General features: G+C 39.0%; 1 protein-coding gene and 1 pseudogene across 1 annotated transcript; one reads left to right on the top strand and one right to left on the bottom strand.

Annotated features, from left to right (window-relative positions):
* The first annotated feature begins 27,842 nt into the window (after positions 1-27,842).
* On the top strand, positions 27,843-64,093 carry LOC113837615 (annotated as a pseudogene).
* Positions 53,547-55,668, bottom strand: LOC118239811 (endogenous retrovirus group K member 19 Env polyprotein-like). Its single transcript, XM_035453802.1, has 2 exons — positions 55,247-55,668; positions 53,547-53,901 (listed from the first exon to the last, which is right to left on the bottom strand). Exons 1-2 carry the CDS (start codon positions 55,644-55,646, stop codon positions 53,792-53,794), a joined length of 510 nt encoding a protein of 169 aa, XP_035309693.1. The 5' UTR covers positions 55,647-55,668; the 3' UTR covers positions 53,547-53,791.
* Positions 64,094-72,089: the final 7,996 nt, after the last annotated feature.

The following is a 72,089-nucleotide window of genomic DNA, read 5'->3' as shown; positions in this document are numbered from 1 at the left end:
TTCATCGTATAAATTTAGATTGTTTGTCAAAAATCAGGTGTTCATAGGTTTGTGGGGTAATATCAGGGTTTTCAATTCTATTCCATTGGTCTACAAGTCTATGTTTGTGCCAATACCAACCTGTTTTCAGGACTAGAGCTCTGTAATAGAGCTTGAAGTCAGGGATGGTGATGCCTCCAGATGTTCCTTTATTTTATAGGGATGTTTGGCTATCCTTGGTCTTTTGTTTCTCCATATAAAGTTGAAAGTTGTTCTTTCAAGGTCTATGAAGAATTGTGTTGGGATTTTGATGGGGATTGCATTGAATCCGTAGATTGCTTTTGGCAAGATTGCCATTTTTACTATGTTGATCCTACCTATCCAAGAGAATGGGAGATATTTCCATTTCTGGTTTCTTCTTTAATTTCTTTCTTTAGAGATTCAAAATTCTTATGGTACAGGTCTTTCACATTTTTTGGTTAGTGTTACCCCAAGATATTTTATGTCCTTTGTGGCAATTGTAAAGGGTGATGTTTCTCTGATTTCTTTCTCCATCAAAATGTCATCGGTGTATAGTAGGGATATGGATTTTTTTGAGTTAATCTTGTATCCTGCACTTTGCTAAAGGTGTTTATCAGCTGTAGGTTTTCCCTGGTAGAGTTTTTTGGGTCACTAATGCAGACTATCATATCATCTCCAAATAGTGAGAGTTAGACTTCTTCCTTTCCTTTTTGTATTCCCTTGATCTCCTTTTGTTGTCTAATTGCTTTAGCTAGGACTTCAAGGACAATATTGAAGAGGTATGGAGAGAGTGGACAGCCTTGTCTTGTCCCTGATTTTAGAGGAATTGGATAAAGTTTCTCTCCATTTAATTTGATGTTGGATGTTGGCTTGCTGTATCCTGCTTTTATATGTTGAGGTATGTTCCTGTTATCCCTGATTTCTCCAAGACCTTCATCATGAAGGGGTGTTGGATCTTTCAAAGGCTTTTTCGGCATCTAGAGAGATGATTATGTGTTTTTTTTCTCAGTCTGTTTATATGGTGGATTACTTTGATGGATTTTCGTATGTTGAATCATTCTTGCATAACTGGGATGGAGCCTACATGATTATGGTGGATGGTTTCTCTGATATGATCTTGTATTCGTTTTGCTAGGGTTTTATTGAGAATTTTTGTATCAATTTTCATGAGCGATATTGTTCTGTAGTTCTCTTTCTTATTTGTGTTTTTGTGTGGCTTGGGTATCAAGGTTATTGTAGCCTCGTAAAAAGAGTTTGGCAATGTCCCTTCTGCTTCTATTTTGTGGAACAATTTGAGGAGTATTGGGATGCAGAGGACATGAGGGAGCAGAAAATATTTGTCAGGGGAAGAATACACGATAACAAGAATGGAGATATCATAATGGAGAAATTTTTGGTTTACAGAGCAATCAGTCACTAGGGAAATGTCTGGAGATCTACAAAGATGACACCAGCTAACTATCTTAGGAATGGAGGAGAGGCTATCTTAAATGCCTTCCCCTAATTATGAGATTGATGACTGACTTATATGCCTTCATCCAGCAGCTGGTGGAAGTAGAAGCAGACACCCATAACTAATCACCAATCTTAACCGGAACCCGGATGCAGAGAAGGACCAGTGAAGAGCACAGTGGTCCAGACCACACTGGTGAAATACAGAGAAACAGCTGACCTGAACATCCAGGAACTCTTGCTCCCCAGTCTGATACCTGGAATACCAGCATGGGACTGATCCAGACCCAAGGAACATGGGTTTCTATGAGGAAACCTCAGAAATCTATGAGACATCTTATAGATGCCCAGTATTTATCCCTAGCATAGGTGTGGACTTTGGGAGACCATTCCATATAGAGGAATACTCCCTGAGCCAAGACAAACAGGGGTGGGCGTATCCTACCCCAAACGAAACAAAAAGCTCTAATGACACCCTATGGAAGCCCTCAACATACAGGGTGAGCTGAAAAGATATGTGACAGATAAGGTTTTAGTTGGAGGGGCGTTTAGGAGAGGACGGGTGGGAGGAGGGAAATGGGATTGTCATGTAAATCAATCTGGGTTTCTAATTCAAATAAAAAAGTTGGAAAAAATAGGAAGAAAATGCCCTAATGAGACCCATTATTTTGTATGCTATTTTTAAAAAACAGAAAGAAGTTAGTAAGTAATAGGATGAAAACAACTAACAATATTTCCTTAAGGGTCAGCTCTGGATAGAATCTGAAATAAATCCTATCATTGAATTTCCCCCCCCTAAAAAAAAGATTTCAAAACGACCAAAATCGAAGTTCAAAAAGGCTAATGAATTATCAAATATCCCAGAAGTCTCAGTGACCTAAGTAGACTTTTATCTTTAAAAATATTTTCAAGAAAAAGTCATAAGATCTGGGTTTATAGGGTCTAAGCTGGTTTTTATGGTTTTGGGGATCAAACCCTTGGCTTTATGCATAGTATATAAGCACTCTACCAACTGAACCATATCTGCAGCCAATAAGATTAATTTTAGTCATTTTGAAAGGTTAATATTTTAAAGATAATACATTTTCAAGTAAAGATGTTGATGCTAAATATGCACTTATTGTTTATTATGTATTTACTAGAGATTATAAAGGTCATTGTCTTTTGAAGGCATTAGATAAAATTCTGACTCACATGAAAGAAACAAGTATGATCAGATGGTGATCTGTACTTTATCTGTTAGCTCATTTCTCTAAACAGTAACTTTTTGTAAGACATAAGACCCCTCTATGTAGCAATAGTTATATCTATGGATCTGAAGTGATGCTGGTACTTGCTGAGCATTCCTAACATGAAGATAAAAATCTGAAAGTTTTGAAGTGCTCACTGGATGCCGCACGTGGAAAATTCTGCATCTGACATCATGTGGCAGGTTACAGTCAGAAAGCACAAGAGATAATCTGATATCTGAAAGACTTAGGGTCCTAAGTATTACAAGATGAGGGATGTTCATAATATGCTTAATTGGTTCACATAATCAGGGGTACTGAGAGGGAATTATTTTATGGAGGAAATAATACTTGACAAAAGTGTTCTTGATTTTAGTTAAGTTATGAACTACAATGAAGATAATATTTAAATTGATCATTTACAAATTAAATGAGTTAACTGAACTGTGGCTTATGTTAAAACCCCTTTTATTGTGTTTCCACATTCATCCATCCATCCATCCATCCATCCATCCATCCATCCAATATTTGTCAATGGAGATACACTATGAGCCTTCATTAAAATTTGTAAGGCCTATTCATTTTTTTCCAGCTTTGAGAATGTTGTGTAGAAAATTTAGTTTTAGCTGATGTTTGATTATACTTTTTATTGTCCTTGGAGTATTAAGTTCAAGAATCTAAGTGTGAGGTTACATAGGAATTCTGTTGGTCAGGGACCACATCATAAAGTAGTAAGTAATTAACTATTCATTCACATTCTGGGGTGATGACCAATATTAAAAGTTAGAAATATCACTTCTAGTAATAATTTTGTGAGGTGTTAGAGGATAAGCCATGACTATATTAAAGCTTTGCTCTAGTACTTAACTTGCATTATAGGTGTTATGATGTTATTTAACCTAGGGCCCTGCCTGCAGAAGTTTATTACTGTAACTATTTGAACAAACTTGAAAGTGATTAAACCAGTTTTTCTAACTGCATTTGGATGCAGTCTTTTATGAAAAAATCATAGAAGGTGGAGATATTCTGAATTTAATGACTCTCTTATTATTAACACTACTATTACTATTATTATTATTATTATTATTATTATTATTATTAGTAGTAGTAGTAGTAGTAGTATTGCCTTTAGTGTAACAGTGTTCTCTGCAAATTTATCCCAATAGATGATGTATAATGATTCCAACTATTTTGAACATTTATAAACTTTCTTGGAGTGTCTTATCTGAGGATTAGTGTTCATAAATCTTTTGGGGAATCATGGCTTTAAATTTAGCCTTTCTCTGTGTTTCAGAATTTGGCCGTGTCTGTGTGGAACATTTCTAGTGTATTTGAAATTTCAGTGAAGCACTTAAACAAATAACAAATTAGGAAGTAATTGCATTCCCCAACTTAGATGAAATTCATTTATCTAAAGTGAAGATAAATGCTTAGCAATAATCAAATATATTGAGACTGTCTAGACAACCAGTGTGTTGAATTAAGAGCAAATTGAAGTTAATTGTTAGCTTAATCCTATTTATCACTTGAGACTTCACTAAGCTTTTAGTTTATTGATATTGAAAGGATTATAAGATTTGGCTTTTAAGACAACATCCTGCTTGCTCCTATCAGATCCTCTGATGATTCTCTCTCTCTCTCTCTCTCTCTCTCTCTCTCTCTCTCTCTCTCTCTCTGACTCACACACACACACACACACACACACACACACACACACACACACACACACACACAAATCCATAGAATGATTTATCTCACAGTCAGCACAAAATCCAGAGAGGTATAGATTAGACAGACAGACAGGAATGGTTGTATGTATCAGCAACAAGCTTGTATGCATTCTGAAATACTTTGTTGTCTGTCAACTATCATTATACTTGTTTAAAAATCAGAAAAATTGGCTATTAATACTTAGAATATTCTGACTCCCTTGGGCACACACACACACACACACACACACACACACACACACACACACACAGAGAGAGAGAGAGAGAGAGAGAGAGAGAGAGAGAGAGAGAGAGAGAGAACTGATATCTATCCTTGTTAAGCTTTCTTGGTTATTTATGATAAAGGCAATATAAGAGCTAGAGACAGCCCAGTGATGCTTTGATGGCCTAGCTAACATGTATAAGCCATATTTAGTATGTACAACATGTTCGACTCTAAGCACTAGTAAAACATACCCTTTTGCAGGTTATGGTGGTATACATCTTTAATCCCAGGAGCGACTGAAGCTTGCAGACCTCCATGTATTCCAGGTAAGCCAAGGCTGCAAAGTAAGGCCTTATCTGAAACAAAACAAAACAACAAGCCCCAAACCAAACCAACCAAACCAACAAACTCTTTCACCCTCAGCCACATGAATGTGTTTATTTTTTTCTTAGTGTGTATTTTTTTTCTAGTGATTACAGCAACCTTTTATACACCTGCAACATAGCAGAGTCTCTATTCTTGGGAAGCAACAAATTTTCATTGAGCTGGCATAGTTGCATGGGCTGTAATCACAGTACTCTAGAGGCTGAGGAAAAATGAATGACATATTTGAGACCTTCTTGTGCCTTATATCTTTATCCTGTCTGATTTGCTCCTCATTCATTGCTGTCTGGCCATGTTAGCATCATTGTTTATAGCACAGTCGAAGACATTTCATGAATACTTTGAAAATATTATCCTTAATATTTCCTCTTAATTCATTTTCCCCGACTACTTTTAAAAATTAAACCTTTCCTTTCTCCTTCTCTTTTATTTTCTTTCTTCCCATTACTTGACTCTTTCTTTGATATGCATATTCTTGCTGCACAGCCAGGCTGGCCTAAAAATTTCAATCTTCTGAATGAGCATTCTGAGTCAGGAATTACAGGCACATTTCACCAAGCCCAGTTGATATTTATTTTTTCTACAAGTTATAATTGAATTTTATAGTGATTAGGGAGAGGGTAGAAAGCATAAATGGTTAAGGAGTATAATCTCAGACTTGTTTCTTATAGTAGTTATCATCTTCTGCTTCCACTCTAAATTGACAGCTATAGTTGTTATATTAGAAATGCTTCTCTGAAGGTGGGCATGTTGCTGCATACCTGTAATCATCAGGAGGATTCCTGACAGTTCAGGTCCAGTTGAGCTGCATAGCAAGACCCTGTCTCAAAAAAATGAAAATGAGATAAAAGACCTTTCTAGACTGCAATGTTTTTCTTTGCTTTAACTGATAGCATTAAAAAAAGAATACTTCTGTATTTTTTAAACTTCTATTCATCATGAAAATTCCTTTGGCTTTGTCTTCACAATCAACAATAAAACTGAAACACTGACATTTATTTATTCAGAATCATGGAATAAATTTTTTGCATAACAATCATTACATAATATCTGAGGATGTTTGGTTTCAGATCTCCTGTGAGTACCAAAATAGGGGGATCCTCAATTTTCTTTTTTTATAAAATGAGATAATTACACAGTAACTCTATAATCATCATGTATACTTTAAGTCATCTCTATATTACTCATAATACCTAGTAAAATACAAATTCTGTGTAAATTGTTTCATTGTGATTGGTAGAGTAATGACAAAAGGTTTGAATATCTTTACCACAGACCCAATTTTTATTTATTTTTTAATAAAGTAATGTTTTGTAGGGAAGGGTCTCATGTAACCCGGACTGGCCTCAAACTACACAATATAGTTGTGGATAAGTGGCCTTGAAGTTCTGATCCTCTTGCTTTTACTTCTAAGTACTGTCATTTTAGGTGTTCAACACCAAGTTAGCTAAGGTAAGTAGACACAATCTCTAAAATAAAAAACAAACAAAAACCCAAACAACTCAGTCTACATTTGATTGAATCAGAGAATCCATGGATAGTGAGGGCTAACATTAGTTGATTTTTAAAAATAATTTCCTGTTCAATTCCAAGACCTTTTTTAATTAGAAAGAAGATTATTTTACATTTCAATACCAGGTCCCTCTCCCTCCCCTCCTCACCTGCCCTGCCCCCCGACTAAGACCCTAACTGTCTCATAGCCTTTCTGCTCCCCAGGAAAGGTGAAGCCTTCCATAGGGGGCTCTACAAAGTCGGTCATATCCTTTGGGATAGGGCCTAGGCCCACCCCCTTCTGTCTAGGCTCAGGGAGTATCCCTCCATGTGGGATGGGCTCCCAAAGTCCATTCCTATGCTAGGAATAAGTACTGATCCACTACAAGGGACCCCAAAGATTTCTGAGGTCTCTTCTCTGACACCTACATTCAGGGGGTCTGGATCAGTCCCATGGTGGTTTCCCAGGTATCAGTCTGGGACCAAGAACTCTCCCTTGTTCAGGTCAGCTCTTTCTGTGGGTTTCACCAGCCTGGTATGGACCCTTTGCTCATCAGTCCTGATTCTCTGCAACTGGATTTCAGTTCAGTTCAAGGTTTACCTTTGGGTGTCTGCTTCTACTTCCACCAGCTGCCTCATGAAGGCTATAGGATGGCATATAAGTTAGTCATCAATCTCATTATCTGTGGAGGGCATTATTCAGATTAATATTTCGGGCTAAAGGAAATTCTGGAAGAAGGCTCAGAAGTTTCTCTAAGAGTGATTTGACTACTCTAGAAAACAAGATACACCTTCAAAAAGATTACTGTTTTTTCTAATAGCTAACCTTAAAAAAAAGATGAATAAGCTAGTCATTTGGGGATCCTTTATGACAGCTAATAATATTGCTCAAAATTTCTTAGAATAATAGCAAAATCAAGCCAGGTATTGTTGGCGCATGCTTTTAATCCCAGCACTCGGGAGGCAGAGGTAGGTGGATCTCTGTGAGTTCGAGACCAGTCTTGTCTACAAGAGCTAATTCCAGAACATCCTCAAAAGCAACAGACAAACCCTGTCTAAAAAACCAAAAAAAAAATAGCAAAATCAACATATTAGGTGTACTCCTCTTTACTTTTTTTCTGGGTAGATCTACAAAGTCGGTCATATCCTTTGGGATAGGGCCTAGGCCCACCCCCTTCTGTCTAGGCTCTGGGAGTATCCCTCCATGTGGGATGGGCTCCCAAAGTCCATTCCTATGCTAGGAATAAGTACTGATCCACTACAAGGGACCCCAAAGATTTCTGAGATGTCTGGCATTTAGATGTTAATGTTTCTTCTCTTTTATTTTGCCTGTAGGGTTGGCTGCTGTCAAACACTTGTCTGAATATAAAATTAATATCTTGGTTTTGGAAGCCCGTGATAGTGTTGGAGGAAGAACATATACTGTGATGGTAAGTGATTTCAAAACTTACAGCATGCCACTTAAAACTATAAATGGGTCCAACTGAAGTCATAGCACTGGAGAAGATCTCATGAGATCACACAGTGAAGCCATTTGCCCACCAAGTCTAAACAATTTCATCAGATAAGTGGCCTTTTCTTTCTTTATTTGTTTATTTTTGAGACAGAGTTTTTGAGACAGTGCTTTTCTCTGTATCTAAGGCTGGTCATAAATTCTGACTGTTTTCAAATTCATTCTCATACCTCAGTCTTCCAAATGCTGGAATTATAGACATACAGTACTATGCCCAACATGATCATTCTTTTCAAGAAGTGCTAACTAGATAGTGATGGCAGAAATTAATTAATGACTCCTTTTGGTAGAGCATACAAATAGAGTGGTAAAGGCTGAATACTGGTAGTGTAAAAATGCATATTTTTTTAAAAAAGACTATAAGGAGATAATGTCTGCCTAGATAGTTGTTTCTGCTAATAACAGAACAGCCTACACAATAATAGTAACTGTGGTTTAGGCAGTTAAAACATTAAATTATTTTACAAAATATTGTTAGATATTCCAGGACACTACAGGAGTTCAGCTTTGTCATTAGCTGATGACACCCTATGTTCTACCATTCTTTACATGTTGGCTTGTTACATTTTGGTAACAAAATGAACACTGTGGCTCTAAGGAAATCTTCTCTCAAGGGAACAAGAATCACTCAGCCTTAGAGCTCTCTACAGCAAGCACTGCACTTGAGAGCTCTAAGCATGGGCAAATGAGATTAAGCCCAGATTAAGAGCACTTGTTGCTCTTCCAGAAGATCAGGGTTTGATTCCAAGCACCCATGCGGTGGTGTGCAACCATTTATTAATCCAGTTCCAGGGTCTGAAGACCTCTCATGACTTCTGTGGGTAACAGGCACATCCATGGTGCACACACATACTTGCAGGCAGAATATTTGTATACATTAAAAATGTAGAAAAGGAGTGAGTGGACTGGAATCTCTTCATTGTACCTACTTGAGTCTACCTTGAATAAGTCCTACTAGCTTTTCATATTCAAGTATTCCAAGATGCTCTTGTATCCCTTTTAATAATTTTTGTTTGTTTCTGAGACAGGGTTGACTGTTTGACCCTGTTTGTCCTGGAACTCATGTGTAGACCCATCTGGCCATGAACTCACAGAGAACCACCTACCTCTACCTCCCAAGTTCTGGGATTAAACACATGAACCATGATATCTGATTCTTTATTTGAAAATTTTTGGAGATAGGGTCTTGCTGTTTAGCCAGGATAGGCATAGAGACTTACAAAGTGAATGTCAATGAGTGTCTAGTTGAGTATGTCAAGTTAAGCCTGAGTTTTTATTTGTATGACCAATGGGTGAATACTTTATTTGAAAAAAAATTTGGTTTATTTGTGATCATTTTTTTCTCATTTTTAAAGTTTATTTTTAAATTCTTTCATTGTGTTCCTTCTTGTACTCCTCCAACTTCCTTACTTCCCTCTCATTAGCCTTCTTTGTTCTCCTAGTTTTGCTTCTATTTTCATAATTGTAAGTATCTGTATAAATCTAGGAACTACAAATAAGATAAAACATAACAATTTGCTTAATATAATTGTCTTCAGTTATATAAAATATCCATCATAATTTCATTGTTCTGTATAGCTGAAAATCCCAATATTTATATATATATATCATATTTTCTTTATCATTTCCTGTGATACCTATATTGGTTACATAATTTACCTTTTATGAATAATGCTGAAATATTTGTATGTGTAAGTATTTTTGTGATATATTGATAAGGAGTCCTTTGGTTAAGTACCCATGAATGATAGATGTAGGCCTTATGGTAGATCTAAAATTAGTTTATTTCCCAAGACTTCCATACTGATTTCCATAGTAACTGGAGAAGTTTATATTCTTAACAGAGTGGTGTATAAGTGTTTCTTTTGCCCATATCCTTCCCATAATTTGTTGTTATTTGTTTTTTAAATATGGCCATTCTTGTTATAGTTATATAGAATCCCCATGTAGTTTTCATCTCTAAATGTTATTGTGTATTTGTCTTTTGAAAACGTATCTGTTCATGCCATTAGTCAGTTTATTGATTGAATTCTTTATTATTGTTAAGTTTTTGGTATAAATTCCAAATATTAACTTTCTGTTAGATAGGCAGAAGATTTTTGTTCACTGAAAAAGCCTTTTTCATTTTCAATATATTCTGATCATGGTTTCTCCTCCTTTATTTCCTCCTTGATCTCCCCACCTCCCCATTCACCCAACTCCACACTTTCTCTCTCTCTTTAGAAAACAAACAGATAAATAAAATAAGTAAATCAAAATTTAGGAAAGAAAAGAAGAAGCATAAGAAACATACACATAAAAATATAAAAATCAGGACCTGTAATATACAAGCAAAATACCAGTAATATAAATGCTCAAACAAGCATCACATGAGACAAAAAATCTACAAATACCATTGCTAGACATGATGCCCATGCTTAACTACTGAGATGCCATTGGAACAAACTAAGATTTCCTTTGCAAGTGTTTGATTAGAGTAGGTTCTTAGTTAGGGAGGAGGCTCCTGTCCACTTTCTCCTCTCAGAACCACACCATCTGGCTTTGATCTGTGCAGGCCCAGCAAGTACCTTTTTTTTTTTAATTTCATGAGGCTTCTATTTGTCAGGGTTGGCATTATTTCCTTAATAACTGAAATCTTATTTAGAAAATCCCTAAATATACATAAATCTTGAATTGTTTCTTTACTTTGTTTAATAGTTTTCAAAGTCTCAGGTCTTGGATAATATCCTAGTTACTTTTATGCTGATGTGACAAAACACCCTGACCAAGGTCAGTTATGAAATAATGCATTTAATTAGGCTAAAGTTTTCAGAGAGTTAGAGCTTTGTTAGTGGAACAAAGAAATGGTGGCAGGAATAGCTGAAAGCTTACATCTGAACCTGTAATCAGGACCCAGATACAAAGAGAAGGGGGAGCAAGCACACTAAGAATGAAACAAGTCTTGAAATTTCAAAACCCATTGCTAGTGACACATGTTCTCCAACAAAGCCATATATCCTAATCCTTCCCAAACAGTTCCATCAACTGAGGACCTAGTATTCAAACATATGAGCCTATAGGGCCATTCTCCAAAGTAAATTCTGCAACTAAAGGTAATCTTTTAATTGCCACCATCTGTAAAACCAAAAAGCAAATTACATACTTCCAAAATACGATGCCATAGAATATATTTTGTTATTGATAAATGGATGAATCATGGCACAACAAAGAAATACTGTACCAAAATTAAAAGGTTGAACCCCAGCAAATCATGTAGTTCCATGTCTGATGTCTAAGAGCTTAGATAGCTCCATCTTGCCAGCCTTGCCGCCTGCAGAGATACAGCTTTCTTTCTCAAAGTGGTTACAATTCACATGTACAGCTCTCCTTTGCAGATATCTCTTGGCTCTAGCATTTGTAACGTCTTGGAGTTTCCAACAAAACCAAGTTTCACTTTAACAGCTTTACAAGGATTCTCAGGTCATCTTTGGATGGGCTCTCCTGCCCCACTCTTGACCTCATCAGCTCTCCTGAACCAGGGAGGAAGGTTCCTCAACCTTTTACTCTATGTATCCTTTTTGATTCTAAAAGCCAGAACCATGTGGACAACACTGCCAAGTTTAACTATCAACTTGGGGAGAACCCAGCATCTTTGAATCACATTTGTAGAATCTTTGATTTATTGTTGATTTTTAGGAGCAGAGAACTTAGGCCTTAGGCCTAACTTCCTTAGGCCTTTTCTTTTCACAAGTTGGAATCTTAGCTTGATGGGGTCTTGTTCTGAGGGCCTCTCTCCCATTTTCCCAATGCAGATCAGGCCTTGCCTTTTTCTCATCTCTTTCAGCAAAAATCTTGGCCCCAACCTTAAATTTCCTGGTGCTCTTTTTGTCTTCAAACAGTATTTTATTGCCCCACTTATTCTATTTCATGGTAGACTTGCCTTAGAGTGATTACTAATAATTAAGCAGCAGAGTCAATATGCTACTTTGAAATCACCTCTGCCAGAGTAATTAATTCATAGCATTTTAATTTATCCTCAAGCTAATTCTTAGGACAATAGCAGAAACATGTTACATTCTTTACCAAAATATGACAAGAATATTTTCTAGTCTGGTTCACATTGTTCTTTTCCTCTAAAGTCTCTTGAACTGGGCCTCCATAATCCACATAGCTTTAAACAATATTTTTTTTTTTGCTAAAATCCTACCAGGATGGCCTATTAATCCCTACTTACAATGTAGTTATACTCCCCATAGGATCATATGTTTGAATACTCAGTCCCCAGTTGGTGAAATTTTTTGAGAAGGATTAGGAGGTATGGCCTTGTTGAAGAAGGTTAATTACTAGGGATGGACCTTGAAGTTTCTAAACACTTGTGCCATTCCTAGTGTGTTCTTTCTCTCTCTGCCTCCTACTTTCAATCAATATGTGAGATCTCAGCTTTTCTTGCCACCAAATATTGATCCACCATATGGATTCTAACCCTTGGAAATGAAAAGAGCAAATAAATTTTTTATAAGCTCTCTTCATCATGTTGTTTTGTTACAGCAATAGAAAAGTAAGTATGATACCTACTATAGGCCTCTGAGGCTATACCCTACTCCCCTTCCTCATTCATTTGCATGACATGGGGGATAGAGTTGCTTGGACAGACAGACAGAGAGAAATACAAACACATGCATGCATGCACACAAATGCGCATTCTTCCATGGTTCCAAGCAACTCCTGAATCACCAAGGAGCCAATTCTAAAGACATCAAAGAATGCAATATGAGGCTATTCTGACTTTTGAATTGGTTCTTCTGCATTCTCAGCCAGTATGTGTTTGAATACTTTGTGCTTTTACTTTATACCTGGCTTTTACTCTTGGAATGTATATTTCAATTGTGCATTTCCCAGTGTTCAAAGAAGAGATTGTTTAAACTCAGCTCCTCAGATCCACCTAAGAAACAATACCATTTTCTACTGTTATTGCTTCTCACTGAAGCCAAACATGTAGTGACTGGAAACTAGAAAAAATTCTTGAGAAATTACTTTATAATCTGTTATTGTTGGCCACTTCCTAAAATTAAGGGGTCATTTACTCATATGAAATGACAAGATTTCCAGACCAGCCACCATACTTCTTTGCAAAGAACACATCCTCCCCTGACTGTATGCAATCATGTTGGGTTTGGAGGGTCAACCATTCGGGGTTTCCTAAGAATTAAGGACACTTGTGATCAATGAACAGTAATATACAATGAAGAGGTCAGGAATTTTAGCAATTTGGTAAACATGTGGTTTGGGATGCCTTAGGTGTTTGTAACAGTAACAGGTGAGAATATAAACAAATAGCCTCTAGAAAGAGCTCAGAGGTTTGGGGTGAGATTGGTGACTGATTTATATGCCTTCATCCAGCAGCTGGTGGAAGTAGAAGCAGATACCCATAACTAATCACCAATTTTAACCGGAACCCAGATGCAGAGAAGGACCAGTGAAGAACACAGCGGTCCAGACCACACTGGTGAAACACACAGAAACAGCTGACCTGAACATCCAGGAACTCTTGCTCCTCAGTCTGATACCTGGAATACCAGCATGGGACTGATCCAGACCCAAGGAACATGGGTTTCTATGAGGAAACCTCAGAAATCTATGAGACATCCTATAGATGCCCAGTATTTATCCCTAGCATAGGTGTGGACTTTGGGAGTCCATACCATATAGAGGAATACTCCCTGAGCCAAGACACATGGGGGTGAGCCTAGGCCCTATCCAAAGTATACAAAAGACTCTGATGACACCCTATGGAAGGCCTCTCCACCCAGGGGGAGCAGTAAACATATGTGATAGATAAGATTTTAGTTGGGGGGTTAGGGGAGGATGGGAGGGAGAAGGGAACTGGGATTGTCATGTATAACAATCCTGTTTCTAATTCAAATAAAAAAGTTGAAAAAAAAAAAAGAAGTTCATGTGACTCCTGGAGGCACAGTAGCCATCTTGCTACCTTGTGGTGACCAGTAAGAAGATAATGTTAAAAGGGGCAAAGCAAAGCAGTGGGAGTCTGACATCTCAAAGATTTGGCTTTTCTTGTCTACCTCAGATACCTAAGACCTAGGAAAGATATATCTCAAAGACTTATAGGTGCGTGTCTGTGGAAATAGCCTAGCACAGTTATGGCTGATATATGGGTAGGACTGTATTTCAGGACATTTTGCTGTAATGAAAATCTTGGCTGGCCTCTGCCATAAGAAAGTTTTGCTTACAGATAGATGCCAGTCTGAGCAGAAGTAGCTAGCATGATACTTCCTTTGGATCTATCCCTCCTTCATTGACATCACTAATAAAGTGACAATCTCTAATAAACCTTTAGTTGAGTGCTGGTCCTAAAATGAACAATCAAATATATAGATTATCATTTTTAAATGTCATCTTAGGTTCATTTCCGCCATTTTTAAAATAGAACAATAATATCCTGTTGAATAGTCCACGTTAATAAAAATGCTATGTGAAACACACAGAGCGTTTAATCAAAAACAGTAAAAAAAAATGTGGTACTGGATTTGCCTTTATATGTTGTTGAGTCCTTCTCTAACATTAGGTAAATAAGATCTTTGGTATTTCTGTTTCCATGAAAAGGCACAGCTTCATTTTATTGAAGATGAGATATAATCAATCCCTACTATATTTTCTTTTGCTAAAACATAAATGTCACTGAGCTGTTACATATCAACTACCAGATAAACACATCTTGTGGCCTTAAAATTGATACTCTGAGATTGCTTTCAATATGTGGTTATTAGCTTAATATGTCGGCACACTTGTGAAACTAAGACAGTAGGATGGTTAGTCCGAGTCCAGTCTAGGTTATATAATAATACCTTGTCTCAAACAACAACAAAGTAGTTATTAATCTCTGAATCATTGCTGTCTCATAGCCATGCACATGAATGCAATAGCTCTATTGGTTCATGATTATTAAATGTGTAGCCTGTGGCAATTTGGTGATAAACTCATGCATCACTTACATTTTGGACAACAAATAGCATATTTGAATCCTTCCCATAAAGCCATGCTTGGGGGTACATGCCTGTAATTCCATTAATTGGAAGTTGGGAGCAGAAGGATCAGGCATGCAATACAAGCTTCAATATATATGAGACTTTTTGTTAACAAAACACTCTAAAAAATAAAATAGGAGATCAACCTCTGCTAAGTTACTTGATTCTTCAAAGTCAGCATTATTCCTGATTCCCAATTGTGTTCAGGACCATATATCAAAGTTTGCATTTCTGTTACTTCTCTTAACTCTTACTCTTGAAGACTCTTACATAGGGACTGTAGCTTCATATAATGGAAAGGGCATGAACTTCAGATGCCAAGTAAACTGCCAAGTAAATAAGGATTACTAAGAAGGAATGCAGTTCAAGGCCTTTCTATTCTGCTGTGTTGTCAGGGGACTCCAGAAAGATGCTTTACAGTTTGTACTTGTTCTAGTTCTTTTGATGCTTCTTTTGTAAGCATCAACTCATGTTTGTTCCTATGTCCCTATGTATAAGGCTTTTGGGCTTTTTCTCAGTTATTTGGTCCAGAAGCCTAAGATAGCAATGTAACTTCTTGTTAAAATACTAAGTGTACTGGATGTTCTCAGTATGATGAGGAAACTATAAATGGAGACACTTAAAGTTATAAAATGTAGTATGATATTGTATTGAATAATTTTAATAAGATTGTTAATTTATGTTACATTGAAAAATAACACTTCTTGTTAAATAATCATTCAGCTCTCCTTGTTCTTTCTACTTCTAGCATAAAATAAGGGTTTCTACAACATGGTAGTATATTAGGGTTTTTTATTGCTGTGAAGAGATACCATGACCATAGCAACTCTTATGAAGGAAAGCATTTAATTGGGGATGGCTTGCAGTTTCAGAAGTTTAGTCTGTTATCATCATTGCAGAAGGCATGGTGGCATGCATGTAGACATGGTGGGTGCTGGAGAGGTAGCTGAGAGTTCTACATCTGGATCCACAGGCAGCAGGAAGTGATATGACACTAAGCCACTAGGTCTGGCTTTAGCTTCTAAAATCTCAAAGCCCACACCCACCAATGCATACTTCCTCCAATAATGCCACATCTATTCCAACAATGCCATACCTCCAATTTTGCTATTAAATGTCATGACCAAAAAGAAACTTGAGGAGGAAATGGTTTATTTTGCTCACAATCTGATATTACAATTTATCATCAAAAGCAGTGAGGGCAGGGACTCACATGGGACAGGAACCTGGTGTCAGGAGCTGATGGAGATATCATGGATGGGTTCTGCTCATTGGCTAGCTCCCCATGTGGTGCTCTGTCTGTTCTCTTATAGAACCCAGGTCTACCAGCCCAGGGATGGCAACCTGGGCACTCCCCCATTGATCACTAGTTAAGAAAATGTCCTACGGGTTTGGCTATAGCCCAATTTAGGGAGACAATTTCTATTTTCTTGTTGAGGCTCCCTCCTCTGATGACTTTAGATTGTTTATCCAGTATACAATGTTTGATTTCTTCTTCCTCCTAGTTCTCTATTTCTTTTTGCTTCTGCTTCTGTTTTAAATTCTCCTTGTTCTTACTCGTTTTGAGACAAGATATTGCTGGGTTGTCATTTCTGGTCCCAAATTCACAGTAATTTTTATGCCTACATCTTCTGACTGCTGGAAATATAATCATTAGTTACAATGACAGGTTAAAGGTGGTAAATTTGATATGTCTTTATTGTAGTGACCTGTGAAATTAATACAAATTAATCCTGATATTTTTAACCCAAAGGGTAGACTTTATGTAGCATCAGCAAAATAGCTCAATGAGTTTAAGATACTTTACTGGTTGTTTCCCCTCTTTAGATAGTAAGGGACGCATTAGATCCTGAGTACTCACTGGAGTGATTAATTTTTCACATTCATAAATAAGATGATCCATCATTACATGTGTTTTATGAATGAGCTCCATTGAGTTTATGGAAACCTTTTAATTTTTGCAGTGTGTGGTGAAGGATGTAGAGAGGAAAACCCAGCCAGAGCCAGAACAAGCATTTTCAGAACCTGCTTGGAAATTGGAATTGAGATATTTATACATTCTCATTTTATCCCTACATTTCACATCCTCTCTAAATAAAACCAGAGTCAGAAATATGCACTAAACATTTATTTTTAGAGAGTGATGTGAAAAAGTTTTATTTAAAACTTCAGAATTTTACTAATAGCAGGGTAAATTTTTTCCTAGTGCTGGATTTTCTATTCTGCCTATGGCTATTTACTCCAGTTTCAAAACCCAAAAATGTTTCAGAATGTGTGTTTCCTAGAATATTAAGTTCATGCTGTTGCTAAGAGACAAGCTTGGTTTCAGCCAAAGTGTCCTGCAGAAGACAAAAGGTCTGCTTTTGTGTTACTTTGTCTCAATGCTTACTAATATGACCTTGTTTTTAACTCTTGGCTTAAAGGTTTCTTTATATAAGTGGTATTTAAATTTAAGATTATTTTAACATCTTTTCTATACTAATTTATAGACCTAGTTTCTTTTGTCTCAATAAGTTGTATTTTCATTTTCAACCCTTTTCAGAAACTCAAAGAATTAAAGGATGTTGCTTATCCCTTTTAATTAGATAAATGCAGCCTTTCTCAGTCCATGGTAGTATCATTGCCTTCCATATACAGTATGCTTAGAGATGCTTTTAACTCATTTGAATTTCCCACTTTTAAGTAGGAGTTTTGTTTGTTTGTTTGTTTTGATTTTTCAAGACAGGGTTTCTCTGGATAGTCCTGGGTATCCTGGAACTCACTCTATAACCAGGTTGGCCTTGAACTCAGAGATGTGCTTGCCTCTGCCTCCCGAGTTATGTGCCACTATGCCTGGTGTGTAGTTTTTTTTTTTTGAAACAGAGGCAAAAATATTTAAATATCCTTAGTTTGATATTTCAAATGTACAGTATAAATATATATGCAGGTAGCTTATAAATAGTTCTGAGTCTCTCTCTCTCTCTCTTTCTCTCTCTCTCTCTCTCTCTCTCTCACACACACACACACACACACAGAGAGAGAGAGAGAGAGAGAGAGAGAGAGAGAGAGAGAGAGAGATTTTCAAAAGACTTAATTTGCTGTTTGGTGATCAACAGAGATCTCGATGACATAATTATAAGTTTAAAGCTTTACAAAAGGGCTAGGAGCTGGGTTGCCTCAAGGGTAGATCTTTTGCCCGGCATATGTGACACTGAGCTTTCTCACAGCACTGAAAGCTCCTTTCTATTTTCTGTACATTCTGGGATACCACTCAGATGTGGTTTCCACAATATAAATACTCTCTACTCAGTCAAAGTGGCAGCCCATAACTTTGCAATGAGAGTTTAGTAATTTTTATATCATTAGTCACCATATTAGATATACAATTCAGTGATATTAAGTACATTCACACTGTTCTACAACCATTGCCATGTGCTATGTCTAGAATCTCCTTTTCTCGTTGTACTGGCAATAAAACACAGGGCCTGGTGCTATCACTGACTGGTCTCTTGCCACACAGAGGCCATTTGATCTTTGCATTTTCCTCTTCTTCCTTCTCCTCTTTCTATCCCTTCCCCCATGATTTGTTTGTTTTGAGACAAATTCTCACTATCTTGCCTCAACATCCAAATTATTGGTATTTGGGTTACCAGTCAGAATACTTTTTTGAATGGAATGAAATGTTAAACAGCTTTCTCCAGAGAAATTGCTTCAGTCTCTATGATACCATCTGAGATTAAGATATCGTCTTTCTTAGAGAAAACTGATTCTCCTTCCTTTAACAGCTATCAAATGCCAATAGTTCCTCAATTAAGTATGTGACTTCATGTCCAACTTCTTATGTAGCCTGGAATAAGCCAACCTTAATCCAGTGGAAGGTTACACATCCAAGAATATTTGAGCAGCACAAATTAGTCTTGATTATGGGTTTATTTTTAAGGGACAAATTTGGATGGGCATTTGTCAGGCACGCCTTTAATCCCAGCACTAAGGAGGCAGAGGCAGAGGCAGGTGCTTCTCTGTGAGTTGGAAGCCAGCCTGGTCACCAGAGCGAGTGCCATGATACACAGAGAAACCCTATTTCGAAACCTGTTACCATAAATCTTTCTGCCAAATGCCGCCTGAGCCCCACCACCATGTGTGAGCTTTATGCCAGCCGCACGCCTGAGTTAGGCCCAAATGATTGCACAGAAACTTGTATTAGGTTCTAAGCTGCTTGGCCAATGACTAGGATTCTCATCTGCTATCTCAGTCTTAATTATCATAAATCTATATATTTTATAAGACTTATCTTATCGAACGCCTTGTTGGCATCCCTCCTGGCTGGTGGATCACATCGTGCCACTGGAGCAGAAGCAGAGGGGAAAAGAGGGCCCTTCCTGTTTATCCTTCACTTAAATATGAGTCTCCTTGCTATGTCACTTCCTGCCTGGATCACACTTCTGTACTACATTTCCCAGAATCCTCTTTGACTCCTAGGCCCATCTACTTGCTGTCTCATTGGCCAAACAGTATTTTATTTAACAATCAGTAAGATAAACATACACAGTACATTCCCCATCAGAAACCCCCCCCCCAAAAGTTGAATAGGTAGTGAATGGAGATGAATCTGAAAAGTGTTGCCCAAATATAATCAAAACATGTTCAGAGTTCTCAAAGAATTCTTTAAATAGTTTTTTTAAAAAGAAAAGCAAAGGAAAGAAAGAAAACAAAGAAAATATCCTCTTTTCCTTTTCCTTGCTATCTGCTTCCTTCCTACCTCCACCCTACAAAAATATACAAATTGCAATTAAAACGCTCAATATTTGACCCTGTATTTTCAAACAATTTCAGAGTTTCCTTGTAACAATTGAAACCTGAAAAACAATGTCTTATAAATCCCACTCTCATTCCATTCTGGACACTTCCTGAAGAAGTTAAATTCAGTTTTTCCCTGAATTAATACATGTTGGTCTAAGGAGAGGGTGTTTCTGTCATTACCCGATACTCCAATACTTTGCCACGTGACAAGATTCATGCTGAAATGTAATTCTCTGTCTCAGATATAGACTCAAAACCGTATGCCGCTAGTTCAAATATAACAACAACAACAAAAAGAGTACATTTTGAAAAATTAGCATTTAAGTGACTACTAAAATGAGGAAAAACTTGCAAGAATGAGTTTGGTTCAAGGTCTTATAGAAATAAAAGAAAAATACAGTTGTGAGAGCCTCATCAATAATTATCCTTCCCAAATAGAATTTGAAGTTAAAAGGATGCAAGTAATGATAATAATGTCAATAACTAATAATTGAGCAGCTCAGTACTATTTCTATAGAACTTTCTTTTATTTATTCATTTTTTATTTTGCATTTGGATTTCTCAATGGAACCAAACAAATGTTCTCAATTATTAACTACCAATGGGTTCCCATAACTTTACTGTAATTTGTCAGACTTACACATGTGAATCACAAGCTAAGATTTAATTTTGTGTGTTTGTCAAAGTACTCTGTGGCCTAGATTTCATAGCTATGTCCAGGAAGTAACTGTCAAAAAAACAGACTTCAGAGACAATAGGAGGGAAAACTTGCTGGCTAGTGTGATAAAAGAAGATCCTGGAACAAAGAAATGGGAGCAGTTTCTAATTAGTTGTTTTGGCATTTACTAATGGGATAATCTTTAATGCCTGTGACAATTAAAAAAATACTTCTCTGATGTCCAAATACTGGAATATTTCAATTACTCTGACAACTGCAAGCACATTCTTCTTCATACTTCATACCATTTTCATCCCCATCATCATGAGCCTAGAGTGAAGTGAAGTAACTTCTTCTAGTACAGGGGCAGACCTGCATCTGTCCCATCATTGGAATATACAACATGGATAAACACAGTTAATAATCTAGCCAACCAATTCTGCCCTTGGTCTTTTTGATCCTCTATGACATTTTTCTCACTTTGTTGTCTTATGTCAGAGGGAAGTACCCATGTCGGAGATTCTGCATAGAGCCCATGATGCCCTTTTACTTTCAGCTAGATGTGCAAGTCATTTCAGTTTATTTCATCTGATCTATTCAGTGTAATGGGATGATGTATCCTCTGGTAAAGAAGGGTTACACATGAGAATTTTTTCTCATTAATTGCAGGTAGAAATTTTTCTCATGCTGTCTCAGTAATCCTGTGAGTGCCAGCCAGAATGTACAAAAATAGTATCTAGGAAACTATTTTCTGAGTGTTTAATTTCTAAAGAACATCAATATAAAAAGATGCACTGCAGGAGTTTGATAGTCATATCCATTTTGGAAGTACTCCATATCCTAAACTTATATTAATGAGTCAAGATTCCCATTAGCAAATTAGAAGTCCTACAAAGTCCAGCAGTAAAAAAGATTACTTCACTATAAGCCAATATTTCCCAGATTTATTACCCTAGGCCAATTTTCATATAGCATCTGGAAAGAATAGTGTGAGAAATACTAACATGTGAAATTATTTTTAAGATTTGCATTCCCAAAGAGACTGTGTCTTCTTTTTCTGTCCACTTCATCATCTTCCACATAGTAAGTTCTAAAGTCAGTTTGGCAGTAATGTTAGAAAAAGTTTGTATGTAGTACTAACACTAAAAGTCAGTACTGAGCTGGACAATGGTGGTACATGCCTTTATTTCTAGCAACTGGGATGCAGATGCAGGAGGATCTTTGAGTTTGAAGCCAGCCAGGTCTACACAGAAACACTGTCTGGAAAAACAGACAGATAGACAAAATAAGTCAGTGCTGATTTAGCATTTCACTACAAGATTTTTTTGAGGGGCATTGTGGAGGGGAGCAAAAAGAGGGACTGATTTGTGTTGAAAATAATAAGACATTTTTGGGGGGAAGTGTAGATGTGATACAAGCTAGGCTATATAAAGCAGGCACTTCGTTTCCCACTTTGTATCTTTTTTTAAACAAATATTTATTGGAACTCTGCTAGTGACAAGGCAGTATTACAGAGAAGGTACAAATACATTTGAAACATAGTCTGTCTTCTTGGGTACATTGAGAATAATCTGGAAGGTTAGCCATGTATATAAACCCGTATAATATAGCAGTGATCATGGCAAAGGCCAGGGCCATGGTCTTCTCATTCATCAGAGGATGCACAAGTGGTTTATGACTAGGTTTCTAGGTTGGGTTCTTGAGACTACTCTTTCCAGGTCACTGTATGCTCATATATATAACTTCCAGGTCTAGGAGCACGACTGATGAGTTTTCAAAGGAGAATTCAGCTTAGTGGCATTATAGGATAGATCTTGCTAATGTGGAGATTGATGGGATAATAGTTGGGATGACAGAAATCTGAACTATGAGCACAGAGACATGAACATCATTTAGGCACTAACAAGGTTTAAACACAATGTATCTGTCTACACATATACACATACACTTACCTCTCTACAAGTATGGTAAAAAAAGCAGTATATATTATAAATAACTTAATATCTTCCGAGACATATATAACTTACAAAAATCGCCCAAGGCTACCCAAATTGTATTAACTTATGATGGATCATACTTATGAGGATACAGTGTTATTTAGAAGAAATGAAAGCAAGAGAAATGAGACATGGAATTAGAGTTATGTCAAGAATTAAGAAGAGTAAAATAAATGATTGCCTGTAAAGAAATTAGGAAGCCAGACATAATGATGCAGGTCTACAATCTTATTGCATAGGTACATGAGGTAGGAAGATCATGAGTTTGAAGCTAGCCTGGGTTGTACAATAAAAACCTGTGTCTTCACAGCAAGGGACACAGCTCTATGGGTAGGGATTAGCAGGTGGGGGATAGGGGTGGGGTTGGTATTCTGACTCATCCAGAAGTCAGGTGATACCTGGAGCTGTGAAGGGACAGCTCTAGTGGGAAAGATATCCTGATTGATTGGGAAGTCAGGGGATACCTGAAACTGGGATGCAGTAGGGGATGCTTTCCCCTCAGGATGTAGCAATCCTGCTCCTCTCCTAGCTGAGGTTGGGTTGGTTCCTAGTAGAGCTATCAGTTTCTTCTCTGCTCAGCTCATGCCCAAGATGTTACTTCTTCTGCTTCACTCCACTAAAGCTAATAAGAATATTATGGTTTCAGCATTTATCCTAAAATGAGTTTTATCTTTATATCTTTATTTGTCCTAATAAGTAAAAATGAGTCAAAGTTATAATTTCCTGTAAACTTAAAACTGCTAATACACCATTGGAGTAATTTTATCAATCTTATTGAAATTAAGCTTATTTTGAGAAAATACACTTACATTAATGTTGTAGATTATCTTGTTGCTTTGAAAATGTTTTAGCTTGGGGTTGGAGGATGACTCAGTGTTTTCTGTACAATCATGAGGACCTAAGATGAGACCCCAACCACCTTTTTTTAAAAGTGCCAGACCAAATGGTATATAACTATGATTCCAGGCTAGGGGTGCAGAAACAGACAAATCCAAGAGGTTTGGTGAAACTAAACCAGTCTGGTCAAACTATTTCCAAAGTCAATAATAGATCCTGTATCAAGAGAATAAGATGGAGAACAATCACAGAAGAAACCCAGAGTTGACCAGATATTCATGTGTATCCATACAGTCAAGTCTGCTGGCACACAATTGTGGACACATATACTTTATGTCTCCTCTCCCAATCCCTTTCCTCATCTCCTCCTCTGTCTCTCTTATACACACATGCACACATAAACACACAAATAAGATGATTTATATTAATTGGTTATATTTTTTTTAATTTATATACTTATTTTGTGTAGTTTGGGGATAGAACACACTATGTATGTATATATCATTTTATCATTGAATAACATCCCCAGCCCCCTTTTCCTTCTTATTTTTAACACAGGATCTCACTAAATTCCACAGACTAGCAACTTGGAATCTCCCTGCCTCAACTTCCTGAGCTTGCGGGATTACAGACCTGCACCAAGTCAACCTAGTTCCTCTCGTTTTAGGATGCCATGTAACTTATGGATTATCCATTTGAAATTGATTCCCTTTACTTTTATGTTCCAGGGGAAAACTTACCCATTTTGTGGTGCATTTTCAACTGTGTGGAATCCCTTGGCCTATTTGGATTATAACAACCTGTGAAGGACAATGAATGATATGGGAAAAGAGGAAATGTGTGTGTTTATTTGCACATAACACATTGCTGATGAAAGAAACTGATTAATATCCTTGTAAGGTGAAAGGGACATTGCTGATTTGTATTAATGTATGCCCTTTCTAGTGTAGTCAGCAACTCTACAAAAGTTGGAAGGGTTTCCACTTGACAGATGGAGAAAATGGCTATCAAGTGTTCTTATAATTTACTCAAAGCAATGCAGCAAGGGAACCAGAATTCAAAACCATTCTTGCTTATTCTGCCTGTGTGGCTTCAATTCTATGCATCTGAGCATATATATAACATTTCTGCCAAATATCTACTTACAGTTATGTATCTACAATGCCATATTATATAGTAAATAAGAGAAGGACTTTCTGCATCAAAGTTCATTGGTTTTGGGGTGTTAAAATTGTTGTGATAGTCCAATAATAATGTTGATATTAATAATGACCATCATTATCCCAACTACAAATAAATTTATATATGCTGCAGTTATGATCATTATTGTTTGAGAGTAGCATTAAGGTATGAATTCCATATTTATCTTATCTCTCTATGCACTTCACAGGCAATTGTAGACACCAAGAAATAAGTGGTTTTTTTTCAGGACATGGTTTCTCTGTGGCTTTGGAGGCTATCCTGGAACTAGCTCTTGTAGACCAGGCTGGTCTCAAACTCACAGACATCTACCTGCCTCTGCCTCCCAAGTGCTGGGATTAAAGACCTGTGCCAACACCACCCAGATGAAATAAGGTTTTAGAGGTTTGCATAAAGGCTTCTCTGAAGAGAAGTGTAGAGCAGTGGTGGCAGTTTCCTTCACCCATGAGCATATGACCTTTTATTGCAGATCCCCATTGATGCAACATATCAAGCATCTCATGATGAGGAATGGGACAGGATGACCATGAAAAATCTCTTTGATAAAATCTGCTGGACAAAGTCTATTTGATTGTTTAAAATCTTAATTCAAATATCTTTCTCTCTGTTCTTTTGTAACCTGTTTTGAATAGTAGTTTTATTCTTACCAACTTAGTGTGAAAAGTTCAGAAATACAGTAATCTTATTAGTCAGCAGATTTGAACAGAAAACGAATCAAAAACTTAAGGAGGTGCATAGAGTAGAATATCTTTGTACAAAAGGGTCATATTTTCAATAGAAAATAGTAACCATGTTTTTATGTTATATAGAGGTTACCTACAAAAGCAATTTGTAAACACATTCAAAAAATCAATCCCAGGGGCTATAAAGATGGCTAAATGGTAAATAGTACCTTGGTGTTACATATCAAGGGATCCTGAGTTCAGATCCCAGCGTCCTTGTTGGGCAGCTTATAATTGCCAATAACTCTAGTACCAGGGGATTCGACCCTCTGATTTGGTTTCCAAGGACACCTAAAAATGTGGCAGGTGTGCTTGCCCCCTTTCCTTTATTCAAAAATGAAAATAAAATTGATTTTTAAAAAAGAATTCCCAGCACTTGGGAGGCAGAGGCAGGTGGATCTCTATGAGTTTGAGCCAGCCTGGTCCTCCAGAGCGAGGTGCCAGAATATGCTCCAAAGCTACACAAAGAAACCCTGTGTTGAAACCCCCCCAAAAAATTCTCATATAAATGTAGGAATGAGAATACATGCAAAATATGATATAATTCTAGGAATAATTCATAGGGACAAAGGAAAATTGAAGAGCAGATTGTGGATGACATAGTATATTGTAGGGACATACTGTTGAAACAGAGTATGACTGATTGTGGTAGATGATCTCTTCCAAGAATGATCCACCGATACATGGGAGGCAGGATTATAAACATTTAGGTGTGAATATTTTCTAGGAGGGGGCTGGTAAGGATGACAGGAATACAGAAAAAGTAGCATAATTTTAGTAGATTCTATTTTCTTGGACTTGAGCCACTGAGTTATGAAAAATTCAGTAACAGTAGATGCTGGAATAGAATGGAATATTATAGGAGTGACAAATAGACACTAGGGGTGAAAGGATGGATGAATGGTGTTATAATATTGGTATCTTTCTAAGGGACCAATTGAATTGTAAGAAGGAAGACAGGAAGATTGAAAGTTGTGAGAAGGGATGGAATCTTTCAAAAGATGCCAGTCAGGGTCGATGAGTACTAGCAAAAAATGATCCTCATGGAAAACTATGAAAATTTCCAGTGAAGAACCAGGGTTAGGGAAGAGAAGGGAGCACTGCCATAGTGTGGCAGGATGGTAATCCAGGAATGATCCCCAGGAGTTGGAGGAAATCAAAAGTGTAGGTAGTGGACCCCAAAGCTGTGTAATGGATCAGTTGATAAAGTGCATGCTCTGCCAGTGTAAGAACCAGAGTTTTGAGCCACAAAAAAGATGAGCAGGCATGGCATCTTGCCTGTAATATTGGTGCTCCTGAGGCAAAAATTAGGTATCCATTGGCAAACTGTGCAGCTAGACTAGCCAAATTGTCAAGCTCTAGTGTCGGTTGAGAGATAGTGCCTCAATAAATAAAGTGGAGAGAGATCCAGGAAGACACTTGGCTTTAACCTCTGGCAACTGCCACATTCATGGAGATCACACACACACACACACACACACACACACACACACACAGAGAGAGAGAGAGAGAGAGAGAGAGAGAGAGAGAGTCAAGCACGCACACACCCATACACACTATATATGTACATTCAAAGCAAAATGTACCACAATAATGAAGATGTAGTTAAGGAGTATAAATGTGAAAGGAGAACATGTTCTAAGTGCCTCAAAGGGGTGAGGTTTTATCTTATAGGTATAGGCCAAGGTTAGGGGTAAGCTTGATGTTAGATAATGTAGGAATAGTAACATCTTCCAGAAACAAGCCATGGCAGCATTTGAGAGTCAGGAAAAGAAAGATAGGGTTAGATGCTAACTTCTAGGATAATACATAGGGCCAAGTGATGGCGAAACAAATATATATAAATATATATATATAATATATATATATATATATAGTGGGCACATGGTATTTACTATGAAATGACCCAAGAAACACTGTCCCTTATAGGAATGACCACAAAAGCATGGTGAAACTGGATGAATAGATTTTTCTGGAGCAGCATCTTTCAGGAGTGGCATATTGTTAGCATAGGAAAGAGAAAATAGTAGATGTAGTTGTGATGTTAGGAATTTCTTACAGAAAGGAGAATGAGGAAGATGGTATTGAGGAATTATGCCTCCCAGAAATAACCAAGAGGAAGGGGAAAGGGAGAGCTTCAGACCTGTGAGTGATATAAAGGAATAGATTTTTCTAGGGAGAAAATGAGGAGTAGCTTTTGGAAATGGCTTGTGAAATGAAGGAAATAGGGACATTTAACAAGTTAATGGTCAGTATGCCTGGAACATAGAGCAAGTAGTGTGATGAGTAATTGTAGTAATAGCTTGAACAGCCTATAAAGCATCTATTATATATTGCATGCATGCAAGATTTCTCTATTTTAGGACAGTGAAGAAAATTTTACTTTTCTTTTGTGTTTTTAAACCTTATTTTTAATTTAGTTTAGTTTTACTTCTTTTTGCTTTTGTGAAATAAAGTTTCATTATGTATGCCTGCATGACCTCTAATTTGATATCCTCTTTTCTCTGTCCAGTTCATGATGGTATTAAACTCCATTACCATGTTTAGCTGGCCACCACTATGTTTTTAAAATTAATTGTGTTTTGCATGGTAAAAGGTATTAGAGGTGATGTAGGGTGATAACATGGAGCTTACCACTGCCTCTGTCCATGTAAGAGATTTTACAGTAGCATGGACCAGAGTGCAGTTAGAAGAGATGGAAAAGTGAGAAAAAATTTTAAAATAGATGAGAAGTGTTCCTAATGATCAAGGATATTGAATCTTTAGATAAACCATTTTGTGGGCTAACCATATTTCTTAATAGCAGGTGAAAACTATTTTCCTCTAAAGTTAACACAGGCTTTCCTATGGACATCGAGACAATGAGGTTTTTTTTTTTTCCCCAAACAATAGAAAGACTTTCTATACTTTCTATTTGTGTTCTATTACATGTTGTAAAGGTGCATTTCTATGAGTTCTGTGTGTAGTTTTAATTATGCTATTATTGATGTATGTGTAACTGGTGTATATATTTCACAGTATTTGTCACATATGTTAAGGTTAGAGAATAACTTTCAAGAGTTGGTTCTCTTCTTCCTGTATGCATTGACATGTGATTCCCAATCTTATTCTGTGAATAGAACTGCTCTGGAGATTGCTTCTTTTTGTGAATATCAATGTAACTTCTGAGCCACATGAGGTATCTGCACTGTGGTTTTTGTGGTATGTGAAGCAGTGTGGTGCCACCACTCGGATATTCTCAGTCACCAATGGAGGCCAGGTATAACTTGTCAGTTTTAAAACTAACTTGCCCAGAACAATGCCTTGATAATTCCTCCATTGCTTATAATCATGTATGGTAGTATTAAATTATTTAAAAACATATCTGAAAAATTTCTCATTTCCTTTTTTTATTTCTGAAAAGTTCATTGCTAAAGAATATTTCAATTTGAATTAATGTTTTATTTTGAATGTTTCATTTTTATTATATCATGACAATTGAGTTCCTTCCTTTAAAATGTAGGAAAATGAAAAGGCAGAAAAACTCCTAAAAATAAGTTAATTTCCAAGAATATTGTAGTGCTTATAAAATTAGTATACTTAAAATCATCTCTATTCTTTACATAGGCTTCTTTTTGCCACCTGTTTCTCACAGGTGTTCTTTCTTGTTCAATCCTGTTGAATGGAAATTACTCTTCTAATTCACAAAAATGATTTGTGTCCACTCTTTTTTATAGTAAGTTCTAGAGTTTGGATTTTAAAATTTAGCTGCCCCATTGCAATTTTGGGGGTTTCCATACATTTCTATTACTAATGAGTAAAGCCATTTAATTAATTGACTAAATATGTAATAACATAAGAACAAAGCCAAAATTCTAAATCCCTATTCTTTAGACACTGACATTCAGTACAAATCTCTCCCTTTTCCAAAGAGAATGATTCTTATCAGGGAATGTTATGCCCAATTAGGATAAGGTATAATGGGAAATTACCAATATGGAGTCAGGTAGAAATATAAGGGTATTTAATAGGGAAAAGCCTTACTTACAGAGCAACCTACCCAGCCGGCATGGTAGTGGTCTGTACAGCAAGAAGCAAAGAGAAACCGAAATCACAAAAGCAGTCACAATACTTCACTCTGACCATACCCTAACAAGCGTGGTCAGGCACACCTGTAGCCAGCCCCTAAGAAGGCGTGGCTACAGCTTCCCCTACAATTCCCCTTTTAGTCTAAAAGAGGATTAAAACTTAACAGTATAAAGTATCCAAAATTAACAATCATAAAGGTAAAATATAAGAAGATAAAACAATCTGCTTATGTCACATCCTAACTATCTATTTTAACTAAAACCTAACGTCATCTGAAAGAGGTGTCCAAGCCTGAACACCTCCTTCCAATCCCAACCATAAACAAAAGGAAGCTATCCATAACTAGGCATATGCACTATCCTAAGTGACAACAATGGGGAAAGGGGGCGTAGCATTCTCCAAGTTACTTCCTGCTGAAATGGGACAATGATAGTCATGTGGGATCCTGTAGAAAGAAAATGTTAGTATCCAGTCCATGTTAGATGGGATTCACTTGATTGAAGATCTCGCTTGAAATCCACAACTTGATTGAAGTCAGTACCCGAACCTCTGTCCGGAGTGTCAGTTGAAATGGAGCAAGTTGGATCCAGTGTAGTCGAGGAGGCGTGGCCCATTTTCTTTCCAGGGTGTCCAGGGATTGCTGTCAGTCAGGTCTTCATTGGCTGTGTGGGACTCAAACATAAACAGCAGAGAAATGTTTGCTTGTGTATGTACACATGGTGGGGAATGCAACCATGAGAACATAACAATTATGAGAGGGTGTACACCTTGAGAAAAAGATCCAAGAAAAGACAAAGACAGTCCCCAAATTCTTCTTTTATTCTTATTACATCAATTGTCTTCTTGATACAACACAGAAACACTAAAGTTTAGTTAAATAACGTGCTTGGATTTCAGAGGAGGAAAGCCAAATCCACCTCTAAATCCAGCATTGGTTTAATTGAATAGGGACTAGGAAATGAAGAGAGATAGAGTTCTCTGAGAGACAGTTGTAAAGTTTACCGTATGGCACGTTCCTTTTGTTTGATGGTTATAGCTACCTTTTTCTTCTTAATTTGTTGCAGACAAATTCTAGTTTCTGTCACAGAATTTTGAGGGCATTTTGTGAATTTAAACTTTGACTTCAAATTAAACTATTGTTCTCCTCAGGCGATCATCAGACATCTCCAAATTGATAAAGGACATTTGCATTTTTAAAATATGTACTTATGGACAGAAGCTTAACATTACTCTTTTAACTCCTTGTAACCTGCTGAAGTATCTTAACTCATGGGATATCTGTATCATTTATTTGTAAGGAGCAGAATACTTCTTGACAAGCCCTATGTGATCTTTTAGAAAGTAGAGTTTAGATTTTGAATCTCAAGCCATTATCACAAATATTTAAAACCACCTTAACATTTATCCCTTTATATTCAAATTACCAAATTCTAAAAAGAAAAGGTAGTGAACAGATGGAATTAGTCCATGATTTTTCTTCTATACCAGATTTCAAAGCAACTATTTGGAAATAGAACAGATTTGGTGACACATAATTTCCATTTCTTCAGAAAGAATTGATAAATTTAAGTGCTAACCACTCTGTTTTCAGTTTTATAAAGAACTTTGGTGTCCTCACTAAACACAAGTTGCAAAAGTTACTGTGTGACTCCTCATAATTGAAGTATCACAATTGTCACTGTGGCCTGTCCCTCAGTTTCCTGACATGCATTTCTAATTGTTCAAAGAATCTTCTACAAAAGCTAAAAATATTTCCTATGTTGTGATCAAATATGCTGTATTAAAGATTTATCCTTTTGGTTTATGCTTGAACAATATCCACGCTTAGAATAGCAGGATACACTGGGCTTCTGATAATTTACTACTGCTCAAGAGAAGTACTTAGCAATGTTTAAAGGAAGAAATAGATTGCTTAGCCACCAATATTCTGCCTTGACTATGAAACTTACAGTTAGTTTTAAGAAGAAGATATTCAAAAGCTGAAATTCAGCTTCCTAAGGACCAGATATGGCAATTTCTGATAGGGCATTGCTAACACTAATTGCACACTGAGCTAGTTTTTTTAAGAGTCATGACATCTATAATATAATATTTTCTATGTCCTTACCTGCTGAGGATCAAAATAGCCACCTTCCCTTCCCCAGTTTCCTCACACACACCATATTTATACAGATTTAAAGTTGCCAGGCTTTCTATTTACATTTGATCTGGGCAGCATTGGTGTAGGAGAACATTTGTTTTGTGTGTCTGATTTTATATGGTAGTGATAGATTTGCCTTGCTGGAAACTGCTGAGAATGGCAGAGATACTTCGGCTTACTCTTTCTATATTAATGTTCTTCCCACAATTGGCTATGCCAAGGATAGAGGTCTGGCATTTACCTTCATGGAGATTTACCAATTAGTGTCAAATGTTCCACCATTTTCTCTTTATAACTTTCCTTTTCTACTTACCTTCTCCAATAGGAAGGGAGCTGGCTAAGTAAGTGAACAGATGAAGGACCTCCTTGGGGATAAAGTGAAGCTGAGCTCTCCTGTTACTTATATTGACCAAACAGATGACAACCTCATTGTAGAGACACTGAATCATGAACACTATGAGGTAACCCATTGTAGTCAAAGGAGTTTGTAGTAAATAGATTTTGTGCCATTTGTAACTTCTAATCATATTATAATCTAATCAGTTATATAATTAACTCTTGCATATATCTACCTCAAGTATTCCAGATTGACAGATTTGGTTTACATACTGTCCTAGTTTGCTTCCCTGTAGCTGTGATAAACACCATGGTCAAAAGTACCTTTGCAAAGAAGGGGTTTATTTGGCCTTCAGGAGTTGATCACAGCCCATCATTGAGGGAAGTCAACGCAGGTATTCAAGTAGAAGCAGAGGCAGGAATCCTGCAGTGGTGCTGCTAAACGGCTTGCTTCCATGACTTGTTCAGTTTGCTTTCTTATATTACTCAGGGTCATCTGTCCAGGGGTGATACCATTCTCAGCAGACTACACTGTCCCATATCAATAATTAATCAATAAAATGCCCCATAGACAAGACCACAAACCCATCTGTTGGAGGAAATTCCTCAGTTGTGGCTCCCTTTTCCAAGCTAACTCTAGTTTGTTTCAAGTTGACAAAACTTACAAGCCCACTTACCTTGTTCTATTTTGTTGATTTACAGTGGCTTGATTTTTTTTAATTATGCTCTACACCCCTTGCAAAGGCTATAGCTTATGTTGCAGGTGATATTTTGATATTGCGTTTCAGTGTAAATATGTAATTAGTGCCATCCCAACAATTTTGACAGCCAAGATTCACTTCAACACAGAATTCCCACTGGAGAGAAACCAGTTAGTTCAGTGTCTTCCGATGGGGGCTGTCATCAAGTGCATGGTGTATTACAAGGAAGCCTTCTGGAAGAAAAAAGGTAGGCTGCTCTTATTTGTGTTTACACTGTAAGTAAAGAAACCACATTTTAATGATATTGAGCAGAATATGTGGAATAGAAAAAGACAAATGTTTTTAAATTTGTAGAGAAATTGTAAATCTGTCTCTAAATTTCACAGAATGGCCTCAACCGTAATTGTTGACAAAGGGAGAAAAAGATGGGCATACAATGGGAATATCAATTATGGGTTCACCACTGTCAAGCTCCTGGCATTTATCTGATACTTACTTTTCTTCAGCAGAATGAGACCAAGGGGCCTTATGTAAACAGTGCTGTTATGAAGCCAGCTATCCCTGGACTTTACCATATTATTAACATCAGTCCCTAAACAGAAAATGATTATAAGGCTTTGTGATAAATGCTTATCAGGTTGCTGTGAATATTAAAGGAGACAGGTTTTAGGGTACTTTAGGAGCTTTCCAAATATGGTACCTGCTCATGTTAAACAGAATCCTTTTCATAACTTCTAGTGTTAATGGAAGTGATTCCTTCTAGCACATCCCGTCCCTTTCTCCACGTGTTCCTACATTCAGGGCTATTTTATCATTTTCCTATTCTTATCATTTTGCCATGCATGATTCATAGCCCTTTATGGAAAAATTATAGAGATTGGCCATTTTCCACATAAGGAATACATGCCCTTGTAGAGTCATGTGAGCTTTAAAATAAAAACGTCTAGAGTGGGAGCAGACTAGTGCTTTAATATTCCTTCCTCCACAGTAAAATTGTTTATGTATATTCTATATGTGTGTGTATCTCTTATGTGGGTTCAATCTCTTCATTAATTTTCTCCTGGTTAAGACTTGTGGATGCACCATCATTGAAAATAAGGAAGCACTAATTTCAATCACTCTGGATGACACCAAACCGGATGGTTCACTCCCTGCCATCATGGGGTAAGTTAGAGATGGGTGCAGTTTTTAATTTGTGTTGGTATAAGCACTAGCAAAGGATATTGCTTTATAATTGGGCTCAAGCAATGCTAAATGCACCCTATATTGTGTTTTCATGTATTAGAATATCTATAGCAATGTTTTTGTGTTTGGCAAAGAACACTGGAATACTACTAACTTGGCACCACTTTTTAACTTCTACCTGCCTACCTACTCTCCTACAGAAACTTACTTGCTAAGGTTAGAATAGAAAAGGCAGCTTTACAGACAGTATGATAATCAATGTTTCCTAGAGGTAGAATGTCCACAGTTATTCTATGAAGATAACAAATTTACCCTGTAAAATCTTTCAAATGCATTGTCTCATGACTTGATCTTTCAAGACACTTGTATACAAAGTATCAGTATGAATATAAGATGAGCCAGGCCACAAATGAATGGCCTATAATTATCTTTTACCAAAAATGGTTATCTTCAGAAGTACAATGATAGTCGTCCACCAGCCTATGGAAAACACTTGCTCCAGGGAAGGAAGTGAATCCTCACAAAGGAAATACTAAGGAGCAATACACTTTCATAATTGCATACCTTTGTCCTTCTTAAACTGCATATAAACATCAAAAGCCTTTTGTTGTGCTGAGCTATAAGAAAAGAACACATGTTAATAACGGTCAAATGGCTTTTAGAAACCAATGGTTTCTACTTTGGGGAAATGAAGGCTTCCTTCCTGAAAAGATAGGTGAGCTCAATAAACAATTTATGCTGCCATTTTAGGAAAGTTACAAAGAGAAAAGGTGCAGACCCATGTTCCAAGGACCCTAAGAAGTAGGCTCTGCTTGGGTTACTGATAAAATGGCTTTTAGCCACTTCTCTGTCCGTAATGTAAGAAATAGCAATAAATTCCTGAGGCAGGCAGGAGTGTAGAATATAATTACCTTAAAAAAGGAACATATTCTATTCATTTTTATTCCCACTGAGCAAGGCAGGATCCAAGTAGTTCAGTCAGTTTGGCATTTCTTTTGTTTGTTTGTTTGTTTGTTTGTTTGTTTTCGAGACAGGGTTTCTCTGTGCCTTTGGAGGCTGTCCTGGAACTAGATCTTGTAGACCAGGCTGGCAGTTTGGCATTCCTATAGGCGAACAAAAAGCAGATCACTATGCAAGTTTCAGAAAGTCAGTGATGGTTCATTTGCAAGTGGAAGAACTTCAGATGTTCCTGCCTTATGCTATACTGGAGTTGCTTTGGCTTTATAAGAGGGACATATGTGTTGGCACCCTTCTAAGTATTGCTGGGACTATTTAGGAAATTCCTAGGACAGATATAGTCATTGGTTTTTATTTTATTGCTAAAAGACGTATATCTGGATGAAAATGTTCCAGTGGGTATTTACTTAGTGCAATGATCAAATCAGGTTTGTTAGCATATCCTCTAATTCATGTGATTATTTCTTTATGGTAAGAACATTAAAAATCTTCTTTAGCTCTTTTAAAATGTACAATAAATTAATATTAATTATGGTCATCTTACTGTACAATAGATCACCAGAATTTATTCCTCCAGTTTAACTGGTACTTTATGTTTATGGAAGGCCAGATTTAGTTTTTTCAAATATGAACAATCACTGAAAACAATTGTGATACAAGAGAGCTCTCTGCCTGCCTTCTGTTTACCTAAAATAAGGGCTAAGTTTTAAAAAGGTAGAAGGAAGTTCTCTATACTCCCCTGCATTTCACTTATTTTAGGAGATAAGTTCTCCTTTACTGCAAAGAGTACTTTATTAGCTTAGAGCCAAAGACAGATGAATCTGCAAGCTGACCTTGCAGCTTGTGATGTATTTGCCTTCTCATGATTTTCCATCTTTCATAAACTTAAAACTGCTTTCCTATGTTTCTGAAATGTGATGTTTTTGATATATATATATATATATATATATATATATATATATATATAAGCCAGATTTACCACCTCTGGGATACTTTTCACCAGTGTGTCTCCCAAAGGACAAACACTGCAAAGGATAATAAACTTGTTCAATTTTCTTTTGCAATCTCTTTTGTTGTTATTATTACAACAATATGAGGGTTGAGAAGAAATATTGTCTTTCATTACCGTTGTTGAGCAGCTACTCTTTTTATATTAGGGCAATAGCCTCCACTCTCCCCTTTTTTATGTGTACAGCTCTGGGTACTGAACCTAGGGCCTTGTATATGGTAGGTAAATGTCTACTACTTTCTTGTGTGATTTATTTTAATATAGGACCTCACTAAATTGCTCTGTAGCAAGACTGGTTTTATACTTTCCTTCTTCAGACTCCCAAGCAGCTGCAATTGCAGGAATGTACGGCCAGAACTAGCTCAATTGCCTGGTTATTGCCTTTGTGTTAGGGAAGGAAGCAGGACCAGTTAGAGAGAGAGTTGAATGCCACTGTTGTTCAAACCAAGAACTCAGCCTGCTCATGGAAATCTGGAAGATGGAATGACCTTTCACAGATGTCCCATACATATAAAAGGGAATGGGCCAACTTGATCATTGGAAATCAATTGCCTCTTAGGAGGGGCAGGATACTGACCCAGGGAGGTATCTGCTGCTGAGTATATTTGCTGAGAAGTGGTTTATCTGTGAGCTAAGGGCACCAAATACATTCTGAAAAGTGATAGGGAAGGGAGTGAGGGGTGTACTATGGCATTTATGGTAGGTATGTGTTAATAATTGTCCAGCTTTATTGAGTGTCATTGCCAGAATAACGATCTAATGCAATTGTCATCTTAATATGGCCAATGACTAATTTCCTATAATATAAAATATGATGATGAATTTTAAAAGTATAATATTGAATAAGAGGTTACCTGTTGCTTTGGAGCTTACAGCCTAGCAGACTTTTAGTGCAGAGGGAGCCTAAAGACAGGATGGCATTTACTCTAGGAGATGGGGAGGAGAGACCTACAAGGATGGCACGATCTAACAATCCAGGCAATGGTGGAGAGGATAACTTAAAAGCCCTCCCCTAAAATGAGATTGATGACTTCTCTTTATGCCATCCTAGAGCCCTCATCCAGTGGCTGATGGAAGCAGAGAAAGACATCCACTGATATACAATGAGCCGAAATCAGGAATTTAGTTGAAGAGAGGGAGGAATGAAGAATGAAGAGGTCTGTACCAGGTTGGAGAAACCCACAGGAACAATTGGGAGAGCACATCGACCCCAGATGCTGTCAGGGAGGCCAGTACAAGACTGATCCAGACCCATGAACATGGATGTCAATAAGGAGGCCTCTGCACACCAGGGAGCCTCTGGTGGTGGATTAGTATTTTCCCTGGTGCAAGAAGGGACTTTGAGAGCCCATCCCATGTGAAGGGTTACACTCTGGCCCTGGACACATGGGGAAGGGCCCAGGACCAGCATAGGAAGACTTGGTGGACTTTGCAGAGCCCCGTTGAGGGCCCTACCCTGCCTGGGGAGGGGTGGGCGGATGGGGTGGTGGGTAGACTGGGAGTGGGGGAGGAGGGTTGGGGGTGAGGGGAGGGAGAAGGAGAAGCAACTTGAAATAAGCTTGTTCCCTAACTAGAACTAATAAAATAAAATAAAAATAAAAAATAAAAAAAAAGCTGAGTAGGTTTTTATTGGGAGTATATCTAACCATTCAAATGTGGCTTCCTTCTCCAGCTTTATACTTTCCCAGAAAGCTGATTGACTTGTGAAGCTACATAAAGACATAAGGTAAAGTTATATCTGCAAAATTAGTAAGGGTTGCCTTTATTTTCTGTTTGTTGAACCAACAATAGTAGAACAGCAGGAAGAGAAGCACAATATTTTACAAATATTCTCAACCTCAACAAACCAACTGTTTAAATACTTCATTATGTTTTCCTTGATCAAACCAATGTCTATGTACATATATTAATTTAATTTTACACATTTGCATTAATTTTATGTGGTTAAGAGGAAGGGTTTTCTTGTGAGATAATTGCAATTACTCAGAATACCTAAGATATATAGAGCCTTCATGGCTTGACCATTTTTCTTATGAGTACGGCCCTCCACCTCTGAATACTGTCACATTGGTGATAAAGCTGTAACAAGGAAAAAATCTTAACATGGTGTGTGTGTGTATGTGTGTGTGTGTGTGTGTGTGTGTGTGTGTGTGTGTGTGTGTGTGTGTGTCCAAACTCATGTGCCTGCATCTGTGTGTGTGCAGCCTCATGCATGCCATAATGCATAAGGGGCAAACAAAGAACCATTTTTTTTTTGCAACAGTTCTCTTCTACCTTTAAGTGGGTTACAGGGATTTAACATATGTTGTGAGGATTACATACACACTGAACCATCAAACCAGCCCTAACATGGGAATTCTTAGGAAGGGGTCACATTCATTTAAAGGATGTGTGACAAAGCCAAGAGTGGCAGATAATACATCCATTTTTTTTTCATTGCACCACACCAAGCTTGACATTTTTCTTTTGGATTCCCTGCCTTTCCTTTCTTTTAATAATAAAATAAATACCAGGCTGGAGATAAACATTTGCTTATGATTTGACACACTGGCTGAACTCTAAAGTTCTTGAAAAACAAAATTCTTTACTGAATATGTCAGTGATGAGAGCAGTGTCTTTCAAATCTTACTTTGTCTAACTCTCCCAGAAGGTATTTAGATAGTTTAATTTCTTGAGTTTTATAGAATAGGATCCAGTAGGTTTGAAATAGAGGCTGAAAATTTGTATTTCTGACCACTTGTTCAAGTGATTACAATAAGGAGACAGAATTACAAGCTGGTTGATAGATACAACTATAAATTGTTTTGAATGGTGACCTTTTTTGGCTAAAATTTAAAATGTATTCTATTAATTTTTAAGGGAAACTAATGTGAATGTATTAGTCTCAGTGGAGAATGTAGCTCAGTGATAAAGCACATGTTTTGTGTGTGTCAAGACCAGGCAGGGTTCCATCCTTGTCGTATTGGCATAAATTTTTTTTGGCATAACATCATTATCTTTCACATATTTTCTTAAAAGTTTTCATTTTAATGAGGGAAAGGAATGTGAAAAGTAATTCTTTGGTGTGTTTGTACAAACTTGCCTTTGACTCATTTAATAATATTAAAAATAGTACATGATATTTTATTATGTTTTTTATTTGATTAAATTTAATTGCAATGAAGGTGGATGTTTAAGTTTAGCTCTGCTAAAGTTTTTATTATATGTTAAGAAAGTAAGTTAAATATATCAAGCCTTTTGCAATACTGATTGGCAATATTCCTACTTCATTTGGCAATATTCTTTTTTTCTTTTTCCATTCATTTATTTAGTTCAGAAATAAAGTCATGCACATTTATGATACACAATACAGTATGTTCACAATGGCATGGCCAAATTAAACAAATTAACATGTTATATCACACATATTCATCATTTTTGTTTTGAGAACACTTAATGTATACTATCTCACAACTTTTAAAATATAGCATATTGTTATCAACCATATTTATCATGCTCTCAGTAGACTTCAAGACTTCAGAGAGTCCATGCCTCTTGTACAACTGCAGTTTTATATCCTTAAACCAATCATTTCCCCATTGTTAAAAGTTCCACATTGAATCCTAATAGCCACAATTCTTCACTCTGTTCCCATAAGTTCATCATTTCTAGGTTACACATAATATTGATATTGTGTGACATTTGTCTTCCAATGTGTCACTTTTTTGGCAAGCATATAACTTTACTACTTACTAAAGATGAAATCAAATTTGTATGCACAGGTGAGCACTAACTGAAACACCTTGGATTCATCACATATTTGAGTTTCAATTAGCATATATATATATATATATATATATATATATATATATAGAGAGAGAGAGAGAGAGAGAGAGAATTAAAATGGCAATATGATATGCTTCAATAGCAGCAACAGCTTTTCCAGGTTCTGTAGTCATTTGAACAAAATTGTAGAGACATCGAGCACTCTCCATTTTAAAAAAACAAAAAACAAAACAAACAAACAAAAAACAACCAACAACAAAAAAGTGAAAAACAGAATCCAAGAAACCAGCACAGTTCTCTTTCTCTTGTGCTACATGGCACCTTTTTTTAAATTAGTTTCTCAGTCATCATCTGGGAAGAAACCATTCTGAGCAACATCATTAAAAACAGCTCTGATAAAGCATGGTCGCTAGTATGTATCATAAAAAAGGTCCACATATGAGTGAGTACATATCATGTTTGTCTTTTTGTGATTGGGTTACCTCACTCAGAATGGTTTCTGTGAGTTCCATCCATTTTCCTGCAAATTTCAAGATTCCATTGGTTTTTTTTTTTTTGTTTTTTTTTTCTGCTGAGTAGTACTCCATTGTGTAAATGTACCACAATTTCTCTATCCATTCTTCGGTTGAGGGGCATCTAGGCTGCTTCCAGTTTCTGGCTATTACAAATAATGCTGTGATGAGCATGGTTGAACATTTGTCCTTGTTATATGAATGTGCTTCTTTTGGGCATACGCCTAGGAGTGGAATTGCTGGATCTTGTGGTAGACTCATTCCCATTTTCTTGAGGAATTGCCATACTGATTTCCAAAGTGCTGTACAAGTTGGCACTCCCACCAGCAGTGGAGGAGTGTTCCTCTTTCTCTGCATCCTCTCCGGCATAAACTGTCATTGGTATTTTTGATTTTAGCCATTCTGACAGGAGAAAGATGGTATCTCAGAGTTGTTTTGATTTGCGTTTCCCTGATGACTAAGGATGTTGAAAACTTTCTCATGTGTCTTTAAGCCATTTTAGATTCTTCTATTGAGAATTGTCTATTTAATTCTGTACCCCACTTTTTAATTGTTTTTTTTTTTTTGGTGTTTGGGGGACTAGCTTCTTGTGTTCTTTGTATATTTTGGAGATCAGCTCTCTCGAAGATGTGGGGTTTGTGAATATCTTTTCCAGTCTGTGGGCTGCCGTTTTCTCTTGCTGACTGTCTCCTTTGCCTTACAGAAACTTCTCAGTATCAGGAGGTCCCATTTATCAATTGTTGACTGTTCCGCGTTACCATCTCACCAGCAAAAACGACACGGCACACTCCTCAGGATCCTTCTGCAGTAAAGCTTTCATGCGTCTTGAGAGAGAGAGCATAAGCTTACAGAGCGGAGACTCTGAATACCCAAAAACCCCTCCCTTATATAGGCTGGCAACCGCCGCCTCAGAAGTGTTACTCTCTGACTGGCTGAAGCTCATCGGACCATATGACGTCACGGGAGGGCCGGAGAACAAGGGCTGGAAAGTTACAAAGTTACCTAATGCGCATGCGCACTAGCTTGTAACGGCTCCTTACATATCCCCCTTTTTATTAATTAATGATAAGGCTTCATATTTTTACAAGCAAGTAGGTCACCCATACATTGAGGGATAGAGGCAGAGGTTGTACCTCCCAAATCATACAATAAGACTGTGTACAAGAGTCGCCACTAGGCTGTTAGCTTGACCCGAAGCACTCTCGACCTGTCCTCCGCCGTTTTTCTGGGAAAGGGAAACTGGGGCAGGCAACCCTTATGCAGGACAACATGCCTCCCAGAGAAGCCTGCATATTAGGCAACTCTCTGTGCAATGCTTTGCTCGACATCCCTCATGGGCTGCTCAAGCCAGACACTCTACCCTGTGCAATGAGCCTAGGCTCCGGGTGTGCAAGAGCTGTCTGACCAGCGGCCTATTGCTTAAACATTGTTAACCAAATGTCAGTGGAAGCCCCTTGTTCCATGGCTACAAGCGCTTGGGCTATCTTAGTTTGAGCCCTGAGCCTACAGACCAGCCAGAGAAGCAACACCAATCTGCAGCAAATGGCTGTGCCAAACATTCCCACCCCCACCCATTCTTTGAAGTAGGAAACAGCTGAGGTGACCCATGATGACAGTCCCTCCGTCAGTGACAGATCGATAGTGGCTCTCAATTCACACAGTGTCTGCTCAAATTCAAAGGTCCAATTCTGAAACATAAACTGGGAAAGGATTTTAGACAAATTAGCTGCTTTGGTGAAATTCTCATATTAGATGGAGGTAACACATAGGCCAGGGAGCTTCTGCTCACAGCCTAGTTGGGCCATCTGCCATAATATGTCCAATAGTTCCACATGTAAAGTAAGTTTTTTTGTTTTGTTGTTTTTTTTTTTCTTTCCAATGCCCTCAAAGACGGGAAAAGCGAGGTGCAGCTTTCTTTTTACCTTTTCTGGAAGGAAGGAATAAGACTTCAGGCGCGTCTCATAGGGAGGGGGCGCCGAAGGAGCAACCTGTGAGAGGGCTGTTTGAAGCTGCCGTCTTTGAGGTTTTTTGCTACTTTGTATATGGTCATCCAAATGGTATCTTTCTTCCTCATATTTAGCAGCCTCCTCACCTAGCCCAACTTTTTCCTTGGTATCTAAGACTTCATCTCCTGAGCTTTCAGAGTCATCAGAGCTATCAAGATTTAAGGCTTCAAGCTCATGTACGGGATCTGACAAATACAGTCATTAGACACACCGGGAGGTCCTTTTTCCTTTTTTGTTGCCGTTTTGTTTCTTGCGTACACTCCCTTGTCATTAGACACCCTGGGAGGTCCTTTTTCCTTTTTTGTTGCCTTTTCGTTTCTTACATACACTCCCTTGTCATTAGACACCCCGGAAGGTCCTTTTTCCTTTTTTGGGACCGCGGGCGCCCAACTTCTCACTACGTTCTGTTTCTGACATGTTATTCTGGACTTCTTCAAGATTGCTACAACAGCGAAAAAGATCAACAATCCCAAGCCAAAGTCCAGAAAAGACATACCTCTCCAAATCTTACGTCCCTGCAGTTCTGAATCCTTGTAGCCAAGGAGTCTCCGATGGTGCTGACGATGATGAGGTCTTGATTTCCCGGGTTTCGGCACCAAATGTCCCGTGCTAACCGTCTCGCCAGCAAAAACGACGTGGCACACTCCTCAGGATCCTTCTGCAGTAAAGCTTTAATGCGTCTTGAGAGAGAGAGCATAAGCTTACAGAGCAGAGACTCTGAATACCCAAAAACCCCTCCCTTATATAGGCTGGCAACCGCCGCCTCAGAAGTGTTACTCTCTGACTGGCTGAAGCTCATCGGGAGGGGCGGAGAACAAGGGCTGGAAAGTTACAAAGTTACCTAGTGCGCATGCGCACTAGCTTGTAACGGCTCCTTACATGTTGACCTCAGTGTTTGTGCTACTGATGTAATGTTCAGGAAGTGCTCTCTCCTGTATCGATTAATTCAAAGGTATTTCGCACTTTGTATTCTAATAGGTTCAGTGTAGCTGGATTTATGTTGAGATCTTTGATGAATTTTGACTTAAGTTTTGTGCAAGGCGATAAACTTGGGTCTAACTGCAGTCTTCTACCTTGATACCCTTGATAACCTTCTAACTTTGATACCAAAGCCACATAAAGGCAATATTCTTATTTGACCCCGAATGTCTGAATTACTACTTATGATCTCTCAAAAAAGTGAGAGCCTGCTAACTCTTTGTGGCATAGAAAAGAGATTCATACTGGACTGAACATAGAATTTGGCTCAACAAATATTGAGCTCCTATTATGGGCAGAATGCTTGGAATAGGAAAGTTTTAGCTTGCTGTTACTTAACTGAATGGTAGAGAAGGAATCTGCAGCTCACTCAACTTAAGCTTCAACCCTTGAATGGAGACTATACACTAGACAGAGAAAACAAGTAAGCAGTAGTCTTAAGACTGCTTCCTGTATGTTAAGGTTTTTAATCAAGCATTTTCTAATTGTCCTAGAATTAACATATCCAATTTACATTATGCAACATCATTCATGATTGACATTATCTCCTTTAAAACCTTGCATAGAAACAGTATAGCAATAAGTACATTTATAATTTTATGTCCTTTGTCTAATTTAACCTTTTGTAATTAAATGATAGAAGTTCTAAGAGTTATATCAATGGTGTAAAAATAATTATATCAGAAGTAATAAGCTTACATTTTGTTCTACCCAATTGAAGAAATTTGGCTTGGTTTTAAAAATGTTCTCTAATGCTATTGGCAATATACACTTATATATCTTTATATTTGTTTTCTTTATTACTAGTGAGATTGACTTCTGCATATTTGTGTGCACTCACACATACGTATTTTTTAATCATTTCTCTCATCTGGTCTTTGTGAATGTTTTATGGATTTGAATTACATCTTTTGCCTCATTTTCATAAAAAAATTTCTGATTGCTTATTAGCCTTTAACAAACATTATGGAGGCATTTCCACATTTATTTATTTACTTATTTATTTATTTATTAGTTCTAGTTAGGGATCAAGATTGTTTCACATGTAAGTCCCTTCTCCCTCTCCCTCTCCCTCTCTCTCCCCTCACCCCCATTCCTCCTCCTACAATCCCAGCCTACCCCCCACCCCATTCAACCACCACTCCCCAGACAGGGAAGGGCCCTCAATGGGGCCTCTGCAACATCCACCAAATCTTCCTGTGCTGGTCCTGGGCCCTTCCCCATGTGTCCCGCGCCAGAGTGTAACCCTTTACATGGGATGGGCTCTCAAAGTCCCTTCTTGCACCAGGGAAAATACTACTCCAACACCAGAGGCCCCTGGAGTTCATAGGCCTCCTTATTGACATCCATGTTCAGGGGTCTGAATCAGTCTTGTACCGGCCTTCCTGACAGCATCTGGGGTCGATGTGCTCTCCCTTGTTCAAGGCAACTGATCCTGTGGGTTTCTCCAACCTGGTACAGACCCCTTCGCTCTTCATTCCTCCTTCTCTTCAACTAAATTCCTGATTTCAGCTCATTGTATATCAGTGGATGTCTGTCTCTGCTTCCATCAGCCACTGGATGAGGGCTCTAGGATGACATAAAGGGAAGTCATGAGTCTCATTTTAGGGGAATGTCTTTTAGGTTATCCTCTCCACGATTGCTTGGATTATCAGATAGTGTCATCCTTGTATGTCTCTGGAGATCTCACTGGTTCCAGATTTCTTCTCCAACCTATAGTGGCTCCCTCTGATATGGTATCTCTCATCCTGCTCTCTCTCCTCTATTCTTCCCCCAACTCAATATTTCTGCTCCTCCATTTCCTCTCCTCTACTCCTCTTCTCTTTCTCTTATTTTATCAGTTCCCTCCCCACTACCATCATGCTCCCAATTAGTTCAGGAGGTCATGCCATTTCTATTCCTGGGGACTACTTATCCCTTAGAGTCCTTCATGTTTCCTAGTTTCTTTGGTGAAGAGGATTATAGGCTGGTAATCCTTTGCTCTATATCTAAAATTCATATATGAGTGAGTACATACCATGTTTGTCTTTTTGTGACTGGGTTACCTCACTCAGGATGGTTTCTTCTAGTTCCATCCATTTGCCTACTAATTTCAAGATTCCATTACATTTTTCTGCTGAGTAGTACTCCGTTGTATAAATGTACCACATTTTCTCAATCCATTGTTCAGTTGAGGGTCATCTAGGTTGTTTCCAGGTTCTGGCTATTACAAACAATGCTGCTGTGAACATGGTTGAACATATGTCCTTGTTATATGAACATTCACTATTTGGGTATATACCAAAGAGAAGAATGGCTGGATCTTGATAGACTGATTCCCATTTTTCTGAGCAACTACCATACTGATTTCCAGAGTGGTCTTACAAGTTTGCACTCCCCCCAGCAATGGAGGAGTGTTCCTTTTTCTCCACATCCTCTCCAGCATTGAATGTCATTGGTATTTTTGTTTTTAGCCATTCTGACAGGTGTGAGTTGGATTCTGAGTTGTTTTGAGTTGCGTTTCTCTGATGGCCAATGATTTTGAGGACTTTAAGTGTCTTTCAGCCATTTCAGATTCCTCTGTTGAGAATTCTCTATGTAGTTCTGCACCCCACTTTTTAATTTCATTATTTGGTGTTTTGGTGGCTACCTTCTTGAGCTCCTTGTATATTTTGGAAATCAGTCCTCTGTCAGATGTGGGAACGGTGAAGATCTTTTCCCATTCTCTGGGTGGTCGTTTTGTCATACTGACTGTATCCTTTGCCTTGCAGAAGCTTCTCAGTTTCAGGAGATTCCATTTATTAATTGCAGACCTCAATGTCTGTGCTCTTGTCGTAATGTTCAGGAAGCTGTCTCCTGTACCAATTTGTTCAAGGGTAATTCCCAATTTCTCTTCTGGAAGATTCAGTGTGGCTGGATTTATGGAGAGATCTTTGATCCATTTGCATTTAAGTTGTGTGCATGGTGACAGGTATGGATCTATCTGCGATTTTCTGCATGTCAGAATCCAATTGTACCAGCACCATTTGTTAAAGATGCTATCTTTTTCCAGTGTATAGATTTAGCATCTTTGTCAAAAATAAGGTATTCATAGGTGTATGGGTCAATATCAGAGTTTTCAATTCGATTCCATTGGTCTATCTGTCAATTTTGTGCCAATATCAAGCTGTTTTCAGAACTATGACTCTATATTAGAGCTTGAAGTCGGGGATGGTGATGCCTCCAGAAGATCCTTTATTGTAAAGTGTTGTTTTGACTATCCTGGGCTTTTTATTTTTCCATATGAAGTTCAGTATTGATCTTTCAATGTCTGTGAAAAACTGTGTTGGTATTTTGATGTGGATTGCATTGAATCTGTAGATTGCTTTTTGCAGGATTGCCATTCATCCTGTTAATTCTACCTATGCAAGACCATGAGAGATCTTTCCATTTTCTGGTTTCTTCTTTAATTTCTTTCTTTACATTCTCAAAGTTCTTATTGTACAGGTCTTTCACTTTTTTGGTTAGTGTTACCCCAAGATATCTTTTATTGCTTGTGGATATTTTGAAAGGTGATGTTTCCCTGATTTCTTTCTCATTGGATTTATCATCTGTATATAGTAGGGATACTGTTTTTTTATTTAATTTTGTATCCTTCTACATTGCTGAAGGTGTTTATCAGTCATAGGAGTTCCCTGGTAGAGTTTTCCGGGCCACTACTGTAGACTATCACATGGTCTGCAAATAGTGAAAGTTTGACTTCACCCTTTCCAATTTGTATCCGTTTGATCCCCTTTTCTTGTCTTATTGCTATAGTCAGAACTTCAAGTACAATATTGAAGAGATATGGAGAGAGTGGACAGCCTTGACTTGTTCCTGATTTTAGAGGAAATGCTTTGAGTTTCTCTCCATTTAGTTTGATGTTGGCTACTGGTTTGGTGTATATTGCGTTCATCATGTTCAGATATGTTCCTGTTATTCCTGTTCTCTCAAAGATCTTTATCATTAAGGGATGTTGGATTTTGTCAAATGCTTTTCAGTGTCTAGTGAGATGATCATGTGGTTTTTCTTCTTCAGTTTTTTTTATATGGTGGATTACATTGGTGGATTTTCATATGTTGAAACATCCTTGCATCCCTGGGATGAAGCCTACTTCATCATGGTGGATGATTTTTCTGATATGTTCTTGGATTCAGTTGGGAAATATTTTATTGAATATTTTTGCATCAATGTTCATGAGGGATATTGGTCTCTAGTTCTCTTTCTTAGTCCTATCTTTGTGTGGCTTGGGTTTCAAAGTGATTGTAGCCTCATAGAAAGAGTTTGGCAACATCCCATCTGCTTCTATTGAGCGGAACAGGTTGAGGAGTACTGGAATTAGCTCTTTTTTGAATTTCCGGTAGAATTCTGTAGTGATGCTATATGGCCCCGGGCTTTTTTTTGGTTGGGAGGCGTTTGATGACTGCTTCTATTTCATTAGGTCAATTTAAACTGTTTATCTGATCTTGATTTAATTTTGGTAAGTGTTATTTATCCAGAAAGCTGTCCATTTCCTTTAGAATTTCCAATTTTGTGGAGTACTGGTTTTCAAAGTATGACCTGACAATTTTCTGGATTTCCTCAGTGTCGGTTGTTATATCCCACTTATCATTTCTGATTTTGTTAATTAGCCTGCGCTCTCTCTGCTTTTGGTTAGTTTGGCTAGAGGTTTGTCTATCTTACTGACCTTCTCAAAGAACCAACTCTTTGTTTCATTTATTCTTTGTACTGTTTTCCTAGTTCTACTTTGTTGATTTCGGCTCTCAGGTTGATTATTTCCTGGTATCTACTCCTCCTTGGTGTGTTTGCTTCTTTTTCCTCTAAAGCTTTCAGTTATTCCGTCAATCCTCTAATGTGGCTTTCCTCCAGTTTCTTCTTGTGGGCACTTAGTTCTATGAACTTCCCTCTTAGCAATGCTTTCAGAGTGTCCCATAAGTTTGGGTATGTTGTGTATAACATTCTCATTAAATTCAAGGAAGTCTTTAATTTCTTATTTTTATTTCTTCCTCAACCCAAGAATGGTGCAATTTGGTGTTATTCATTTTCCACGCAAATGTAGGTTTTCTGCAACTCGTATTGCTGTTGAATTCCAGCTTTAATGAATGTGGTCTGATAAGATACAGGGGTTTATTTCAATTCTTTTGAAACTGTGGAGCTTTGCTTTGCTGCCAACTATGTGGTCAATTTTTGAGAAGGTTCCATGTGGCGCTGAGAATAAGTATATTCTTTTGAGTTTGGATGGAATGTTCTATAGATATCTGTTAAACCCAGTTGGGTCATAACTTCTGTCAGATCCTTTGTTTCTTTGTTAAGTTTCTGTCTGGTGGTCCTGCCTAGTGGTGTAAGGGAGGTGTTGAAGTATCCTCCTATAAGTGTGTGTGGTTTTATGTGTGGTTTGAGCTTTAGTAATATCTCTTTTACAAATGTGGGTGCTTTCGTATTTGGGACATAGATGTTCAGGATTGAGACTTCATCTTCATGGACTTTTCCTGTAATGAGTATGAAATGCCCTTCTTCATCTCTTTTAATTGCTTTTAGTTTAAAGTCTAATTTGTTAGATATTAGGATTGCTACACCAGCTTATTTCTTGAGCCCATTTGATTAGAAAATTTTTCCCATCCTTTTATTCTGAGGTATTACCTGTCTTTGAAATTGGGATGTGGTTCTTGTAAACAGCAGAAGGATGGATTCTGTCTTCGAATCCAGTCTGTTAGCCTATATCTTTTTTATGGATAAGTTAAGACCATCAACATTTAGGTATATTATTGTCCATTGTTCATTGTCTCTTCTTTGTTTTGGATTTATTGTCGGTGGTGTCATTGCGTGTGGATTTCACCCTCCTGTTTCTTTCTCTTTTTTTTTTTTGGTAAAATTAGATTATCTATTGCCAGTGTTTTTGTGAGTGTAGTTAAGTTCATTGGGTTGGAGTTTTCCTTCCAGAACCTTCTGTAGTGCTGGATTTGTGGTTATGTATTTTTTAAATTTGTTTTTGTCATGGAATATCTTGTTTTCTCCATCTCTAGTGATTGAAAGTTTTGCTGGGTACAGTAGTCTAGGTTGACATCCATGCTCCCTTAATGCTTGTATGGTATCTACCTTTTGGCTTTCAGAGTTTCCATTGAGTAGTCGAGTGTGATTCTGATTGTTTTGCCTTTATATGTTACTTGGCCTTTTTTCTTTGCTGCTCTTAGTATTTTCTCTTTATTCTGTAGATTTGGAGTTTTGATGATTATGTGTTGGGGGTACATCTTTACGTGGTCCAGTCTGTTTGGTGTCCTGTAAGCTGCTTGTACATTCATAGGCTTATCCTTCCATAGTTTGGGGAAGTTTTCTTCTATTATTTTGTTGAATATGTTTTCTGTGCCTTTGAGCAGTGTTTCTTCACCTTCTTCTACACCTATTTTTCTTAGGGTTGGTCTTTTTACGGTGTCCCATATTTCCTGGATATTTTGTGTTAGGGATTTGTTGGACTTGAGGTTTTCTTTGGTTGATGAATGTATATCCTCTAGCAAGTCTTCAATTGCTGAGATTCTCTCTTTCATCTCTTGAATTCTATTGGGTATACTCACATCTTTAGTTCCTGATTGTTTGTCCAGCCTTTCCATTTCCAGCATGGCCTCATTCTGTGTTTTCTTTATTGTGTCTATTTCAGCTTTCATGCTTTGAACTGTTTCAAGAGCTTCCTTCACTTGTTTGGATGTTTTTTCTTGGCTTTCTTTAGATTCTTTAAGAGATTTATTTATTTCTTGAATTTTTTTCATTTGTCTTTTACTCCATTTCATTTAATTTTTTTGTTTGATTTTTCTTCTTTTCTTTAAGGGATTTTCTTGTTTCCTCTTTAAAGGTCTCTATCATCTTGCTGATATAATTTTTGAGGTCCATCTCATCTTTATGCTCTGTGTTTGGCTTTTCAGATCTTGCTAGAGTGGGGTCCCTAGATTCTGGTGGTGTCATATTGGTCTTTCTGTTGTTGAGTGAAATCTTATTCTGTCTTCTTCACTTATCTTCTTTTAGTGGGTGCAGGTGGGGTCTCTCTGTCTCCTCTTGTGAACCAGTGGTGTGTGGGGGCCAGGAATTTAATGTCCACAACTCTGGATGGTCTTGCCTCTCCTGGTAGTCTCCTCACTCCTTTTGGATCGTTTGGTAGAAAGAGATGGAAGAGTGGGGTGCTACCAGATTCAGGGAGTAGGGACCTCCTCCCTGCCTGGGCGTGTCTACCCCAAGCCAGAAGGTGCAGGCGCATGGGATGGTGGGCATGTGGTCGGGGTGAATGATGGTTTAGGTGGTGGTTGGTTAAGGGCAGACTCATTCACCCAGTTCCTGGGTCGGTTGGCAGAAAGGATGGAAAAGTGCGGTGCTACCAGATTCAGGGAGCAGGGAGCTCCTCCCTGCCTGGGTGTGTCTACCCCAAGACCGCAGGGCCAGGCACATAGGAGGGGTGGGCATGTGGTCGGGGTGAGTGATGGTTTAGGTGGTGGTTGGGTAAGGGCAGAGACTCACTCACCTAGTTCCTGGGTTGGTCGGCGGAAAGAATGGAAAAGTTTGGTGCTACCAGATTCAGGGAGAAGGGACCTCCACCCTGCCTGGGTGTGTCTACCCCAAGCCAGCAGGGGAAGGCGCAGGTGGGGGATGGGGGCGGGGTATAGTGATGTTTTGGGCGGGAGTTGTGTAGGACAGAGACTCACTCACCTAGACTCTGGGTCGGTTGGCAGAAATAGATTTCCATAGTCTATTAGAGCTCACTGTGCCATCCTGCAGTGCTGGGACTTCCTCTATGGTCTCTCTCATTTCCACATTTTAAAACTATGTAAAAGCTGAAAAAAGTAAATGTAAATAGTATATATTCAATATGTGAAACAGATCTATTAATTTTGTAGATGAGTAAATTTAGGAAATTATTTTTTTTTTTAAAGTCACTAGGAATAGTTGTGAGTTTAAACTGTATCTCCTTTCAAGGAATTTTTAGCCAGGCATGGTAGAATACACCCATAATGTCAGTGCTCAGGAGGCTGAGACAAGGGATCATAGCAAGTTTGAAACCATCCTCATCTGCATAGCAAGTTACAGGCTATACATAGTGAGACCTTGTCTTATTTATTTATTTATTTATTTATTTATTTAGTTATTTATTTATTTGAATTACAAACAAGATTGAGTCACATGATGATCCCAATTCCCTTCTCGCTCCCTTCCTCCTCTATCACCCCCCCAACTAAAATCCTACCAGTCATATTACCTTTTTTCTAATCTACACGTGACTCAAAATTTCTGCTTTCTCATGACCTCTGCATCCTTCCTTTTCTTCCCTTCTCACACTTGTAGATTCCTCCCCTCTTCCCATGTTCCAAATTTGCTCAGGGGATGGTGACCCTTTCCCCTTCTCCAGTGGACAAAGTTTGTCTCTTTTAGGGTATTCTATGTTTACTATTATCTCTGTAACTGTGGATTGTAGGATGGTAATCACTTACTCTATGTCTAAAATCCACATATGAGTTAGTACATATCATGTTTGTCTTTTTGTGATTGGGTTACCTCACTCATAATGGCTTCTTTGAGTTCCATCCATTTTCCTGTAAATTTCAAGATTCCATTGTTTTTTTTTTTTCTGCTGAGTAGTACTCCATTGTGTAAATGTACCACAATTTCTCTATCCATTCTTTGGTTGAGGGGCATCTAGGCTGCTTCCAGTTTCTGTCTATTACAAATAATGCTGTGGTGAACATGGTTGAACATATGTCCTTGCTATATGAATGTGCTTCTTTTGGGCATACGCCTAGGAGTGGAATTGCTGGATCTTGTGGTAGACTCATTCCCATTTTCTTGAGGAATTGCCATACTGGTTTCCAAAGTGCTGTACAAGTTGGCACTCCCACCAGCAGTGGAGGAGTGTTCCTCTTTCTCTGCATCCTCTCCATCATAAACTGTCATTGTTGTTTTTGATTTTAACCATTCTGACAGGAGTAAGATGGTATCTCAGAGTTGTTTTGATTTGTCTTTCCCTGATGGCTAAGGATGTTGAACACTTTATGTGTCTTTCAGTCATTTCAGATTCCTCTATTGAGAATTGTCTATTTTGTTCTGTGACCCAATTTTTTTAATTGGATTGTTTGGTGTTTTGGAGTATAGCTTCTTGAGTTCTTCGTATATTTTGGATCTCAGCCATTTCTCAGATGTGGGGTTGGTGAATATCTTTTCCCAGTTTTTGGGGTATCATTTTGTCTTGCTGACTGTGTCCTTTGCTTTACAGAAGCCCCTCAGTTTCAGGAGGTCCCATTTATTCATTGTTGATCTCAGTGTCTGTGCTACTGGTGTTATGTTTATGAAGCAGTCTCCTGTACCGATTAATTCAAGGGTATTTCCCACTTTATCTTCTAGTAGGTTCAGTGTGGCTGGGTTTATTTTGAGGTCTTTAATCCATTTTGACTTATCAGAACACCCTGCTTTAAATATTAGTATTCAACAACTACATGAGACCTTGTCTTTTTTAAAAAAGGAAAATTCTGTTGATTCTTCAAATTACTGTGTTGAAGTATATGATGTTAATCAGCATATAGAAATCTGTTCAGGAGACACGCACAGCCAAACCTTTAATTGAACTGAAATCCAGACACAGAGAAGGAGGACTGATGAGAAAAGGGGTCAAGAGCCCCTGAATGTGATTGTCAGTCGGGAGACCTTGGAAATCTATGGGACCTCTTATAGTGGATCAGTACTTAAAGCTAACATTGGAATGGATTTTAGGAGCCCATTCCACATGGAGGGATACTCCCTTAGCCTAGATATAAGGGGGTTGACCTAGGCCCTATGCCAAAGAATATTGCAGAATTTAAAGACCCCCTATGGAACGCCTCACTCTTCCTGGGGAGCAGAAAGCGTATGGGATGGGTAGGGTATTAGTTGGGGAAGCAGGAGAGGAGGAGAGGGAGAGGGACCTGGGACTGACATGTAAAATAATTGTCTTGCTATTAAAAAGAGAAAAATCCGCTGAATCATATAAAATGAGTTCAGAGATTAATTGATGATTGCCACGGACCGCCTCTCGTGGAGACCACCGACCGAGGGGAACAAGGGAGAAGGCTCAAGGAGAAATCAGGAATCGGCGAGGAAATGACAGACAGACACACTCAATGTAGTTGAATATGCTGCTGCAATTTTACTTCATCTCAAGCAATGCTTATATACTGTTACAATCAGGGAACTTGGCAAGGGGGATCAGGGAACTTGGCAAGGGGGCTACATCACCAGATCATACAACAGAAAGAAAAAGAACAGCAAAATTGTTTATAGATGATCTATTCTCAGCTTCAGATTGTGGTCATTGCCCAAAGACATGATCTAAGAGTTCTCCAAAATCTGTCTCATACCACCAACCATGTCTCTTACCCATTTCCTGATTTTCTGGCCCCAGATATCTTTAGACCTCAGAGTCTAAGTCTTCTGTAAAATAAGCCTCATAAAGTTCTTCTACATCATGAAGTCTATCAAACCCTTTCTATAAAGTCACTCAGTATTTTAATGTTGGCTTCATGCTTTCTAATACTTCTTTTCTCTCTTTTTTATCCCATCTACACCAGGGCTTTCTAGATCTAGCTATTCTTTTTAAGAAAGGCAAGTCTTTCTAAAGCTGTCTTTTTCCTTCATGATTCATCCATCTTATTCCCTAAACTGGCCACTTCAGCAAAGGCTTTAATAAACGGTGGGACAGAGTTTAGCATGTCCTCAGATGTTCCTTTAACATCAGTGTAGTTTGCTGGCAAGACACAAGAAATACACAGAACAAAAGACAAGGAAGAAGAGGCTGCAGTGGCACCAATGACAGCTGCTTCGAGTTGACTCATCGGGCATCATGATCACCAGGGAACCGCCTGGGGCTCATCTCCGGGGAGCACAGACCCCAACCCAGCGGCCTTAACCCGCCTTAGTGGCATCTTCTGCTACACAGGCGTGACCGCCGTGGGCGTAGCAGTTCCCCGTTTTTTATTTTTAAATTGCAACTCAAAGACTTCTTGCTGCATTTCGGCCACAGAGCTGAAAAGACATTTCAAGAGACATGGAAATAAGAATACAACCAAAAGGACCAGCAGCAAAACTACGCCAATGAAAGCAAAATACTGCATCCAATCCAATGGATTGAGAGCTTTTATTCCTTGTTGTATTTCTGTGGCCAAATCCTGTAATCCTCCAAGCTGCAAATGTGCCTGACTCATAGCAGAAATATCTCTCTGTAGGGTTCCTAAATCATGTGTAATATCTCTATCTAGCCAGACTCCTTGTAAATGAGCTTTCACCTTATCCCATGACTGAGACTGATTATAAGGTAGAGGTGTCACGCAGATTGATCTAAATCCACTATGACAACGCGTGGAGAGGGTGGTCTTTAAATTTGAGATATCCTGTCCAAGGGCAAGGACAACCTCTTCTAATACATTTATTTTTGCTTCTAGCTTAGTATCAATAGCTGCTTGCTCCATCAAAGCAGAAGTTATATTTTGATTTAATGCATTCACATAATGAGCTGTATGAATTTCCTGTACTAAAGACGTGGTAGCCACAGCAAAAGTAGTGAGTATCGAAATTAATGCTGTGATACCCAAGATAAATACAGTCACAAACCTCCGTGGTCGAACCAAGTCCTTCAAAGTATCTAGCACCTGTAGTGCTGAGTTATCATACCAAGGATCATCTTTTAGATCCACTGGCAGCATAACAAATGGAGGCCTGCGTACAATAAGCATGGTACCCAAATTCTTAGATTCTGCTGAAGTAATACAATTTGTCAATTTACAAGAATGACAAGTAAGTTGATATGAATTTCTAATCAAAGAAATATTAACAAAAGCAGATTGAGCTAACAACAGAGCATTAGGATAAGAAACACAAGCACGCAACCCAATGGCATCCGGCAGAGTATGATTAGGTCTTTTTTCCAAAAACATGTTAGCGGCAGCAACAAGTCTAAACAAATCTGTATGTTTTTTGGTTGTATTTCCTTTAACTGTAAACTATGTAGGCTCCACAAGCCCAGGAGAGAATCATCGCCTAAGAGGCTCACCTTCTCCTACATACTCATAATCATGAAACTTTTCCTTATGGGATTTTAAGTAACTCTCATAAACATTATTCTGTCCATTAGAATTAGAATAATCCCATATTTGCAGCTCAGAATTCTTAGGTTGATACCATGTGGCTGCATTAGGAAACCCACAGGTTAACCAAGCAGGAAATTTAGTCAAAGAGGAGTCCCAGAATTGATCCTTATCATGATATTTTAGGATACAAGGATCTATTGGTATCTCAGAAACTTTAATAAAATTCTCTTTATACAAGGGATCTCCAAGAGTCTGGAATTGTGTTTCCCAGACCCAGCGCTTACCAGCACTCTCCTTGTCAGGACCATCAGTTAAGAAAGTACGATACCCTGTGCTCAGGCAGCCTTCCGGCACTTTCCCTTGCAGTGTGATACAAATTGGCAGCGAGTCTGCTCTGCCCTCAAAGGTTATTAAGGAGGACGAGCTGGCTCTCGCGTCAGAGTCCCGAGCACCACCCATCCTGACAGTATCATTGGTTAGAACTCTAATGGGCTCCTGATCCAGCCAACCCACAGGCTGTAAGATCGGAGGATTGGGGATGTAAGCCCAATAGGCCACACCCTCTACGCTGGGGGGAGTAGAAATTAAAGCCAAAATGGCAAGAAAGTTCATGCTAGCTGTTAGGGGTTTTCCTTGCTGTTTCAGCAAGGTTTTTGCTTCTTTCATCAGGTGCTTGATCTTCATCCAAGTGATTCTTCTTGTCTGCGAAGACCGTAGTTTTATTTTCTTTTTCTGAGTCATTAGCTGCTTCTGCTGTTTTTGCCACTTCCTCTTTCTGCGCCGCTTGTCCCTCTGCGGGCCGGACGAGCCTATCTGGGATCCAGATGGGGGAGTCGGCATCCTGTGGAAATACACAAGCATACCCTCGTCCCGAGGTTATTAGGATGTCCGGTCCTTTCCAAAGACCAGAAAGAAGATCTTTCCACATAACTTTTGGAAGGGCGGAATTAAATTCATGTGCCCAATGTACCATAGCAGGTGTGACATTCTTCTCATTTGTGTTTAAATGATTTAAAACAAATAAGGTGTGAGACAAAATATGATGAGGAGTAAAATATTCATTGGCCTTTTGTAAGCGTTCAATTTGCGTTTTCAAGACCTGATGAGTTCTCTCTATAATAGCTTGCCCTTGTGGATTATAAGGGATTCCTGTAGTGTGGACTATATGCCATTGAGCACAAAATGATTCAAAAGCCTTGGAGGTATATGCCGGACCATTGTCTGTCTTAATTTGAGACGGCATACCCATCACTTGAAAACAATGAGTTAGATGTTGTATCACATCCTTTACAGCTTCTCCTGTCCGAGCAGTGGCTGTTACTAGATGAGAAAAGGTATCTACAGTTACATGAACATAACACAGTCGCCCAAATGAGGGGACATGCGTCACATCCATTTGCCATAACACATTTGGTTTTAAGCCTCTAGGGTTGACCCCCATTTTTAAAGTGCAGTGAGCAGGTGGGCATTGGGCGCACTGCTTTACTATCTGTCTTGCTTGCTCCCTGGTTATTTGAAACATTCTTTTTAGGGCTAATGCATTTTGATGATGAACAGCATGACTTTCTTGGGCTTCTTGCACATTAAATGCTCCTTCTTGAGTATAAAAATCTGCCATGGCATTACCATGTGCCAAAGGCCCAGGCAGATTACTATGCCCTCTTATGTGCCCTACATAGAACTTCTGAGTTCTTTGCCAAATGCATTGCTGCAATTCTTGTAAAAGAGGTAAAATAGGGGATTTTCCTAATAAAAGAGCAGTCTCCAAAGCTGGAAACAAAGTTATTGGATGTCTGGGGTAATGATACAATATTTGACCTGTAAAGCCTTGCAATGCTAGGACCCAATCCTCATTATTTTGCAATAAATTATCAATTTGTGCTTTATTATAGGGGGTAATAAGTATTTTGAACTCTTGCCCAAATAATTCTCTAGATCTTTGTCTCCCTTTTGCTATCAATAAGGAACACATATAAGGATAATCTGCTAACATTTTTGATTGTGTATGAGGAAGATGTAACCACTCCAACACCCCTTGTTGCCAAAGGCAAGCAGTAGGAGTATAATATGTAGCAAAGATCAACAATGACCAATATTTAGTATAATCTAATTGCTTTACCCTAGCTTTACTCAAAGCTTCTTTAACTATAGATATAGCTTGCATAGCCTCAGGCGTTAATACTCTTGATGACTTTGGATTAGGATCTCCATGTAGCAAGGCAAACAAAGGACTCAATGCCCCTGTAGTTATTTTTAAATATGGCCTTATCCAATTAATATCTCCTAACAATTTTTGAAAATCATTTAATGTTTTTAATTTATCCTTCCTTATTGTTAATTTCTGTGAATTAATATAATCATTATTTATGTGATGCCCTAAATAACTTATAGGTTTATTCTTTTGTATCTTCTCTGGGGCTATTACCAACCCAAAGGCAGTCAGCTGCTTTATAATTTCTTTTAATAACATATCTAAAACTTCTTTGTCAGGATTAGCCAATAATATATCATCCATATAATGTATTATATAGGAGGAACTGAATTTTTCTCTTACATTTTTTAAAGCCTGATCAACAAATTTCTGACATAATGTAGGACTATTTTTCATACCCTGTGGGAGAGTCACCCACTGATAACGTCTAAAAGGCTGTTTAAAATTTACTGAGGGTACACTGAAGGCAAAATGTTCACTATCCTCAGGATGTAAGTGGATAGTAAAGAAGCAGTCTTGCAAATCTATTACTATTATTTCCCATCCTTGGGGGACTGCCACTGGGGATGGCAACCCTGGTTGAAGAGCTCCCATGTCTTTCATTACTGCATTTACTGCCCTTAAGTCTTGCAATAACCTCCATTTTCCAGATTTTTTCTTAATCACAAATACTGGGGTATTCCATGGACTATTAGACTCTACTATATGTCCCTTTTCCAATTGTTCTTGTACTAGTTGTTCCAGAGCCTGTATCTTTTCTTCTGTTAGGGGCCACTGACTCACCCATATAGGCTCCTGAGTAAGCCACTCAATTTTGTCAGCATATAGCCCTTCAGCAGTGGCCCCTATGAAAAATTTTGATGGCTCAGCTGATCTGAGGTCACCAATTTTACATTCATAGAGTATAAGATGTCTCTTCCCCACAATGTAAATGGGAGAGAGGGAAGTACATAAGGTTGTATGAGTCCCTCTTTTCCATCACAATTCCATTTCAAATGTGCAGAACTTTGCATCACTCCTGAGGCTGATCCCAATCCCATCAAGGAGGATCCTGTTTTATGTACTGGCCAACTTGCAGGCCAGTCAGAGGCAGAAATGCATGTCCTGTCTGCCCCTGTGTCGAGTAAGCCCTTAAATCCTTTTCCATTTAATTTTATAATTTTAAAAGGACGGTTTCCTAGGTCCTGGACCCAGAGAACTCCATCAGTGGATCCAAATTGGCCCTGACCTCTCTTTGTTTTTATGACTTGATTAGGTAATTTTATATAGGGCAACAGTAATAACTGCGCTATTCTTTGTCCTTTATGTATTTGCATAGTCTCTGATAAAGGCCTAACCATTATTTTTATGTCACTCTCAGTATCTGCATCTAATACACCAGGAAGTACTTCAAAATTCCTCTGATAATTAGAACTCCTTCCTATAATTAATCCCACTGTTTGTGGCAACAGTGTCCCTTTAACCTTTGTTGGAACCAAGGATATTCCATCCCATTTTGACAGAATCATATCCTTTGCACTAGCCAGGTCTAGACCTGCACTTCCTGGCGTTGCTCTAGGCAATTCATGAATAGTAAATTCTGGAGCTTCAGGATTTAACCCTAGCCCAGGTGAGGTTTTCTCCTCTCCCTTGGGTGCGGGGTTAGGAGAACACCCCTGACCTAGTTTTTTGACTCCTCAGGTTCCTCTTTATCATCTCTATTTAGAGAAGAACCATTCTTATGAAACTTTGATTTGCACTCATTCTTCCAGTGCTTCCCCTTTTTACACCGGGGACACAGACCGGGAGTTCCCCGAGGCACTGAGCCTCGCGGCTTCCTGCAGTCTTTCTGCAGGTGCCCTGATTGACCACAGTTATTACAGGTCGGGGAGGATGAATCACATCCTCCTCCACTGCCTCCATAAGTCTTCTTTACATAGGCGCTGAATTTCTGACCTTTCATGGCTGCAGCGTAGGCCATACCCTGAACTACCGCTGGTGAGGCATCCATACATGCTTTTATGTAGTCCTGAATAGATCCTGTCTTCCTAATGGGGCGTATTAAATCTTGACATAGAGCATTGGCATTTTCCCAGGCAAGCTGCTTGAGAAGAATGTCTGTCCCTTCAGATGGGGGGAGCATCCTTCCTACAGCCTCCTCCAAACGGGAAATGAATTCCTGATAGGCTTCTTCTGTGCCCTGTCTAATACTAGCCAATGCTCCTCCCTTGGTTCCTGGAGGAGGCAGCTTTCGCCAAGCTTGGACAGCATTCTGAGTTATTGCTTCCAGCACTTCTCTAGGAATGCTGGTTTGTGCTTGTAGCGTGGCATACCCCTCAGTCCCCATAAGCATAGACATTGTGGGTTTAGCCCCTCTCTTTTTGAGGGACTGCACTATGGTGTCCTTACACCGGTCCTCATAGTCTGTTCTCCAAAGGATATAGTCCCCAGGAGACAGGGTTGCTTTGGCTGTCTGCATCCAATCATATGGAGTCAGCCAAAGGCTAGCCACCATATCCAAAACCTGCAGAGTGTAGGGGGCTGAAGCTCCCACAGTCTTAACTGCACTCTGTAATTCCTTTAGTGTCTTTAGTGGCAAAGGCTCCCATATAGGGCCTTCATCCTCTCCTAAGGATTCTGTGACTGGAAAGGTAGAAAAGGTAGTATCTCCCAAGCGTCGAGCCTCGGCCATTGCTCCTCTAAAACCCATCGGAGGAAGAGGAGGCCGATTCTTTTCGCTGCGGGGGATTCTTACTAGCCCTTAGGGGCCTACGATTGTCTGAATGATCTCGGAAATCATCCTCAAAATCTTGTTCTACCATCTGATCATCCAGTCCCCAATCATCATCATCCTTTAATCCAAGACCTTCAAAGTCTGGTTTAGCATAGGTAATAGTCACAGGAGGAGCTGAAGGGGCAGAGGATTTAAGTGGAACCTTTTCCTCTGGCGCCCCTTCCTCCGGGCCCATTTCATCATAAATAGGCGATCCTTCATCTGATGCTGTTTCCCTCATAAGCCCCTCAAAGGGGGTGGTTTCAGATAAAATTTCTCGAACCTGATACCACAATTGAAATGCTTGAGGGGGAAGGGTTTTTTCACCATTCTTCTGAACATGCCGACGCATTTCTTTACCTACTTTTATCCACTCTTCTAGTGACATAGTTCCTTCCTCCATGAACCAAGGGCTAACTTCTTTTATGAATAGCATAAATTGCCCCAATGCCTTAGATGAGACCATAAACCCTGATTTATGTAACATTCTCTGTAACATAGTTACCAGCATCCTCTCATTCTTAGTCATAGATTGCCCCATGTTTTCCTGTGATTACTTACACTTAACCAGTGATCCTTTACTGGCGGGACTGCAGTTCCCTGGTAAGAGCCGTACCTGATTTCTGAGGAGAAAGAAAAGAAAGATTACCTGTCCTTCGAGTCCCTGTTCTGGGCGCCACCTGCCACGGACCGCCTCTCGTGGAGACCACCGACCGAGGGGAACAAGGGAGAAGGCTCAAGGAGAAATCAGGAATCGGCGAGGAAATGACAGACAGACACACTCAATGTAGTTGAATATGCTGCTGCAATTTTACTTCATCTCAAGCAATGCTTATATACTGTTACAATCAGGGAACTTGGCAAGGGGGATCAGGGAACTTGGCAAGGGGGCTACATCACCAGATCATACAACAGAAAGAAAAAGAACAGCAAAATTGTTTATAGATGATCTATTCTCAGCTTCAGATTGTGGTCATTGCCCAAAGACATGATCTAAGAGTTCTCCAAAATCTGTCTCATACCACCAACCACGTCTCTTACCCATTTCCTGATTTTCTGGCCCCAGATATCTTTAGACCTCAGAGTCTAAGTCTTCTGTAAAATAAGCCTCATAAAGTTCTTCTACATCATGAAGTCTATCAAACCCTTTCTATAAAGTCACTCAGTATTTTAATGTTGGCTTCATGCTTTCTAATACTTCTTTTCTCTCTTTTTTATCCCATCTACACCAGGGCTTTCTAGATCTAGCTATTCTTTTTAAGAAAGGCAAGTCTTTCTAAAGCTGTCTTTTTCCTTCATGATTCATCCATCTTATTCCCTAAACTGGCCACTTCAGCAAAGGCTTTAATAAACGGTGGGACAGAGTTTAGCATGTCCTCAGATGTTCCTTTAACATCAGTGTAGTTTGCTGGCAAGACACAAGAAATACACAGAACAAAAGACAAGGAAGAAGAGGCTGCAGTGGCACCAATGACAGCTGCTTCGAGTTGACTCATCGGGCATCATGATCACCAGGGAACCGCCTGGGGCTCATCTCCGGGGAGCACAGACCCCAACCCAGCGGCCTTAACCCGCCTTAGTGGCATCTTCTGCTGCACAGGCGTGACCGCCGTGGGCGTAGCAGATGATTTGTTTTGTAGTTAGAGAAGACTATTAAACTGAATTTTTCTTCAAGGAAGTCATTGTCAAGTACCCTAGAACTTAATTGTTTATTCTATGCCCATCAGTTATGACTTATTTAACATACCTTTGCTCTTCTCTATAGGAAGAGGAAAATCTCTGACCTGTATGCCAAAGTTCTGGGATCTCAAGGAGACCCGAGTCTCTAACAGACTTTGATCTGTTGGTTCAAGCGTTGTAAATTAAAGAAAGTTCTGGTGTCTTGTAAGTCTTAAACAGGGAATCGAGATGGGTGTGTTTAAATTAGAGAACTAATTTCATAAATCCAAAGGCATTAAAAACTAATGTAAGGTACATAGAACTTGTCATATGGCATCACTTTTTCTTTTTAAGTGTTCACTGCATAGTAGGCATTCAATTGTAGTAAGAGATTTGGAGCCACAATTATTATGTCACAGATCAGTGAGATTGCTCTGAAGAACAGAGATCTTGTGCTTCTGTCTTTGTCAAGTGCTTGCTGTAAAACAAAACCATAGGTATGTCATCATATGTTACCAAAAGGCACTGTGATATATATTTAATACAGAAGATTTATGTTTTCCCAGATCAGAGAGATGCTAATTCATTTCTCCATATGGAGACTCACTTCATATATCATTTGGCACTCCCAGGGTTTTTTTTTATATACTGCTTCTGAAAGCAGTGAGAAATAAATGGTTTCTTAAGAGTGCATCAATAGCTGAGGATATTTTCTGCTGATTATTGTTTTATGTGTGCAAATAATAAACACGTGGAATATGATAGGGAATTTGTGGAAGGCTCTCTCATATTCCCCAAGGAGCACATTCATCTTAATTGTTTCTTTTGAGCAGTATTTTTGTCATGAACTTTTACAGCTTAGGGAAGGGATTCTGGACAGATCCATTTTGCTCTGTCTTCTATTTGCTCCCTCCCAGTCTGCCATTGTCAGGGAGACCTGACTAGATACCTTAGACACTTGAACGTGGAGACCTCCAAAAACTGATTGTTGGTAGGATTTCCTGAAGACTCAGTGCTAATCTTTAGAATCTGCACGAATGAGAATGTCTTCTCTACCAAGTATTATGCTATGTCTTGACTCCCTTAGGCAAGAGGTTAAGAAAATTAGTGTCTGTTTTACAATGTACTCTTTTTTCTTGCAATACTGGGAATTAAACTTGGTGTCTTGTGCATGCTAGGAAAGTGTTCTACCACTCAGTTTCAGACTGATTTCTTTTCCTCTCCCTCCTATCTTACTTCTCCCATTTCCTGTTCTTTCTAATTTTCTTATTTTTCTTATGCTGGGACTCAAACTCAGGGTCTGGCACATTCATACCACTGTGTTCCATCCGCACTTTATGCTTTAAAAATAAACTATTATTAATGTAAACTACATAAGAGCCTTCACTATTGGCAAATAGTAGTTCCACTATTATTTTCTTTTCTAATTTTCTCCCCCATTGAACTTCAGTCGATCCATTATGAAGAGAAGAATTGGTGTGAATAGTGGTACTCCGGGGGCTGCTGCACAGCCTATTTCCCTCCTGGCAGCATGATCCAATATGGAAGGTACAAACCAATCACTGCAATAACTCATATAGGGCTTGTACATATTCAAACAATCTGTGTTCACAAAGAATTGTAGAAATAGTCAGTATTCTTATTTGTACACCCCAGATAAATTACCAGCTTAAAACTTAGTGGATGCCCCCAGAGAATTGGATGTTAACACATAGAGCTGTTATAGGCAGAATTGAACATGTCAGCAGCACTTCTGAGATGAAGACATCTACATTGTCTTTTGGGGAGCCTTTTGATCTCTCTTCAAAAATTTATTTTCACAGGGCTACCCACTCACAGGAAAAAGGATGTGTTTGTACAAAACTTCTCTCTTGTCAACAGAGGAACATCAGATATTCTTCAAAGGGAAGAGAGCTCAGGGTATTCAGCTGAGGTGGGAGGAGATGAGATCTGCAGGGCCTGGGAGTCTACTTTTCCTTAGAAACACCTTTTGTCATGTATACTGCTACTTTGCCTTGAAGGCATAGGGTTCAGGGTCACTGGCTCAGTTTCAAGAGATACTACATAGGAGAACTGTACACCAGACTGACTAGCTGGCTGAAAATAGTCATGATCACCTTTAGTGATGAATAAACTTAGAGTCTGCTTCTCCCAGGCTTCATAGTTTAGATGCCTGTGCATAGATACATGAAACAACATAGAATTTACTTTGGGCTGAGACTCATAAGTGTTTTCTCCTTGATTTGTTTCCTTTCCTTTGGTTTCCCTCATTTCCCCTCAGCACCTTCCCATTTAACACGTGGGGCATCTTTATTTACTTGAAGGGTGATTCACCAGCCAGTAGGCAGGATTTACTTTGCAGGCATGGAGATAGCAACATAGTAGAGTGGCTACATGGCAGGTGCAGTCCAAGCTGGAGCAAGAGCAGCTAGAGAGGTAAGGGAGAAACGTAAGGTGTACTCTTTTTTAGTTGTAATTGCATCTCAGGAAGCAGTACTGGGAATTTAATCGAAAGTAACATGCATGAGAGGTATGGACTATACCAGTGAGCTATAGCACTGCCCTGTGTCAGAATTTTTGTCATCTGATCTTTCAGATTCTTTGTTTATTTATATGGATAGACAACAAGAAAATAGACACTTGGGTTATATTGACACAGTTGCAAATATTTGTGGGGTAAACATTGATATTCTGATGCCTATGAATAATGGGCAATGATCAAATCTATGTAATTAGCATTTCCTTCATATGAAACATGTATTTTTATTTGTAATATTCAAACTCCTTTGTTCTAGATTTTTGCTACTATATTATAAAATGTGATTATCTTTAGTGACCTATATTGCTGTAGATTATTCTTCTCATTGAGCTATATTTTGGTACCTATTTTGCACTCTCAGTTACCTTATTTCCTGTTGACATTCTTGGCTTCTGGTGTCATCTGTTCTTTTTTCTACTCCTATAGGATCCACTTATTTGGCTTTTGAATCTAATGGATCACATGTTCTGTTTGTCTTTAATGGCTCCAGGGTTGGTCTTTTGTTTATGAGGAAGGGGAAACATTGCTATGGAGATGGAACACTCAACAATGGAACACTAAACGCAGAGAATCCATTAACAGTAGAATATCTGACAGGGAGAGGGTGAGGGGAGAAGACAGAAAAGAGACAAAGAGGGTAAGAGGAAGAGCAAGGATCAGAAAGCAGAGAGGAAGGATATGGTAACACAGAGAGAGAGAGAGAGAGAGAGAGAGAGAGAGAGAGAGAGGGAGAGAGAGACAGAGAGAGAGAGACAGAGAGAGACAGAGAGAGAGAGAGAGCATGAGTTGAGCGGGGACTGTCTTTTAATGGAGACCTTTAAATCTGCCTGCAGACTCAGGATTTAAGGAATACTGGGCTGACCATAGTAAGGCCTGAGTAATCCTTCCAGTTAATCAGAGCAGGCCAGCCTGATGCTAGGACCTTTCATTCCCACCTTCACTGAGTATTAAATTTGGGTAGTTAGATTCAGCAGGTTAGTGATTAAGTATGTCGAGTTCTCAAGACCAATTCCTGCTGATGTAAGAGGGCATTGACCACCATTGAGTGACCCAAGAATGTTGGGGTGCCAGAATATCCAGAGTATCTGGTTGCTCTGACCCACTCTAGGCTTTGTGGCAGAATGTGTGTCCTCATACACATCACCAACAGTCAGGAATGTAGTAGATGAGGTTAAGTTTAGAAAAGAATGTTCCTGAAATCCTGGTATCAGAGGGGAGGATGGTCAGATGAGGGAGGTGTTCTTTAGAGAGAGGTCACAGGCAAGGAGTAAAGGAGTTTGGGAACAAGCAGATGCTGAACATTATTTATCTGGAGTGAATCTTTGTATCTGTTTGAATGGGTCAAATTCACCTCCCTGGAATTACCAAATTCTTTGGGTTTGTGAAGAACATAAATTTGAGATATATTAGCAGCCTTTTTATGATAGAAGCCACTTGGCTGAAAGTACTCACATATGGAAAGCAGGGAATATCTTTAGGACATTAGAAAAGCACCTTAATTTTTCCATAGTAGATTGGTTTAGCATGCTGTTCAGTATTCTGATAGAGATACAGACTCACACAGAGAAAAAACATACATACAGACAGACAAAGGCTATCTTTATAGGGAGACCAGTCCAGAGAAGGTACAGCAGCAGGTTTTCACCCAGATTCATGAGGCAAAGAAAGAGGGACAGAGAGACTGAGAGACAGTGAATGAAAATGATATACAGACACAGACAGAGCCTGAGAAAGGCAGACGAAGGCTAAATGGAGGCACAAAGCAGTACTGGAATATCACATGCAGAGAGAGACAGAGACATTTAGATAAAGAGAGACAGAGAAAGAGAGACAGAGAGAGTGAGAGAGACAGAAAGAGAGAGAGAGAGAGAGAGAGAGAGAGAGAGTTAGGCTAGGTATAGCAGCCAGGCCCAGTGCATTGCTGGTAGAGTTGCAGTCTCCCACACATGCTGTAGAGAAAGAAGAAGATAGAGAGACAATGTGAGACAGAGATACACAGAGACAGAGACAGTAGTGATAGAGAGAGAATGAGAGACCAAATAAAATAGATAAACATACACACAGCCAAAAAGACAGATCAAGGTATTGTAGGCTGAGACCAATACAGACACAGTACAGCTGCAGGCTCCCACCATACTCATGGAGGTTGCCCTATCTGCCTAATGAACTCTGTCCTGCTACTGACATTATCTGCTGCAACCAAGTATCTGCATTCCAATGATCCCTCCATCTAGTCTAAGAAATGGAATTTAAAACTTCCTGGTGGAAGTTAACAATGTGAAACTTACCTATTGTTGTGTAATGTGAGTCTATTCGTTTCTTAGTCCATTGTTGTACTTATAGGGTATACAACATTCATCCACAACAGTCTTTGAACAGTTTACCAACAGGAAGAGGTTCAGAAATATCCTATAAACATAAGATGTATTTCCATGGACGAGGCCGAAGATGGCTAGGTACCCAAGATCTCAGAAACGGGAGTCAGCATGAACTCTTGGCCCAGGTCGGAAAAATAAAATGTCCAAACAGTCAAGGTGACACAGGGGTCTTAAAAGTGGTGTTAAGAAACTGATGAAGGCTTAAAGATGAATCACCCAGTTCACTCAGCAGATGTGGTGGTGCACCTCATACTTAGGAAACACACCGAGTTGAAGGGTATCTCTCTGGTGTTTAGTCCGAGAAAAAGATCCTGCTACCCAAACATGGACAGAGAGAGTTCAGGGAGAAATCCTCACTGATTTTCATGGCTCCCCGGTTTTCTTTTGTTTATATTGAAGAGGAATCCTTGCTATGGAGATAAAACCTTCAGCAATGGAACACTAACGAAAGAGAGTCCAGTAACAATAGAGTTTCAGAAAGGTGGGATTGAGAGGGGGGAAGACAGGAGAAGAGATTAAGGTTGTAAGAGGAAGAGCAGAGACCAGAAGTCAGAGAACAAGGTAATGGTAACAGAGAGAGAGAGAGAGAGAGAGAGAGAGAGAGAGAGCATGAGTTGGTCAGGGTCTGTCTTTTAAAGTGGTACATTAAATCTGAATGAAGACTCTACTCAGGAAACCTTAGGCTGACCATAGTACAGCCTGAGTTGATCCTGTCTGGTGATCAGGGGAGGTGAGTCTGATGTCAGGACCTTTAATTCCCACATTCACTGATGATTTAAAGTTGGGGTGTGGGAATTGGAAGATTAGTGAATAAGGATTTTGAGTTCTAACGATTGCTTTCTACTGATATATGGGGACTTTTTCCACCTTTGGCGGAAGCCAGAATATTGGGGGACTATCATATCCTGGGGTATCTGGTTGCTTTGCTCTAGTACTGGCTTTCTGGTACACAGTGTCCTCCTATACCTTGCTATCTTTCAGGACTATAGGATATGAAGTTAACTTTAGAAAGAAAAACAATAATGTCTCTGAAGTCCTGGCATCAGTAGGGAGGATGGTGAGATGAGAGAGGTGCACTCTAGGGAGAAATCACAGATGAGGAGTAAGGGAGTCTGCAACCACAGAGAAGCTGAATTCTCTTTATCTGGAGTGAATCTTTGGACCTGTTTGATGGGTGCAATTCAGCTCAATTGAACTTACTGAATGCTATGGGTTTGTGAAAAACATAGATTTGAGACACATTAGCCACATTAGCCTCCTCTTTCCTGTAGAAATGACTTGGCTGAAAGCATTCAAATTTTGGAAAGCAAAAGATATATTTAGGACAATAAAAAAGCACCTTAATTTTGCAATGGTAGAGTAGTTTATCCTGCTGTGCAGAATTCTGAGAGATACACACACACACAGACACACACACACACAGACACACAGACACACACACAAACACACACACACACACACACACACAACAGACAGAGAGAGAGAGAGAGAGAGAGAGAGAGAGAGAGAGAGAGAGAGAGAGAAAGACAGAAGGAGGTTCAGTGTAGGTTGAGAAAACTGCAAAGAAGATACAGTGGCAAGTTTTCCACCCAGATTCATGAGGCAAAGACAGAGGGACAAAGAGACTGAGAAACATTGAATGACAATGAGATACAGACATAGACAGATCTTGAGACAGGCAGACCAAGGTTAAATGGAGGCACAGAGCAGTACTGGAATATCACATGCAGAGAGAGACAGAGACATTTAGATAGAGAGATACAGAAAAAGAGAGACAGACAGATCAATAGAGACAGACAGAGAGAGAGCAGGGAGAGAGAGAGAGAGAGATAGAGAGAGAGAGAGAGAGAGAGAGAGAAACCTATGCTCAGTATAGCAGCCAGGCGCAGTGCATTGCAGGGAGAGTTGCAGATACCCAACCATGCTGTAGAGACATAGAGGAAGATACAGAAACAGTGAGAGACAGAGATACACAGAGACAGAGAAAGTAGTGATGGAGAATGAGAGACCAATAAGTTAGATAAATGTACAGCCAGCCACAAAGACAGACCAAGGTATTGTAGGCTGAGCCCAATACAGACACAGTACAGCTGCAGGCTGCCACCATACTCATGGAGGTTGCCCTATCTGCCTAATGAACTCTGTCCTGCTGCTGACATTATATGCTGCAACCAAGTATCTGCATTCCAATGATCCCTCCATCTAGTCTAAGAAATGGAATTTAAACCTTCCTGGTGGAAGTTAACAATGTGAAACTTACCTATTGTTGTGTAATGTGATTCTTTTCATTTCTTAGCCAATCTTTATATTATAGGGAATATAACATTCATCCCCAAAGTCTTTGAAAAGTTTTACCATGGGAACAGTTTCAGAAGTATCCTTTAAACATATGATGTATTTCCACAGATGAGGCCAAAGATGGCTAGGTACCCAATATCTCAGAAATGAGAGTCAGCCTGAACTCTTGGCCATGGTCAGAACAACAAAAAAATGTCCAAATATTCAAGGTGACACAGGGGTCTGAAAAGAGGTGTTAAGAAACTGATGAAGGCTTAAAGATGTATCACCCAGTTGACTCAGCAATTGTGGTGGTGAACCTCATCCTTGGGAATCAAACCAAACTGAAGGGATGTCTCTCTGGTGTTTAGTCAGACAAAAAGATGTGTGAGTTCTCCTGCTCACCCAAGCATGGGCAGAGAGAGTTCAGAGAGAAATCCTCCCTGAGTTTCATGGCTCCCGGTTTTTCTTTTGTTTATATGGAAGGGGAAACCTCACTATGGAGATAGAACCTTCAGCAATGGAACACTAACCATAGAGAATCCATTAACTGTAGAGTTCCTGACAGTGTGGGAGAGAGAGAGTGGGGAAGACATAGAAGATACGAAGAGCATAAGGGGAAGAGCGCAGACCAGAAGTCAGAGAACAAGGTGATGGTAACAGAGAGAGAGAGAGAGAGAGAGAGAGAGAGAGAGAGAGAGAGAGAAAGAGAGAGAGAGAGAGAGAGAGAGAGAGAGAGGAGAGAGAGAGAGAGAGAGAGAAAACATGATTGGGTCAGGGTCTGCCTTTTAAAGGGGTACTTTAAATCTGAATATAGACTCAGTACTCAGGAAACCTTAGGCTGACCATTGGACAGCATGAGTTCATCCTGTCAGGTGATCAGGGCAGGCCAGCCTGATGGCAGGACCTTTCATTGCCACCTACACTGATTATTTAAACTTGGGGTGTGAGAATTGGCGGGTGAGTGAATAAGGATTACAAGTTCTCACGGCTGCATCCTGCTGATATATGGGTACTTTGACCACTTTTGGTGGACCCCAGAATGTTGAGGGACTATCATATCTTGGGGTATCTGGTTGCTTTGCCCCAGTTCTGGCTTTCTGGCACTCTCTGTCCTCCTATACCTCGCTATCTGTCAGGACTGAAGGAGATGTGGTTAAGTTTAGAAAAAAAAAACAGTGTTTCTGAAGTCATGGTACCAGTAAGAAGGATGGCCAGATGAGAGTGGTGTTCCCTAGGAAGAGGTCACATATGAGGAGTAAGGGAGTCTGGAACCACAGAGAGGCTGAATAATCTTTATCTGTAGTGAATCTTTGGACCCGTTTGATGTGTCCGATTCAGCTCACTGGAACTTACCTAATCTTTGATTTTGTGAAAAACATAACATTGAGACACATTAGCAGCCTCTTCCTTGTAGAAATGACTAGGCTGAAATCATTCAAATTTTGGAAAGCGAAAGATATCTTTAGGATAATAAAAAAGCACCTTAATTTTGCAATGGTAGAGTAGTTTAGCCTGTTGTGCAGAATTCTGAGTGATACATGCACACACACACACACACACACACACACACACACACACACACACACACACAAGCACATACACACAGGAATACAGACAGACAGTCGGAGGATCAGTTTATGTTGAGAATACTCCAGAGCAGATACAGCTTCAGGTTTTCACCCAGGTTCCTGAGGCAAAGACAGAGGGACAGAGAGACGGAGAGGCAGTGAATGACAATGAGATACAGACATAGACAGAGCCTGAGACAGGCAGACCAAGCATAAATGGAGGCCCATGGCAGTACTGGAATATCACCTGCAGAGAGAGACAGAGACATTTAGATACAGAGAGACAGAGAGAGAGAGAGAGAGAGAGAGAGAGAGAGAGAGAGAGAGAGACCCAGGCTCAGTTTAGCAGCCAGGCCCAGTGCATTGCAGGGAGAGTTGAATAATCCCACCCACATTGTGGAGACATGGAGGAAAATACAGAGACAGTGAGAGACAGAGATACACAGACACAGAGACATTAGTGATAGAGAGAGAATGAGAGACCAATAAGATAGATAAACATACAGACAGCCACAAAGACAGATCAAGGTATTGTAGGCTGAGACCAGAAAAGACATAGTATAGCTGCAGGCTCCCACCATACTCATGGAGTTTGCCGTATCTGCCTAATGCACTCTGTCCTGCTGCTGACATTATCTGCTGCAACCAAATATCTGCAATCCAATGATCCCTCCATCTAGTCTAAGAAATGGACTGTAGGACTGTAGGAGATGAGGTTAAATTTAGAAAGAAAAAAAACTGTTTCTGAAGTCTTGGTATCAGTAGGGAGGACGGTCAGATGAGAGAGTTGTTCTCTAGGGAAATGTCACAGATGAGGAGTAATGGAGTCTGGGACCACAGAGATGCTGAATACTCTTTATCTGGAGTGAATCTCTGGACCTGTTTGAAGGGTCCGATTCAGCTCCTTGGAACTTACCGAATCCTACGTGTTTGTGAAAAACATAAATTTGGGACACATTAGCAGCCTCTTTCTTTTAGAAACGACTTGGCTGAAAGCATTCAAATTTTGGAAAGCGAAAGATATCTCTAGGACAATAAAAAAGCACCTTAATTTTGCAATGGTAGAGTAGTTTAGCCTGCTGTGCAGAATTCTGAGAGGGATATAGACACACACACACACACACATACACACACACACAGAGAGAGAGAGAGAGAGAGAGAGAGAGAGAGAGAGAGAGAGAGAGAGTTCTAGGCTCAGTATAACAGCCAGGCCCAGTGCACTGCAGGTAGAGTTGCAGACTCCCACTAACGCTGTAGAGACATAGACCAAGATACAGAGACAGTGAGAGACAGAGATACACAGACACAGAGACAGTAGTGATAGAGAGAGAATGAGAGACCAATAACAATGAAGACTCGGTACTCAGGAAAAATTAGGCTGACCATAGTACAGCCTGAATGCATCCTGTCAGGTGATCATGGTAGGCCAGCCTGATGCCAGTACCTTTCATTCCCACCTACAGTGATTATTTAAAGTCGGGGCATTGGACTTGGCTGGTCAGTGAATAAGGATTTCGATTTCTCACGACTGCTTCCCGCTGATATATGGGGTTTTTGACCAATTTGGTGGACCCCAGAATGATGAGGGACTATCATATCCTGGGGTATCTGGTTGCTTTGCCCCAGTCCTGGCTTTCTGGCACTCTGTGTGGCCTCCTATACCTTGCCGAATGTCAGGAATTTAGGAGATGAGGCTAAATTTAGAAAGATGTAAAAAACAATGTTTCTGAAGCCCTGGT

This window comes from Cricetulus griseus, unplaced genomic scaffold (genome assembly GCF_003668045.3).
Source record: "Cricetulus griseus strain 17A/GY unplaced genomic scaffold, alternate assembly CriGri-PICRH-1.0 unplaced_scaffold_3, whole genome shotgun sequence".
NCBI lineage: Eukaryota > Metazoa > Chordata > Mammalia > Rodentia > Cricetidae > Cricetulus > Cricetulus griseus.
The sequence above is the reverse complement of the archived record's forward strand: the minus strand, read 5'-3'. Positions and strand labels throughout refer to the sequence as shown.

What these genes read in the sequence shown, in the direction of transcription:
- LOC118239811 (XM_035453802.1), bottom strand. Translation starts at nt 55,646, where the DNA reads ATGAAGATCAAGCACCTGATGAAAGAAGCAAAAACCTTGCTGAAACAG. An exon ending in TCCTGACAAGGAGAGTGCTG is followed by an intron (nt 53,902 to 55,246) that starts GTAAGCGCTGGG and finishes ATGTCTTTTCAG; the next exon opens with CTCTGTGGCCGAAATGCAGC.